This window comes from Equus quagga, chromosome 17 (assembly GCF_021613505.1).
Source record: "Equus quagga isolate Etosha38 chromosome 17, UCLA_HA_Equagga_1.0, whole genome shotgun sequence".
NCBI classification, from domain to species: Eukaryota; Metazoa; Chordata; class Mammalia; order Perissodactyla; family Equidae; genus Equus; species Equus quagga.
Window position 1 is genome coordinate 35,246,161 of NC_060283.1, and position 71,292 is coordinate 35,317,452.

The 71,292-nt window shown below is 51.4% G+C and overlaps 2 protein-coding genes across 2 annotated transcripts in view; both read right to left on the bottom strand.

Annotated features, from left to right (window-relative positions):
• Nucleotides 1–10,457: 10,457 nt before the first annotated feature.
• Nucleotides 10,458–59,074, bottom strand: RAMP1 (receptor activity modifying protein 1). The gene is made up of 3 exons (XM_046643863.1): nucleotides 58,794–59,074; nucleotides 40,575–40,713; nucleotides 10,458–11,102 (listed from the first exon to the last, which is right to left on the bottom strand). Exons 1-3 carry the CDS (start codon nucleotides 58,843–58,845, stop codon nucleotides 10,847–10,849), a joined length of 447 nt encoding a protein of 148 aa, XP_046499819.1. The 5' UTR covers nucleotides 58,846–59,074; the 3' UTR covers nucleotides 10,458–10,846.
• A 9,135-nt stretch (nucleotides 59,075–68,209) lies between these two features.
• RBM44 (RNA binding motif protein 44) overlaps nucleotides 68,210–71,292 on the bottom strand; it is a 25,239-nt gene continuing 22,156 nt past the window's right edge. Inside the window, exon 15 of the mRNA XM_046644672.1 lies at nucleotides 68,210–68,272. The gene's annotated coding sequence lies outside the window, so the exon portion shown is untranslated. The remainder of the gene's footprint in view (nucleotides 68,273–71,292) is intronic.

The window sequence follows — 71,292 nt, forward strand, 5'->3', positions numbered from 1 at the left end:
ATACATAATCCCCTCCCTTTGAGTGTAGGTGGGACCTGTTACTTGCTTATAACCCATAAAATATGGCAAAGGTGATGAGATGTCACTCCCATGACTACACGATGTATCTGTATAAAGCTCCATCTACTAGCACACACTAGAGATCCTCCTTGCTGGCTTGAAGGAGTGAGGAGCATGTTGCGGAAGTTCACCCAGCAAGGAACTACCAGCGAGGGACAGCTAGTTCAACCAGAAAGGAGCCCAGCGAGGACCTGAGGGCGCCTCCAGTTGACAACCAGCAAAATGCAGTGCTCAGTCCTCAGTGGAAAGAGGACGGATTCTGCCAACAACCTGAATGAGCCTGGAAGCAGGTCCATCCCCAGGTGGGTCTCCAGATGAGAGTGCAGCCCGGCCAACCCCTGGATTGCAGCCTTGCGAGACCCGGCCGTCTCAGAGGACCCAGCAAGGCCACGTCTGGACTTCTGTGTTGTTTTAAACTGCTGAGTTTGGGGTATTTGCTGCACGGAGATAGATAACCAATACAGAGGGTCTTGGGAGCACAGTTCAATTGTAAGGGGAAAATTGGGGAGAGAAATAGGGAAGAGATTTGTTTTCAGGGGGTGGATGTGCTATTTTGTGTCCAGCTATGTGTTTATTTGGGGTGACTTCGGGGTGCTGATGGAATTATGATAGGTAAAGTCCTGATGGGTCACCCTGGGACTCAGCCACTAGACCCAGGAGCCTGGAGGAGGAGGAGGCAGGGCTGGAACCTGGCTTGTGGAAGAGGATATTTGCTTGGAACATTCTAGTATAATTTGTTGTTGTTGTTAATGCCATCGAGTCAATCTGACTCCTCAAAACCCTGTGTACAGCAGTGTGGAACCCTGCCTCATTTTTTTGCTCCATCCTCTCACCTTCCAGTGCGGTATCAGACAGGGCTCTGCTGCTATTCATAGGGTTTTCCTGGCCAATTTTTTCGGAAGTGGGTGGCCAGGTCCTTCTTAGTCTGTCTTAGTCTGGAAGCTCTGCTGAAACCTGTCTGCCATGGGTGACCCTGCTGGTGTTTGAAATCCTGGTGGCACAGCTTTCGAATGCCAGCAACACACAGCTGCTCAGTATGACATCTGACAGGTGTGCCCTGACGGGGACATGAACCCAGGCCCACGGGGGGAGAGCACCAGATCCCAACCACTAGACCACCAGGGCTGGCTGTCCTCTGTGTACCTAAGTATAAATTAAAGTTTGGAGAACTATATGCCAAAACGTATGTTAAAAATTACCTGAATGGTAAGAATTCAGTTTTGCAAAAATTTTGTGACCTTGATTTTCTTCAGTGACAGAAGTTATTTTTAAATAGCATTTGGCATGGCAATAAGAAACAGGGGGAGACTGCTAACACATCAAAGGTCTAACAATAGGGGATTGGCTGATGAAGCTGTAGCTCCCTGAGTTAGCAATTACAATGAATCAATTCAATAAATACTTTTTGAGTACCTTCCACGTGCAGGGCACTGTTCTAAGCCCTAGGACGTTCTTTGGCTATTCTGCGCTATACACGTGAAGACTTTTTCCGTGAAAGAGAAAGAGAGTGGGAGGAGAGAGAAGTAAGGACAGACGCTGGCGGGGCAGGTGGCTGGCGCCTTAACGAGAGCAGACGGGGGTCCCTCCGCAGCCGCTGACTCGCGTGCGCCCCTAGCGCACGGCCGAGCGCCCGGTGCCGGGTTTCTTCCCTTGTCCGCCAGCCCCGCCCCTCCGCGCCCCCCTGCCTGAGCTGCACCCCAGGTTTCTTTCCAGAGCCCCTTGCCCTCCAGCGAGCCAAGTCGGGACCCAGCCGGTGGCAGCCAAGTGTCCCCCAGGCCGACGAGGGGACAGGAAAGGCGCCCCAGGCAAAGGGAGCAGCCTGGGTGGGTTCCTGTCCCGCCTGTTCCCTGACCCATAAAATCATTTCTAGCTGTGCGGACCTTGTGCTGGGCCAGGACTTGAAAACTAGAAAGCAGTTATCTTTCTAAAATCACAAGGAAGGAGACTCTGAACTAAGAAAGGCCCCCTCCAGACATAGCGACAGGAATTCACCGTTCTACTGGTACCCATTTTGGAAATCCTCTTTTCTTTTTAATCGAAAATTTGGGGATTGAGAAGAAAGAAGGGCGAAAGGGGATGGTTCTTGCAGTTTCTTCTCCCAGCTGTCCTTGAACCTGATTGGCCGTGGAGAACGCACCTCCTGGGGCAGCAGCAGCCTGGACCGGGGTTCCCCGAGTTGGTCTCCATCCCGTGGTTTCCCAAAGAGGCCCGTCATGAGGCTGCTGTCTTGGGGCAGAGGAGGCCCAGGAGGGCTTGGGCTGGGGGGTCACACGTCCTTCCGAGGGAAGGCCCCTTGGACTTACGACCTGCGCTGTTGCAAACACCCTGAATGCACACACAGCTGGAGGCCGCCGCCTCACCCTCCTTGGAGCCCCAGTTCCTGTCTGTTCTCCAGTCTCCTGCATGGCAGGAGGCAGCACAGGTGAGTGAGAGAACTGGGGGTCTGGGAGGTCTTCAAACCCTGCCTCCAGCACCCACACTCGGGGACGCCTGGGCATGTACTCTTGCCTCGCTGTGCCTCAGTCTCCATAGCCACAAAATGGACACGACCTCCCAGGCTGATGACATCCAGGAGAGCAGAGCTAAGTCAAGTCAGGCTCCCTTAGTAGGGGCTCGCTCGATACACTTGGTTCTTTCTTGGCTTCCCCCCCAGGCCTGGCCCACTGCAGGTGGCTGGCTGGCATCTCTTGCCCTCGGGAAACGGGCCCAGGCTGCCCTCCCTCCCCCTCCCTTCCCACTGCGCCCAGCAGGCTGATTCTGTGGGCATCTCTCTTCAACACTCCCTAACAATCTTCCTCTTTTCCCTGCTCTCCTGATGGATGACCCGGTTAACGCAAGACAAATATGTTTCTCTTTTTCTACCTCTTTCCTTAGCCTTCATTTCTGGACCAAAAAAGGAAGAAAAAAAGAAAAACTATCGTGTGGGGAACACGGGTATCAGGGAAGAGAAGAACTGCCCATTTTTCCCAAAACCAGACAAATGGAAAGTCTGTGCTAGCGGCTGCCCACGCCCTTGAAGGCGCCAGATCCAGGGCCCTCTTAGGAACTGCCACCCATATCTCCCGCCACACCTGCAGCCTTGCCCTCCGCCATGAAGAATGTGCCGTGCATCTTAAGGCAGATTTTTTTTCAATCTTGTGATGTTTCTGCTGCCTTGCCACAATGCTGTCTTCGACTGATTTTCACGGTGAATTACAACCCTTTATTTTGGTTACAGCTTAGATTGGCTGCTGTGGGCCAGCTGGAAAAGCCCACTGCCGCCTGAGTGGCAGCTTGAGGGCTGGGGGAGGTGGGCTCTTAGAGCTACCTTGTGCTCCCCTCCAATTCATGTGCTGAAGTCCTAACCCCCAGTTCCTCAGAATGTGACTGATTTTGGAGACAGGGTCTTTAAAGAGGTGATTAAGGTGAAATGAGGTCATGGAGGTGGCCTTAATTCCATATGACTGGTGTTATTAGAACAGGAGATGAGGACCCAGACACACAGAGAGCGATGACCCTGTAAGGACACACGGAGAAGATGGCCATTAGTAAGTTAAGGAGAGAGGACTCAGAAGGAACCAATCCTAATGGCACCTTCATCTTTGACTTCCAGCTTCTAGAATTATGAGAAAATAAATTTCTGGGGCTGGCCTGGTGGCACAGTGGTTAAGTTCGCACATTCTGCTTTGGTGGCCTGGGGTTCGCCGATTTGGAATCCCAGGTGCAGACATGGCACCACTTGGCAAAAGCCATGCTGTGGTAGGTGTCCCACATGTAAAGTAGAGGAGGATGGGCATGCATGTTAGCTCAGGGCCAGTCTTCCTCAGCAAAAGGAGGAGGATTGGCAGCAGAGGTTAGCTCAGGGCTAATCTTCCTCAAAAAAAAAAAAAAAAAAAAGAAGAAGAAGAAAATAAATTTCTGTTGTTCAAGCCCCCAGTCTGTGGGACTTTCTTATGGCAGCCCGAGCTGATGAATGTGGCTCTGCTCCGCGCTGCCGGGGATGGGCCCCAGGAGTGGGAGAGAGTTATTGTGATCGTCATGGTTCTCCTCTCTTCGACTCACCTCCCGCCCTCGGCGCCATGGAGCTGGGACCACACTGAGAAACAGATGCCCAAGCACATGCATTCGTGCATCCTTGAAGCCAACAGGGTCCCAGATGCTTCGTGAAAATGCATCATCCTGGCCAAACTAAAGAGCATTTATGATGTGTCGGGCACAGTGCTGAGGGCTTGCTTCACGACTGCCTAGAGTACCTATGGCCACCCCTTTACAGGCGAGGAGTGGAGCAGCTCGCCCCCCCCATCTTCAATGGGCAGAGCTAGGATGCGATTCCATCCCAGGCAGTTTGGTGCCATAGGCTATAGGCTAAAGCTTGTTTTTCTTTTTTAATGTGGTACTGTTTCTTGTAAGGAGAGGGTGCTGGGGTGAGAGTCTGAGTGACCTCCTCGTGTGACCTTGGGCAGTCTTGGGCAGGCGCTGGGATGTAGGTGCCATCAGGATGGAAAGCAGTTACCGAGTGCCATTACCGCTGACCTCCCGGTGCCCCTGCCTGTCTCCCGCCCCAGAAGACAGTCAGGGAACAGACTGCCCCCACCTCCCGGGAGCATGTCTGTTGGGAACGGGACTCAGCTGAGGGGAGGGCACCTGGATGGCCCTCCCCAGCCCAGGGATGGTGGCTGGGGTGGGGTTAGGAGGGAGGGATGACTTCGAGGGCCGTATAGCAAACTGTTCTTCAAGCTGCCCTCAGTCTGGTTGCTTGCTCCCTGTGGCACATTTACGTAACCCGAGCAAAGATGGGCAACCTCATGACCCATCTCTGCACAGTCCCATGAATAAGAAGCCAAAGTCAGAGCCAAGTTCACCTCCAAAAATGGCCTTGAAAAATACTGTAGATCTTTCCCAAATTTGTTCTACGAGGAACCAAGGGGCAGCTGTGTTCACAAAAGAGAAAAGTGTCTAAACACCTCTTTCTTGTCACTCTCTCAAAGCCCCAGCCCCCTGCGTGTTCTCCTCCCACATCCCACCTCCACCCCACCTCCGAACATGTGGATCCCCTGGCAGGCAGCCTGCTCTCTGGAGCTCAGACACCACCCTTGGGATGGGGCCGACCACAGACACGAGGCCATCCTTTCCAGGCACATAAAATTGTCAGAGAGACGAAGAAGCTGTTTAAAGTCACACAGCTGGAGAGGGATTCAGTGAGACCCCAGCAAGCTTGAGTCTAGCACTGGGACTCCGAACAAGGGCACTGAATGGCGTTCCGTTACCGGGAAGTGACGTTCCAGCAATTGTGATATGACGGCTAGATCCAAACTGTGGTGTGCTGTTACTGTTTCCATGAGTCACATTATATGATCATCTCCAAGTTTGATATGGCCTGTGGAATGTGTTTACACACACACACACCCCCTTACACTCACACACATACACACACTCATCCCCCCAAGTTAAGATCATCTCACTTTCCTATTTTGTAATCTGCTTTTTCCAATTAACTCTATACTGTGAGAAAAATTTCCCCGGTACTTAATTTTAGGAAACTTTTCCCCCGTCACCTGGATTTCATCTAATCTAATCTGACTGGTTTCCTCTAACGTGGACACTGAGGATGTTTCCACTCGTTTGCTTGGATAAATAACTCTGGCTGAAACTCATCCCACACATCTCTAACTACACCCTTAGGGTAAATTCCTATGGGGGGGGCACAACTGGGAATAAACATTTTAAGACTTTTGGTACCTATTTCTAGCTTGTCCTCCATGAAGACCATACTGATTTTCGTTTGTGATGAACGAGAGGAAATTTCGTCTCCAGGGGACTCAGGATTTTCTCCAGAAGGAATGCCACATTCCGGGTCTCGGTCTCACTCAACATTCTGCTGGGTCCCAGTTCGCGCAGTTCCAGGCTGCTGCATCCTCCCGGGCTGTGTCTCCCCCAGGAATGTGCTTTCTGTGAAGATTCTCTCAATTCAGAGCTGCTTCTTGGCTTGCAGGAAGCCCTGGTTCAGAGCACTGTTGCCCCGGGGAGCTCATTAATAGGAGCAACTTTGGGAACAATCCATACTTGGCCGACTCACTCCCAAGTCCTTTTCCCTTGTATTTTTGGTTCTTTGACTTCTAACCGATTTTTTTTCTATGGATTTCCATAGCAAAGCTTTGGAGAAGGGGCCATTTCTCTAGCTCCAGACACTCATAAAGCTGGTCAATCTTGTTTTTCAAATTACAACTGTCATCAGCTTCCCCAGCCAGCTTGGCGGAAATCTCAGCCTCTCCCTGCAGGCCTCCGGGTCCCTGGACTGTCCCAGAGGCCAAAGGATGGCTGCTCCCCTCCAGCCCCAGGGTCCTGCCTGCTCAGCAGGGCATTCTCAGTGGGAAAACAGGGAGGGCGATTGTTTGTGACCGGTTTGCAATCCACCACTGCCCATCTTTTACTTCGCAGGGAGCCCCAGGGAAAGACTCAGGAGGACAGGCCCTGCAGCTCCGGCCCTCTCCCCACGGCACCGCACAGTGCAGGCCTGAGGGGTTCCACAGCCCCTAAGCTGATCCCAGCCTGCACTGGCTGCGCTGGCCCCAGTGCCCCTGGCATCGTTCCGTGTGACCCTTGCAGGTGCTCATCCTGCAACAGCATGGAGTCAGATGCCTACTGCCTCTCTGGCTCCCTGCCTGCACCTCCTCAGAGGACAGACCTCTCAGAATAGTGATTCCAAGAACAGTTCTCAAGGCATCTTAGAGACTCATTTTCCTTTAAAAGTCGACTGTCTACTTGATAACCCTCAGTGAGATCAGTGGGGAGAGGCCCCCGCAGCCCAGGGATGCAGGATGGAAGCGGCTGAGAGTGGCTGATGCCCAGGCTGAGGACCAGGGCCTTCCTGTTGTTTTCAGCACCTGGTTTGTGGTAACTTGTGGAAGGCAGCCCAGGAAACCAAGATGAGAGTCATTTGTTTTTATTTAAATGTTTGTTTATAATAAAGTCTCAATCATACTAAGAACACCAAAATTCGGCTTTGATTTTTAAATTTTTATTAAGCACCTTCCTTGCTGGCCTTTAGTTCTTTGCCCTCAGCCCCGTGACGTGCAAATTCTTGACCACGAACCCAGACTGGACGGAAAGCATCCCGGTCAGGGCAGAGCTTTGCCTCCGCTGTCCCAGCTGAGACTGGCCTCGCCCGCTGCCCAGAGAGACCTGACGAGGAACAGGGACGCCTGAATGCCCTCTGGGTCCTCCCAAACCTTCACAGCAGAACTGTATCACTCGAAGGAAATTTCCAGACCAGGTGCACATACACGCAAATCTACTCACAAACATACATTCCAAAGGCAAGTCTAAATGTTTAAAAATTATTCAAATAGAGAAGATGTGCAAAACCTAAATGCCCATGGACAGGGGAAGGGATAACCCACGGCTGGGCTACCCGTACAGTGGAATAGTCTTCAGCCTTAAAAAAGAAGGAAATCTTGCAATATGCGACAACATGGATGAATCTTGAGGACATTATACTCAACGAAAAAAATACTTAAATATTATCGATCGCTCTTTTCTCTCCCATTAGCGTGGATAATTTTAAAGTAGTACCATTGTTCAGTGTTTGCGCCATCTGTAAGGCATTTTAATAATCACAGCTACTTTGGAGCGCACAGTGTGTGCCTGGCTCTGAGCTCTGCTGGATGGTTCCTGAGAGGATGGTTCCGTGAGGACGTGCTTTGCAGACCTCTGACCTCGGGGAGCAGAGCTGTTCCAGGGCCCCAGCTGCTGGCTCTGAAACCCATCGTGGCTTTGTCAGAAGGGCTGCTCTCCCCTGCTCTCCAGTCAGCTGGCTTTGGTGCAGGGACACCCATGGCTTTGCTGAACCTTCTTAGAGCCCACGTTGGCCTAGGACCTTGACTACCAGGCTTCCCTCCCCATCTTCTGGATGAGGAGCTGGAGGCACAGAGTGGTGGGGCTGGTGGGGAGGACAGTGAGGAAGATGGGCCCTGAGCTAACATCTGTGCCCATCTTCCTCTATTTTTATATGTGGGACGCCGCCACAGCATGGCTTGATGAGAGGTGCTAGGTCCACGCCCAGGATCCAAACCAGCGAACCCTGGGCTGCCAAAGTGGAGTGTATGAACTTTACCACTATGCCATCAGGCCAGCCCCTTCCATCAGGTTTTATCACAATTATTTCTTCACAGGCTGTGATGACAGGAAACATACTTTTGAAGGTTTTAAAATAGGCACACAGTTGTTTTTCCAGAATGCCCAACATTCTGAACTTGGTGAAATCATTCAGATTAGGTCTTTTAGATGAGAGTGCTCTGAAAACACATTCTTCCGCATAAAACTATCCTCTGACTTGCAGGGACCAGTTCCCCTCGGTCTGTGGTCTGTTTCCTTTTAACGTGACAAGGGGCATGAGGGGCTACATGCTGAGATGTGAAAAACGAGGGGCCTGCTGTCCTGCAAAAGGGTACTTCTGTCAATCAAAACTGGAGAATCTTATTAACCTGTGGTCAGGGGGACAGCAGAAGTGAGCAGCCACTTAGCAAAGACGGGAGGTGGGAGGGGACGCGTTTCCACCAAGTGTGGCCCACCCCACCTTGGCCACAGCAATGCTGAAGCGTGGTTAATCCACAATAAGGTGACCCAAACCCGGAGGGACAACTCCTATTTGAATGTTACTGTGTTTGCAAACACACGTACCACACACGCACATCACAGATACGCGCACCACACACACACACACACCACACACCTCAGGCCAGCCAAGCACGTGGGAAGACGAGGGCCTTGTCCTTGAAGAGGCCACAGCTCTACACCTGGTTCTTGAAGGAGTCCTTGCTCAGCCCTGGGTGAGGCTCTGGGCCCTGCATACCCGCGTGGGGCCCTGACCACCTGTGGGGGCCCCGGGGATGATGGGGCTGCCCTGGGAGTTGGGGGCCCAGGTCCCTGCCACCAGTGGGTGGTCTCGGGCAGCAGGGCTCAGCGAAACTTCCTCCGGAGCAGCCCGGGAGGAGCAGGGCCCAAAGGTCCGCGAGGCCGGTGCCTCCAGCAAAGGCATGTGTGTGAATTCCAGGAGTAATTGTCCGCGAGGTCAGGCCGGCTGTCCTCTCACCTGTGGGCCCGTCACCCTTGCTCTCGGATAACGTCCTCTAGCCCACAGTACCTGCTCCCTGCCACCTCCTGCCCCTGAAACCTCACTTGTCCCCGAGACCCATAGACACCCAGGTCCTCAGCCAGAAGCTCTTCCTGCACCTGTTTCTTTCTAGAACCTCAACCTAACCCCTGTACTTACCTGCTTCCTTGGGAGAAGGGGTGTGAATGGAGACAACCCCCTGCTTCCTGCCAGCTTTCACGTGAAGGCGGAGGAAGCAGGGACCCAGCATGGCAGCCTGGCTAGCCCCTCCCCGAGGTCCTGAGCTGTGGACACCGGGATCCCTGTGGTGTTCGGAGGCGATCACCTGCCGTTAGCACGTTAGCATGCTCTGGGTCCTTCCACAAGGCACAGCCACGCTGTAGCTGGGGGTTCCATGGTTCAGCATAGAAGTTCGAGAAGCCCCATCAGGGGAATTGCTCGTGTCTCTTTAGGGCGGTGATGCCTCTGCAGACTGGGGGCCTGCCCGTGACGGCGCACCCTTGCAGGGACGGCAGGAGGAGGCTGCGGGAGCCCCACTCCTGTCTCACCAGGGGAGGCTGCCCGGGGTCTCGCCTGCTCAGCCGGGCGGGGTGGTGGGTGACCCCACGGGGCTGTGGTCTGCTAATGCTGACTAGTCCCGAAGGTAATGGCGTGGGGCCTCTGGCCTGCAGGGCAGAGGGAGAAGCTGATGCTCAGTGGTCCTGAGAAGGGGCAGGTGCTGGGCCAGGAGGCCCTGGAGGGTGGAGCAGGCTGGGGGCTGCAGGGACCTCAGAGGAGACATCTGAGCCCAGAGAACATCTTGGAGGGACAATGCAGGAACTCCCTTTGGGGCGTCCAGAACCTTCTGGAAGCCCAGCGATAAGCAAGGGCTTGGGAAGAATCGTGAATGGGGGAGCAACAGCAGCCTGGAGGGGTACACTGATATGCAGAGGAAATAGCCAGCAAAACCCAGGGGGACAGAATGGAGGTGGGTGCCTGACCCTGAGCGCTGTCGAGGCATCTTCTGGGAAGGGCCTCAGTAAAAACCGAGCAAACCTGGGCTCGTCATGCCTGTGAACCACTGTCCCCTGAGCCAGTGGTTCTAAACACTGTGGAGGGGTGGTGTGGGGGCCTCAGAATCCCCTGGGAGCACCTTCAGTGCACACACGGTGCCTCACCACCTCGGGGGCCCTTGCCACCATCATCCCCCATCCAAGGTCCCTGTGATGGCAGCTCCTGTCAGAGAAAGACGGATCTGAAGGGGTCAGTGTTTCACCACCCTTCTGCTCCCAAGGATCCAGACCCAGCAATGACGACACTTCCCAAATCCAGGACATCTTTTTAATCACAATCTACTTATCCACAGTCTGGCCAGAGGGTGGAACAAAGCTGAGGGTCGTTTATCAACACATTGGGAGACAGAGCTCGGAACCTGCCCCAGAAATAATGGCGCTTATCCCCCTGCTCCCTCCTGGCCCCTGGGGTCCCCTTCCTAGGGTTGCTTCCAGCTCCTGCCATGGGGCTTCCAGGTTAACGCCCGCGCCACCATCACTCCACAATCCCGTTAGCTCTTCTCGGGCAGAAGAAGAGGGATTTGGGGCCTGGTCTGATGTGAGGCCCAGGATGCTGTCACGGGGCCAGGCCCATGGCTCCCCCCCCCCACCCTCCCTGCCTGCCCTGCAGCCTCAGTGCATGGGCAGCCCCGAGGCCCCCCGCCTACACGATGCCCTCGGGGCACTTGCTCCTCCAGACCACCAGCACCGTCGCAAGCAGGGTCACCAGGATGGGCACCACGATGAAGGGGCAGAGGACGCTGCTGGGCGGGTCCCGCACGGCCCTGCCGGAGACGGAGCAGTTTCTGAAGTAGCGCTGGTGGATCGCTACGAAGAGCTTGTCCACCACCGCATTGGGCCAGAAGCAGAACACTTTTTTCGCCACGTGGCTGGTGCACTCTGTGAGCTCCCTGTAGCTCCTGCAGACAGAAAAGCAGGTCGTCAGTCCCTGGGTGGGCAGTGCCCCCTCCCCCACCCCGGCAGAATCCGAGCTGGGGGCTCTCCACTGCATTCCCCACTGTGATGAGCGCCTCCCAGAAGCCCAGGCCCTGGGGCTGCGACTGACCCCGGCTCTAGGAGACGAAATTCCTGGATGGCTCCCGTGGGGGCTCCCCAGATGTCCTGCATGTGCCCAGACCCCAGAAGGCAAGCTGGAGGTAAGGAACATCCCCGGCTGCTTCCGAGATTCCAGGGGCTGGGACACCACTCCAAGGATGGACTAGAAGGTAGACCAGCCGGCCGTCTTCAGCCTGGGGCAACAAGCCTTGGGAGTGGGCAAGCCAATAGCCTCTGGAGCCCCTTGCTGTCCCCATCACCCCACGCATGCCCCCTCAGCCTGGAAGCTCCCCGAGGTGTCCACAGGACTTGCTGTGAGGCCCCCACCCAAGCCCCCAACTTCCCACCCTCCTGGGGTTTCCTAGCAGGACCATCAGCTGCCATCGTTCCCAGTCACATCTTTATTTTGCTTATTGAGGGTAAGCACCACGAGGACATGGATTTTTATGTTTCGTTTGTCTGTAATCCCAGCACCTAGAAGAATACTTGGCACATGGCAAGCACCAGCAAATTGTTTTTCCTTGTTTTTTTAATTGTGGTAAAATATAAATAACATAAAATGTACCATTTTAACGATTTTTAAGGGTACAGTTCAGTGGTGTTAAATCCATTCACATTGTTGTGCAGCCATCACCACTAACCATCCCCGTAACTTTTTCATCTTCCCAAACCCAAACTCTGTCCCCATTAAACACTCCCCCCCCCACCCAGTTCCTCCCTCCTCCCTGCCCCTGGCACCCGCCATCCTACGCTCTGTCTCTATGAATCTGACCTCTCTACAAGTGGGATCATGGGCTATTTGTCCTTTTGTGTCTGGCTTTTATTTCACTCGGCGTGATGTCTTCTAGGTTCATCCGTGTTGTAGCATGTGTCAGAATTTCCTTCCTTTTGAAGGCTGAATACTATTCTGTTGTTCGTACACACTTCATTTCGTTTATCCATTCATTGATGGACACTTGGGTTCTTCCACATTTTAGCGATGGTGACCAATGCTGCTGCTAGGGACATGGCTGTGCAGATATCTGTCCGAGTCTCTGCTTTCAATTCTTTTGGGTAGACACCCAACAGCAGAATTGCTGGATTGTATGGTAATTCTATGTGTAAATTTTTGAGCAAATTATTTTTTAACAAATGAAGATTCAACATTGGGGGAAATTAAAATATATTTTCGAGAAGGTGAGTCACTTCTGCTTCTGATTAGGATGGAGAAAGCTGCAGAGTGTTGCTCTCACATGAACAGCAAAAAAAGCTGAAGAAACTACAAAATCATACATTTTCTTGAGTCCGTCAGAGAGCCGAGATTGAGAGACAACAAAGTGACATGAGTTTCAAGGAGGAGCAGCACAGGGACTGTCTCACATGGGGCGGAGCATGGGAACAAGACGCACCACCATACCAGAGGCGAGAAGAACTCAGCTAAATAATAACAAACTGTCACAGGCCAAGTGTGGGCTGGAGGGTCCATCTGGAATTGCTGGGGCCCCCAATGCACTGGCAGCTCCCTGACTCGCCACTCTTTCCCATGAGGCTCCAGCAGGCACTCGTGAGAAAGACCACGGGCAGGCAGGGGATCAGGCAGGAAACACCACACATTTCCCAAGTCCTTCTTGAGTAAGAAGCAACAGCCTTGGGCCCCTGGAGGATGAGCAGTGGCTGCAGCTGAACAGGCCCGAAGCATCTCCCACTTTCCCAGACCCTTTCTCCTGAGAAGCAAAGCCTTGAACTGCTGAAGGCAGGACAGCACAGCCTGTCAGCCCCAGGGCACAAGATAGACACACTATGGCTTGGAGAAGGATGGCTAAAAGACTCTTTTCCCTGGGAAGAGCAGCAGGAAATTATCCTGGGCCTAGGATTCTGCACAAGACCAAACAGAGGTCTCCTGCCAATGAGGGAGGGCAGGAATCTCCCACCCAAGACCCCACAGCTACAGGGCAGAGTTTGGCTGCCACAGGGTGGAGGAACAGGAATGCTGAGGCCGAGGGCATGGGGCCTGTCTAAGCTGAGGCTGGACCAGGACACAGGGAACCCCTCCCCATGTCCCCAATATGAACCTGGCCTAGAATAACAAGCAATGGCAGTCCACTGCTGGGAGAAGGTGGAGAGAGACCCACTCTGTGGCACAGGTGTGCATGGTGGCTCACCACACTGGGGAACACTCTCTAGCTCCCACCCTGAGCACAAGGCAATGGCAGCCCATTGCTGGAGCCACTGGAGGCCTGTGGTGCTCTGAAGGTAATCACAGCAACAACAAATCCCCAACCCAGCTCCGCTTCTGACAAGATTGACTCAGATTCCACATTAACGGACAGAAGACAGAAGAGGCTTACCCACTTCTGGACGGAAATATGATTACCTCTGTCTCTTCTCTTCTACACCTGCGTGTTCAGCATTTAATTAAAAAATTATGAATCTTCCATTCAAAAGCAACAACAACAAGAAATTAAAAAAAAAAAAAAATCAAGATTGTCAAGAGATAAAGCAATCAACAGAATCAGACTCAGAGATGACCCAGAGGTTGTAATTATCACATAGGGACTTGAAAAAGATCAATATGATAATGGGACCAGGTGAGAAGGTAGACAATACGCACAAACAGATAGAGAATGCCAACAGAGAGATGGAAAGTGTAAGAAAGTCAAAGAGAAATGCTAGAATTTTTTTTTAAAAAAACCCACAGCATTAGAGAGAATTCCTTTGACGGGTCAGCTGACTTGACATGTGAGGGAAGAATTAGTGAACTTGAAGACAGGTCAGTAGAAATTACCCAAATTGAAACACAAAGAGAAAAAACACACAGCATCCAAGAGCTGTGGCACATTAATAAACTATCAATGATATCAACTCCAACTTGTAATTTGAGTTTTAGAAGAAAGAGAGAGGATGGAGCAGAAGAAATATCTGAAGACATAACGGCTGAGAATTTTCCAAAAATAAGGAGACATCAAATCACAAATCTAAGAAGGTCAGAGAATCCCAAAGAGGACCAAAACCAAAGCAATAGCAACAACAAACAACCAACCACATAGACACATCAAAATTAAACTGCTGAAACCCAAGATTAGAAAAAAAAAAAACCCCGAAACAAAATCTTGGAGTCATTCATAGAAAAAAGACACCTGCAGAGGAATGACGAGTTACAGCAGACTTCTTACCTGAGACCATGTGAGCCAGAAGACAATGGGGTGACAGTCTTGGTGGGTGTGATGGAGGAACGCCTGTCTGGCCAGAATCCTACGCCCATCAAAAATAGCTTTCAAATATGAGGTTAAAATAAAGACCTTTTCAGAAAAAAAAGAAGCTGGAGAATGCATTGCCAGCAGACGTGTGCAACAAGAAATATTAAAATTCTTCAGTCAAAAGAACATAACAGAAAGAATTTTGGACCCACACAAAGAAATGAAGAGCTCCATAAAGAGTAAAAATGAAGACAGGGAAAGATTAGGGCTTCTCCAGCACCCAACACCCCTCCACCCCAGCCCCATCGTATGGTCTCAAAACCACCAGCTCAGGGTTCTTTCTGACCTAGCTGCCCTCTGGGTCATTACCGAGGGTGCACAAGGCCTCCTGGAGTCCATGTGAGTGGGCCAAGTGCATGAGGCACAAGGAGGGAGGGAGGGGGCTGAGGCAGCAGAGAGTGTGTGGGACCTGTGCCCTCTCAGGTGCCCGGATTTCCTAAGTGAATGAGGACTCATGTTTCAAGGAGAAAACAGAATGGAAAAGGCCACAGGCGGTCATGACAAGCTGGGCCTCATTGTGAGGAAAAATGCATCCATGTCTATCATGTGCTTGGCACCTGATAAGTGCTAAAGATGTCAAGTATTGTTAAACACCAAAGTCCAGACTTTTGAGCTAGTTATTGATCAGCTACAGGGCTACATGTTGCAAACACTGGTTTGAATGATTGTCTTCTCCCCTGTCTCAGGCCCCACAAACCCAAGGGTTGTTTCTGGTGTTCTGTAGACCCAATGAAGACAGTTAATCCTAAATGCCGTCCACCATCCTCTGTGCCTGAGGAGTGGAGCTGGGATGTCCTTAGAAGGAGGTGTTGCCATCTCTGGGCTGGCTAACCATGGGATGGGTGGATGGGAAGGAGCCCAGGATTCAGGGAACTGTGACACCGAAGGAGACCCCACCCTGAGGCCACGCTGAGGCTGAGCCCATAGCGGGCTATTCTGGGATCAGGCACGCTCTCCTTGAAATGTTATCCTTCCAGTCTGCAAAGCCACCCCCGTCTAAAAATATTTCAAATGTGCAGTCGGCTGCCCGCTTCATCCTGTTTATTTATACAGAAGTGACAGCTGAAACTTTCAATAAATACTGTGAGCTCTCTCGGCAGGGATGTGATAACAGAATTCCCCTCAGAGAACAGACATTCTTTGTTCCAAAGAGCACAGTACTGACGGAAGGGCCCAAAATAATCACGAAAAAATATTCTTGCTTTAACCCCCTATTTTCAGTTCTCATGTAACGGAATAATTATCCTTTTTTGGCTAGGGTGTTCTATTCTGGTGAACTTTGCTTGGAACGCTCTGAACAGCATAGTGGGAATTTCAATATGTCTGAGCCCCAAGTCAAGGCTCCTGTCACCATGATTCACGGTTGTTTGTCTGTTGACAGGAAGGCGCCCACTGATGCCGCAGCCGAGTTGTCTCTTCTGGGGACACCTGTGGTTGCTGCTGTCCTCCAGTTAGCCCGGACTGGCCCGGATGTGGAATATCTGAGCCAGGGCCCTGGCATCCTACAGAACTGGGTTCAAACCCCAGCTCCTCTTATCCTGAGTGATCCCGGGGACCTCACCTCACTTATCCAAGCCTTGGTCTCCTTATATTCAAATGAAGAGCCAGGTATCCACCTGACAGGGTTACTGGGAGATCAAGTTGAATGAGGTCAAGGGCCTGACATACAGCAGGGGCCCAATAAGTGGACACCTCACCCCCCCTCCCCGACAACTGGTGTGCGGGTCCTAATGTATACATTTCTTGTTCTATTAACTCAAGCAAAAGTTGACCAGGTGATGTCTAAGCCCTCAAAAGTCTGAGGAGGAGCCACTGTTGGATTTTGGTTGGCTTTCTCTGCACCGGTATTTGGCTCCATCTACCTGGGAGACAATTCACAACCTAGTGGCTTCCCAGCTTTCAATACTTGCTGGGCACAGGAGAGGCGGCACCACCCGGCGTCCTGGCAGTCAGTGCAGGAGAAGGTGGAGGTGACCCATCCGAGGGTGGTTTGAGGAGCCTGTCCAAGTACCAGACTGATAGGGGCGTTCAGATAGATGGGGAGGCGTGTGGGTGGGTGCAAGTCACAGAGAAGGCTACCCATGATGCTTTTGGCGAAATAGTTCTTCTGGAAATACAAATGAATAATAAGCATCTGAAAAAACGTTTGCCCTTACCGTTAAAGAAAAAAAAGCAAACATCCAAACAAAACCCATTTTTAAAACGAGAATACTCCATGCTGGTGAGGGTAGAGTGAAATGGGCAGGGGCTCATTTCATTACTAATAGAAGATAAACTGGTAAAATTGTTCTGAAAAGCAATTTGGCAATATGTATCAATAACCTCAAAATCATGGATGCACTGTGGCCCAGTAATTCTATTTCTGGGACTTATCCTAAGTTAATAATGTAAAATGTAGACAAAAGTAAGGTAAGAAGATGTTCATTGCAAATTTATAATTATGAAAAACAGGGAAAAATAGGACAGTGATGAAAGAAACTGCTTATCAGAGCCTCTGTTGGGGAGCTATTAAAATGATACATAGGAAGAAATTTTTAAGATGTAGGAAAATATTTATGTTGCAATGTTGAACAAAAGAAGAAGAGTGTGAGCCCAAATGATAGAAGCAAGGTGGTTTCAGCATAAAACGGTCCAAGCAGGAGGGGAACGCACCAGACTGTTAAGACGGCTTTTCACCACCAGAGGGCAGTGATAGGAAGGACTTTCATTCCCTTAGCTCTACTTTTTTGGGGCTTTTCCAAGTTTTCTACAGCGAGCATACATTATTTTTATAATTATATTTTTTAAAAGCTTATTTGGGAGAAAAGCCTGTAGGAAACTGGACGTCTATGTCACCGCGTTTGCAGCCACCGGCGCTCATTTCTTCCTCTCTGTGACGGCAGGGGGCCTTCTGTCCGGGGGACGCTGATGTGCTTGCTATTCTAACGATCCCGAGCAGGTGGGAGGCGTGTTGGGGGCGGCGGCAGACCGTTCTTGGCCAGGGGCCCACGCCCAGGGTTCACAGAGCGGCCCTGGCCCCAGCCCTGTCTCCCCTGACCCGAGGAGCCCTGTCCCCGGGGACGCTGCCCCTCTTTGAGCGCGCTCCCAGCACGCCACATTTCTGCCTCTCCTTAACTTAACTTCTGCCCAGAGCTGGGCGGGGGAAATCCTGCCCCAGGGGCGGGGCAGTGTCCCCCACCACCGGGACGCCCCCCTTGCGCTCGCACTCTGCTTCCCCGCATAGCAGGTTCTCCCCTGGCCATGCCAGGCATGGCAAGGAGCTCTGGGACCCCCCTCCCAGGACCTGGGGGGCACTTGGCTGGCAGCCCTGCTCCAGGTGGCAATGCCGGGGGCTGGGACCCTCCAACAGATGTCACGCAGGAGTGCAGTGGCACACCTGGAAGGCGGGCAGGGCCTGGGACGTCCAGCCACCCCCCTCCCCCGTTCCTGATGCCCCCAGGGCCCGGGCGGGCCGGCCGGCGGCTTCCCTCCACCCCACCGCTCTCGCTCTCGGCTGGAGCTGGGCTGGGTCGGTCTCTCAGGTCTCTATTGCTTGGTGCGTAGAACGCACATCACCGTGGTCCTCGCATGGATGCTGGGGGCTTGGATACCCGGTTCCCAAGGGGCGCCGGGACCCGGGGGCAGGAGGGCCCTATGGGTGGGTGGGCGCAGGGGTGGGCTCCGAGGGCAGAACCCCACTTTGCGTCCTCTGCTGCCAGCTCCAGCCAGCCCCTCGGCTCCTACTCGTGACCCATGACCTCCTTATTGGAAGGGCGAGGCCACCAGATGGCGCCCCCTCCCCGGAGACCTTCCCTCCCTGGTCTCCTGCCTTCGGGTCCCCATTTCCTCCGCGCCCCACCTCGGCCCTCGCAGCCAACCCCCCAGGACCTCCCTGCAGGCTCCCGAGCCTTCTCTCTCCCTCGGCAGCCTGGCGCGACCTCGCCCGCCGCGGGAGGGGCCCTGCACCCTGCAGCGCTCCTTCCCCGCTAGACCAGCGACTGCAACGTGACACCTGTGACACCTCCGCTTCCATCGGAAGCTTGGTCCTGTCCACATCCGGCTGCCAACACACCTGACTCCCAGTGCCCCACCTCAGTCCCATCCCCCACGCCGGGGAAGCCTTGCGCAATCCCTGAGTTGTCACGGATTCCTCCCATTTCCGGGGGTTCCCCTCCCCTCCTGCAGCCATGTCACTGTGACCAGGAATAGGCAGAAGTGACCGGTCTCTGTGGGTTATAGCAACTCACATTTCTAATACCAGCTCCCACTCATCTGTACTGAAAATGGGCCAGGGGCCTTGGCACCTCTGCACCCTTTCTGCTTTCCCCACCCAGCTTAGTCAGGGGCGGCCATCCAACCTCTCCCCCGCTTTCCTCTCCTCTGCACGGTGGGTCCAGCCCATCATTGGCTTTCCTGGCCACAGCTCTGCCTTTCCCCTAGCCCAGTGTCCACATCTTTGCACCCTTGCAATGCTCCCTTGTTCTGGATTCAAAAGTCCTCACAAGGCCCTCACTCTCAACCATATCCCCTCCCTCTCACTGGCCACATTCTAACCATACTGGCCTATGTTTCTGCCTCAGGACTTTTGCACATGCTGCTCTTTCTACTTGGAAGGCTCTTAACCCCATCTTCACAAGGCCAACCTCTGCTCATCCCTCAAACATCACTTCGGCCTCATTTGGCTCCCCCGTAAAGCAGGGTTTTCCTTCATAGATGCGTCTCTCTGTGCACCTGTACTGTAATCCATCAGATTATTCACTCACTGTTGGTTTCAACAACTAGACTGCAAACACCATGAGGGCAGGGACAGTGTAAGAAGAAAACAAAATCCCACTTGCCCTGTTCACAGCGGTCACCTCGAAGGCAAAGTGAAACAAAAGCGGGGGCGGGACAGAAACAGGAGGAGAGCAGGGAAGGTCGTCTTAGCAGACACAGCACACAGCCCAGTGCAAAGGCAGTCAGTGGGCAAAGAGGGCCATGCCACCCTGAGAAGGTGCGAGGAGAGCTCCATGGCGCAGAGAGCCTACAGCTGTGAGCAACATGACAGAATCCACAACACCTTCATGTGGGAGACCTGAACACACCTCTCCAGGTTAAGTAGCGAAAAACTGGGATAAAAATGAAAAATAAAGTTAATAAACCTGATTCGGTGACCATATGACCAAGTTTCTAGTCTACAGAGAATCAACGATCCTCTTAAACGTCCCTGGGTACTATTTAGGCAGCAGAGAAAAACGCGACAAAATTTTAAGTCAACATTCTTTGACTACAATATTAAAAACTAGAAGTTAATAAGAAAAGCATAAATTTTTAAAAAACTGAATCTCTAGAAATGGAAGTTCACTCATAATTTTGGGATTAAATAAGAATTTAAAAATTCAATTATGGCTATTAAGAAATCAGTAATGGCAATACTACCTGTAAAATTTAACGGAATAGAGCCAAAACAGAATTCTGAGAAAAATCCACCATTGTAAATTATCTTATTACTAAACAAAAAGAAATGAAAATAAATGAACGAAGTATCCCAATCAAGACATTTTTAAAAAGAACAACAAAATAAACCTCTTCAAGGGGCAAATAATTTAAATCCATTAATACTTATTAAAAGCTAATATTTACTGATACTTTTAAAAACAGGAATATGAATAAGTAAATTCAATAGCTGATTCTTTAGAAAAATAGCTACAATGGAATGACGCATTCCTGGATAGTCTAACCTAGGAAAAAAGCAGAGAAAACACAGGTATACAAAACCACAGACAGGAGAAGATTAGAAAAAGTAAGAAATTAACATGCAAAAAAGTACGTTAAAAATTGGAAAATCCTTGACAGATTGGGATGCTTTTTGGGAAACTATAAACTATCAAATATTGATCTAAAATAAAAAATCTGAGAAGAAAACCAGAAAATGTTATTAAAAAATTCCTTTCACCAAAGCTGCTAGACCCAAGCAGTTCTTTCAAATTCTTAAGATCATAGAAAAAGATGTCAAGCTTCCCACTTCTTTTTAAAAAGCTAACAAAACCTGGATCCCAACCCTGTAAGACGGCAAGCCCACGTGCCTCGGAGCTCGCACGCACACAGCCACAGACGTCCTTCACTTTTGCTTATAAACAGACACAGAAGTCCTTCGCAAAACACCAGCCAGTTTAAGCCAGCCGTACAGAACGCTGGAAAATGGGTTTCTTTCAGGAATGCTTTCAACCTGTCCTTATAAAATCACACTCCAATATGTCAAAGGAAAACAACCTAAGATCATTTCAGTACACGGTGAGAAGGCATTGGATAAAATTCAACATTTGTTTCTGATTTTAAAAAACCTCAATCTTGTAAACCCCTCAGAGGTTCTTTTCTTAATGTGATAAAAATCTCTCAGATCCATAGCAAACATCGCATTTATCCTCGGAACCCTAGAGGCATTTCCGTCGCAGGCAGGAATCCGTTGGCTGGACCTTCAGGTGGTCAGCTCCGCCTTCTCCCCTGTGGTTTCCGCTGTTGGTGTCGGGGTTCCCACCAAGGCTTCATAAATAGTCACAGAGGAAGCTTTCCAAAGAAGGGAGGGGGTGGCCACTCACCGGGCTACTTCCTCTGGTGACAGAAAGCTGTGCCGTGGCCTGGCCCGGCCTGCGTGAGGTTCCGAGTGAGCGCACCAGGCCAGCTCATCTCTCCAAAGGGCCCCCGACCACCCAGGAGGGGCCGAGCGCCTGCACTGCGATAACCAAGCGCACGGGGTTCACTTTTCCCACAGACCACAGGCCCACGCGACCCTGAGCCAGGGCGGCCGCCTCCCTGCCTGGAGGCAGCGCAGGACAAGGCGTCTGTTGTTGTCCTTGACGCTATGGGGAACGTATAAGGAAGTCTTGTGAATTGTTTGATTAAAAACACATCAGTTCAGTATGCTGCTGTCAGCCTGGGAATGGGTGCCGGGTCAGGGGGACCTGAGTGAGCTGTGCGCCTGGATCTCACTCCATGTGGCTCCTTGCACCCCTGGGACTTGCAGCGGGAGTGGCGGGAACATGGACGCTGCACAATGAAACCCTCTGTAATCAGGGGGGTCAGACAGATCCAATCAAACTGGGACAGTCAGCTGGGACCGAGCGGTGGGAGTTGCTGTGCATTTTTGCTGGCCCAGGGCAGACCCACCGGAGAGTGTCGATGGGGTAAGGTGAGCACTGTGTGCAAATGCACACTTTCAGATGAATTTTTCCAAGGTTCCCACTACGCTTTATCTCTTTAAGTGGTAGAACAGGGACTTCTGACTTCTCGGCAAACCCATTTTCCCAGGGAGCACAGGGGACTGCCAGCTCCATCCCCGTCCAAGAAATGAGAGCATTGTGCACGCGCTATGAGGATTCCACTAACAAATAACCCAGACAACACAACCGGCTTCATGGAAACCTCACTGACTGGCCGAGGCCAATTCCATCTCAGTCTTCCTCACCAGCTCCCCGGCTAAGCTGTACCTTCCTGGCCACTGGGCTCTTACTTAGCGAGGTGGGTGAACGCCCTTCTCTTAGAAAATAAAGAATATGAATAAAGCAGACAACAAAGACCCTTGGGAGGGTTCCAGCTAAGAAGAGGAAGTGAGCCAATTTTTTTCACTGCTGGGTAGGAGGCAACACTGGCATGCCATCCGGGAGATGCATCGGCTGATAACTAGCAGAAGTGAGGGGTCAGGGGAGACCCAGGAACCCCGCCACCCTTGGACTGTGGGAAACAGACACGGGACACATCCTCTGCGGCCCCATTCCCGCCATTCCTCCCCCTCCCCAACCCGCTGGGTCTTTGGCTTTGAACTTCTCCCCTCGTGTCTCTCTTGTTCTGGCCCAAAGCCAGCCCAGCTTTCCTATCCCCCGAGACATTCTACAAAGGAAAATTGTAAGATAGGGTTCTGGGGTCAATCAAGCTTGGGAGACGCTGCACAGAGGGGCATTCCCCGCTCACACAGCACAGACAAGGCCCTGGGCGGGGGCTCAGTGCTCCCAAAGGCCCTTCCCCCACATCCTCACTCCCTCTGGAACCCGTCCATCCACCCCCCACCCCACAGTGTCCTGCAGACACGGGGAGACTTGGCTTCCCGAGTCTTATGCCATCTCCTTTCACGTCCTCGTCTCCATCTGCCTCTCAGGAGCACCTAGGAAGGACCTGCCCTGTGGCCCCTCGCGCAGGGATGGATTTCAGGGTTCCTCTTCTGGAGAGAAGCAGCTTCTCCCACCCCGGCTTGTACAGTAGGGGGTGGCGAGGCCCATGGCTCTCCTCTTGAAACCCTCCCAGCCTGCTGCCCCCAGCCCCTGGCCTGCGGGCATCTGCTTCCTCCAACTCAGTTCTCGGGCCTGGCACTTTTGGATATGTCCCCCTGCTGCCTCCTCTGGGCCTGCCAGTGCTCCCACTTAGTACCCGCCCCATCCCTCTTCACCCTCTTGTGGCTGCCCATTTGCTGTCTGTCTTCCTCCCTGGACTGTGACCTTGGGGAGGGGAGGGCATGCCCGCTTGGTTCCCTGCTACCCCCGGCCCCTGTGCAGACACACAGGGCTCAGTGCACCATCGTGAATGAATGAAACAGGGTGACATGCCTGCCACCCAGGGCCCACCAGAGGGTGCCACTTGGAGCCCTTGTTCCCCAAGCCTGGGGCCAGGAGGGCGGGTGGTGGAGGTCACGGCTCCTTCTAGCCAGGGCTGACCTGGAGCCCCTGGGGACAGAGAGCCCTGGGGATATCAGGGGGTCCTGCCTGGATACGGGATCTGCGGTGGGGAGTCCCAAGGCCCCCTGTACACACCCTGCTCAGAAGCACAGGTGCACAGTCTGTACATTCAGAGCTATAAGTGTCCACCGCCGGCCCCTACAACCTGCCTCTCGGACCCCATAATGGGGAGGCACACTTTGGTGGCGGAGAGGGGGACGCCCTGAGCAGATGCTTCAGCTCTGCACCCAGACCGGTTGGGCCCACCTGGAAGCAACATGCAGAGGCCACCTGAAGGCCGGGCTGCGCACGGGGCCGTGCAGGGCCCTGTGTGGAATGCGGAAGGGCACCCCTTCCTCCAGGTAGGGTGTGCAGCTCAGCCAGCAGGGCACAAGCTGGATTTCAGCCTCCACCTCAGCCAGCTGCCCTGGGAGAACACAGCCTGCCAAGCTGCTGTGTGTCCTTCGGCAAAAGACTCAGTGTCTGTGAGCTGCGGTATCTCCATCTGGGAAGACCGGCCCCAGGGCTGAGATGGAAACCAAGGAGCCAATGCATACGAGGGGATGGTCCCTACTCCCCCATCCCCACAGGGAAAGCCCCGACTAAGGTGACTGCTATCAACTGAGGGGACACTTGTGTTTACCGTGTTTCCAGAAGATCTGAACAGAGTTTAGTGGACCATACAGAGCTTTGCCACCACACTGACCAGCTCCTTGCCAGCCCCCAGGCTTCCTTGGCTGGGCCCAGCCTGCAGAGAAATACCCACGATGGAGGAGCAGGAAGGCCCGGGAGGGGGCCAGGGGGCTGGGGGCACCGCACTGGGAGATCGGACTCTAGGGACCGAAGGCTGCAGAGATGCAGCGGGAGGCTGGCACCCCGACGGGGTGGACAGAGCTCACCACCCACCTCTCCAGCCACCTGGCTGCAGTTGGGGCTGGTCAGTCTGTCCATAAGCAGTTCGCTCCTGCTGGGAGCATGCGATGCTGGGCCCTGGGGACAGGTCAGGTCCAGTCTGGGTGCCCCTGGGTGATGGACACCCGGTAACTAAGAGGGCCACCTGGGAGCCATTTGGGGAGCTGTGCATGCAGAACAGGGACCTTCTTAGGCTGAGGTAGACGCCAACATGCCCCCCTTGCAGCCAGCTGTGGCCTCTGGGGGCAACACTGCATACCCCCATGACGGTTAATGGCCTGGCCCTCTGCTGTTCAAGGGGCAAGACACAATAACACCTAATTACACAGTAGGGTTACTCCTCACAACAGCTCAAGAGTCGGGGTCCTATCCTCTCCCTACAGACGACGGAGCTGGGGAGGTGACTGTGCCAGTGATCCGAGGTGGCAGTGAGGTAGGTGGCCCAGGGGTCTGACTTGGGGTCTGCTTGGCTCCTCCACATAGGTCGCTGCTTCCCCTGCTCCCCCCAGAAGCCCCTCTCGGGGAGGGGGTGTCCTGGGCACCACGTGTCCCTCCTGCCTCCTCTGCCTCCCTCCACTGCTCCTGTTTTATTGGATCTGCTCCGAGTGGGAGGCAATCCGGGCAGCTCCGCCCAAGGAGGAAGCGAGGTTCCTAAGTCCGTTCCTGGCTCCATGTGCAGCCCTGTCTGGTGCCAGACACAGACCCTGGAGCTGCTCAGCCGGGATCTCCGTGGAGGGGGGCCCACCGGGCGGGCAGGGACAGTGTCTCCTCTGAGAACAGGCCCGCGCAGAAACCAGGCTCCTGGGCTCCACAGCTCACGGAGACGAAGCCGCGGTTTCAAAGATCAGCGGGCATCTTCCCAGGGCCCAGCGGGTTGGGAGTGTCTGCACCGGAGGTGATCCCAGCTCCCGGGAGGCTGAGAACTCAGGGAAACATGGCTGATCCTGGAACTGTGTCCACTGTGGCCTCGCTGCAACCCCCAGGAGGATCTCCTGGGACCCCCGTGCCGACACCCAGGTCTAGGGAGGCAAAGTTGCCGGGCTAGCCACACCCAGCCTGGCCGGGCCCCAGGACTCCCACCCTGGCCGGGACACGGGTGCGCACACGTGCTTGAGTCCCAGGATTAGGCATGACAGCCGGGGCGCTATATTTGGACACTAACACCCTGGGGACGTTATCCCTGTGAAGCAACGCTCGCGGCTGGAAGGAAGGGCTTTTCCCTCTCATCCACCCTCGGTCCCACTGTCAGGCCTGCCAACTTGCTGCCTTCGTCCAGGTGGCCCCCTCCATCTGCGTCCCTCTTGCTCCAGTCCTACACGGTTTGGAGCTCAGGGCACCACTGAGTGTGGGAGGAAGGGGAGGGTGTGGAACATTCTATGCCATGGAACACTGCGGGTGGGGCTTTGAGCACTGAGCTTCCCGGCTTTCACCTTTAAAATGGGTGCAGTGGTTCCTGGCTCACAGCAAGGGGGTATGAGTCCCCACGCGCAATAGGAGGCAGTCACAGCAAGGCTGAGAAGGCCCCTCCGAGGTGACCACTACCCTTCCTATGGGCACCCGCTATCACTGACCGCGCAGCTGTGGGCGAGCCGCCGCCGTGGACTGAGAGCCCAGCCAGGGCAGGCACCATTTCTCCGTCTCCCCAGAACCCGGCCCCGAGTGCATACAGCTGAGGGAAGGAACAAGTGCTCGGCCTCTCGTCTCCCTCCCAACTCGATGGAGCCCCGAGACCTGCCAGGAGGTGAGACACAGACATGGAACCTATGCCAGCACGGCCTTGCACAGGAGGAGCCGTCAAGATATGCTAGAAGGGGCCCTTCGTGCACTGTCGGATGTGCAGGTAGCTGGCTACAGAGAGAAGACCCTTCCTGGGCCTGCTTCATTGAATGAGCCCAGCCAGGGAGCCCAGCACAACACCCAGAGGTCGGGACCCGGATTAGGAGCTGCCAAGGGGCCTGAAGTGACAACCAGGAAACCGAGGCAGACACTCTGCTGGTGTCCACTGTTCCCGCAGGAAGCCTGCCCTCAGGCCTGGTGACAGGACCATTCCCGAAGGGGCGACTCCCTCCCTGGGATGGGCAGGAGTGACTCAAGGTTAAAGCCTGGGTCTGTCTCCAGGTGTGCAGCAGGCAGGGAGGCCCGCCCCAGCTCCGGCTTGGCTCTCTACGCCGTGTAGCGTGGTCTTGGCAGAATGGAGGAGTGGGGTCTGGAGCTTCCTGCCGGCCCGGGTTCAGGTCCCTCCTCTGCCCTCCCCATCAGTTTCTTGGTCCATAAAGACACTCCCCAGGCAGCCTGGTGTGTAGTGGCATCAGGGTGGGCCATGCTGGCATGGTGGGCAGCCTGAATCCCCCAGGGTCCCGTGAAGGTGACCTCTGGGCAGGGTGGCACTATCCCAGGTCAGCTCACTATGCCACCAGGAGAGGGGACAGTGGCTGTGGCTTCTCTGTGCCCTGATAGCTTCTTGTTCTGTCCTCACCCTGGGCAGAAGGCCTCACCAACTGGCAGAGTGGTCTTGTGCCAGGTTCCCAATGGGTGGCCCTGACAGCCGGTGGAGGGTTGGAGCTGGGGGCCGATCCCCACCTACTGATGGGGCTCCCCCCGCCGGGAGTGTGATAGCCTCCTCAGCAGCTGGACCATCAGCCCAGCACCTGCTAAGTCCTCAGCAAACAGCTGCTGAGCCTATTAAATATCTGGTTCTGGACCTCTTGATGGGACCAAGGTGCCCTCATCTAACTTTTTAAAGGAGAAGGAACATTGCCAAGATGCAGGCAGGAGAAGGCCACCCCTGGCCCCAGGCCTGATGACACTTTGTCTCTCCTTCCTGCGAACACGTTCCCATCAGGAGGTGAGGCCACCGCCACCCCCAGCAAGGGAAAAGCTTCCAGGCAGCCACGGGGGCTTCGCCGGGATCAAAACCATCCTGGGACACCAGCCTGGACCATGGAGCAGCCCCAGTGCATCAGGAGGATGAGGACACAGAGAAATAAGTGTTGCAGGGGCTCTGAAGAGCCTCAGACCCTCCTGGCTTCCGGGAGGGCTCTCCCATCCTCTCCCCAACCTGCCCCTGGGCCAACTGGAAAGGAGTCTCTCCCTGGTGTTAACTGTCAGCCTACATCCCCAGTGGTGCTGGCTGCCTAGGGTCTGAGAATGTGTGTCTTGAGAGCTGCACAAAGGGCCCCCCACAGGCAGACCCCACGCAGTCACAGGGGCTCCGGGCCACATCCTGCCTGCCCCGTGCCTTTGCTGTCCCTTCCTGGTCCCCTGGTTCTCGTAACCTGCAAGTAACCACGACGGAAAGAGGGAGGTCATACTGAAAAAAACAAATCAAAACCACTTCTGCCTTCTCTGATGACATAACACAAACCCAGAGACAAGGGAACAGCAGCCATGTAAACTTCGGAAAATGTGGTTGCTCACCGTAGATCCATTACCCTGCCAAGCTGTCGCTCAGGCACAAAGGCAGCCAAGATCTCCTTAGAAATTTCTGAATTCTGAGAATGTATGAATCACACGGCTTATTTCTAGGATCCACTTCAAACTGTCACCTGGATTGAAAAGATCCATGTAAAAGGGGATGATGATGTTAAAAATAATAAGACACTCTTGAGCGAACAGCCTATTTGCAAAGATAAGTAACCGAGAGACCTCTCAGACCAAGGGTTATGACTGATGGAAGTCAGAACAGGGCAGTGTAAAAATGAAACCAAAACAGAGGACAGAAAGGAAGAAGTAGGTTTTAGAATATTAATTGAAATCAATGAGGAAATGGAGGGAGGGGGAGAGAGGGAGGAAAGGATGGAAGAAGGGAGGGAAGGAGGAGGCCGGAGAGAGAGAGAGAGAGAGAGAGACTGCTGTTCCTGCATCGAGGGGAGGGCGAAGTCCGTGGTTTGACCATGTAAGAAAATCAATACAGGAATAAGAACATCTGTGTTTCACATTTCACGGCTGGCTTAGTGAGAAATAGCTTGCCAATATTTCAGCCTCATTTTAAAGATAAAAGATAACACATCACGTTTCAACAATGGGGAGAAAAGAAAAAAAAAGCAGCGTAGAAAGATGAAAATCAAGACAAGAAATAGAGTGCCTGAAAATAGAGCAAAAAAGGACAAATACGATGTGATGTAATTTCCTTGGTTACAAGGCTCGTCTCTCTCCAGATGAAAAGATAAAATCCAGCAATAAGCTGTTTGCAAGAGAGAGAGTTAAAACAGAATTATATTGGAAGACTAAAAAGAATTATGAGTAGACTTCAAGTCGTTGAAATACTGGGATTTCAATGTTCATGTGAGGCGAAGAGCAATTTAAAGCAAAAACTATTCAATGAGTTAACGAGAGATACAATGATATTTCGTGGTTGATAACAGCAGCAAAGTAACATGGAATTCAAATGCTATAAAAACAGAGCAAACTATATACATAAGAACCTGCTAGAAAAATAAGATAGAAACAATAACAATATGATCAGAATTGAAGAATCTAATACTCCCTTATCAAGTACACAAAAAATTCAGAAACACAGAAAGGAGCTCAATAGCACAACAATGCAGACTAAATGGTTGTTTTGGTGGGAATTAAGGAGAATAAATGGAACAAGCTTCATTTCCAAGAATTCATGGTATGTTCACAGAAGGGCATCATATATTAGATCACAAAGAAAATAGCAAAAACACTGCAAAAGCAGACATTATTTACTCTATGTTCTCTCACTGCAGCAATAGAAGAGGAGACTAAGAATCAAAGGGAAATAAAACAGGAGAATTAACGTTTCCTTTCCTAACGAAAAAACTGAAGAAGAAAAGCAAGAAGGCAGTAACTGTCTATAAGAAGATACAACGAAAAAATAGACATATCGAAATCTCCAGAAAGTGGTGAAGACGGTCCTTAGGGAGAAATAGCACAGCTTTAAATGCCTTTATTGTGATAAAAAAAGAAAAAAGGTGAGAAACGATGAACTAAGCATCTAAATTGTATCTTCGGAAAGAAGCAAATATTTTTTAAAACAGGAAAAAAGAGGGAAAAGTGACTGATAAAAGTTAAAGCCAAAAATTTTAAAAAGGCATTACTATGTAAAACCTAGTATATTCTCTAAAGACTATAAAAATGTGCATGATTAATGAAAAAGCAGCCTCATTTCCCTTTGATGAATCTAAAAGAAAAAAGGAGGAGAAAAACATACAGGTAAAACAAAACTTGGATAGAATATTAAACATCTAAAGGAATACAATGCATCCTTATGTTTTAGTGATAAATCTGAAGGATATAGGCCAAATACACGTAACTGAACTACAAACATTAAACAAGAAATAGAAAGCCAAAATGAATCGATAGTGGAGGAAAAAACTGGAGAAAGAAATCTCCCAGACCATCTAGATCTGATGGTTTTGGTGATGAATTCATTCAAACTTCTTAAGAACAAATAATTCTTAAGTCACATAAATTATTCCCCACCCTTGACTCCAACATCATCGAGTGCATGTATTCTGTTAGGCGAATGTGACTCTAATCCTAAAACCTGATTAAGGAAACTCACACAGAGGAAAATCAGGAACTGTTAGTGAAGCAAATCCTATTAAACCCATTTTCCTGGGGAGGAAAGAGAGTTTAAGTAGTGATGGACTCAGCAGGCTTCAGGCCTGGGTGGGTCCCTCTCGGAGCCCCATGCCTGGGCTCTCCCTCAACCGTCCATGACGGTTTCTGTACTAATTGCTACAAGGCGGAACCCAACAGCCCTGCCCAAGATTGACTGATTGACGATCGGCCATCTCAATTAGAATCTCAATATGACTTTTTATGGAATTTGACAAAAATGATTCTTAGGTTCTCTAGGAAAAATAGGCAGAAAATACATGAAAGAAAGCAAAATATAGTGTGAAATATAATGAAAATAAACACACTAAGAAGGAGGAAATCTTCTACGTCACGGAAAATATTATAAAGCTGTGGTCATTTAAATAGTATAGTATGGCCCCAAAACCTAAGTAAAAATTAGTTGAAATAGGCTCTAATGCATACAAGAATGTATTATGTGTTAAATTAAGCATAACCAAACAATGAAGGTAGGAAATAGTATTTAACAAATTATATAAGGATAATTGAGGTAGGAAGGACATAAATTTTAATTTGTGTCTCAGAGTAACTACCCACTGTGTTAAGAAGATAAATGTTATTTCCAAACACAGGACAACTAAATAGAAACAGAACATAATATTGTGGCCATATGACTCTCTTGCAATTGCGACAATTGGATTTGTGGAACAGATAAGAGTATGCCAAAATCACAGACCTCTGAGGCATGACTTGGGGCATGTGTGTTAACTAAGCCTAATTAACTAAAACATGGAAAACAGACATCACCAAAATAAACACAAATGAGATATGAAGAGAAAATATTTAGAACAAAATGACAGATGCTAATCTCTACCATGTTCAAGAGTTTGTAAAAGAAGGTTAAAAATCCCCCCAATGACTCAAAAGATAAGTAGCAAATCGTATGGTCAGATAATTTGCGCTTGAGAAAAAACAAGTTGCCAACAACTATAGGAGAATAGCTTCCAAACAGCCAAAGAGGGCGAATGAAAAAAAAAAAGAGGAAATCTCATTGAAACCTGCAAAAATAAAATCTTTACAAACTCAATACTCGGGAACCCATGAGGAAATAAATATTTTTGTACATTGCTGGTACAATAAATTAGCGAAATTCTTTAAAAGGGTGATTGGGCAAAACCTATCCAGATTCATAGAATGTTCATGGCACATGAGGCCATAAGCCCACTTGCAAGAATTCTCAACAAAGAAATTAGTCAAAGAAACAAGTAAGGCTATATGCACAAAAGTGCTTACAGCCAGCCCCGGGGGCCTAGTGGTTAAGTTTGGCAAGCTCCACTTTGGTGGCCTGGGTTTGCTTCCCAGGCTCGGAACCACACCACTCATCTGTCAGTAGCCATGCTGCGGCTTAACTGTATTAATTTCCTATTAACAAAAACCATTGCTTATAAACAGCATCATTTATAATAGCGAAAACCTGGGCACAGCTCCACATAAGCATAACTGGGAAAATCAGGACACGTTAATTTGGCCTTCCTGCCTTTGGGCTTGGCTGCCTCCACCCGGCTCTGGCCATGAGGGTAAACTCACCGTCTCTTGCTCCTCAAGAGGAGTGTATTTTTAAGCAAGTGGGTTCTCCATTTTTTAACTGAGACAAGCAGCTGGGAGAAGAGGGAACGGAGACCTAAGACGTGCCCGTCTCAGAGTGTGTCCCACAGGGCACCCTGTGCATAAGTCTCCGGGCTTACGTCCCCTAAGGTACTTGGGGGGAAAGGTGTCCTAAAAATATGCACGGGGAGGTGGGCTGCTGTGCTCTGCCAGAGCCCCCCGTAGGTCCCCACAGTGGACCGAGTGTCCCTGGCCCCGTGTATCCCCAGGAAATGCTCACCAACTGAATGCCTGATGGATGGATGGATCCTGGGAGATCATATAACTGGGCTTTCGGGAGCTATTGGGGCAGGATGAGTCCTGGGGTGAATGTCAGCATCAGGAAGGGACATCTGCTATGATCCTCCACCCGGGAGCCCCTACCACACACCAGCCACAACACGCCAGGGCACAGCTTCATCATTGTCACCATCTTTCCCACCATGCACGGCCTGCCTCCTCCAGTGTGGACAGCCCCTGGAGCTGCATGGGACGAGGCTCGGTGAAGCTCTGTGTGAGCAAGCCTGGCTCGCCTCCCTGGACAGCAAACTCCCATCTGCACAGCTTGGATGGTTCTGGGGTTTTCTGGGCCATGGAGAAGGCGGGGTCATAGCAGTGTGTCCAAGGGGGAGGCGGGGGAGGGAGGTGTGGTGGAGCGAGCCTCTATCACCAGGATGAATTCCACCTGCCTGCTCTTCTGCTCAGCCAGGATCTGCTCAATGTCACCCCACTTCTGACCTTTTACATTCTGACACACAGGCCTGATTTCATCACCAAAACTGAGGACATTGCGAAACAGGACATCAGTTTTTCACTTGATGGAAAAAGATGTCACAGCAGGCTCGGCACCACGGCCCAGCACTCAGTTTCTGCCGTGTCTGAGGAAGCATCTGTTCCCTCTCCGGGGGCCAGAAAGATGTGGGCACTGGAGTGAACAGGAAGCTGAGACGATGCAGCGGCCCCTGGGTGTGGGAAGTGAAGGCCAGGAGAGCTTCCCCAGGCTTCCCCCGACCACAAGGGATCCTCAGCCAGCGGCCTCTGCGGCCACATTTCTCTGGAAGCTTTCCGAGACAGGAAATAGGGTTCCTCGCTCCCTTCCTCCAAGCCCCACAGCCCAAGAAGCGGGCATCAAGAGACCCTCTGGGAACCAGCATCAGAACTGCCATGGAGCAGGCACACCGAGTCCAGGTGACCCTCGGCTGAAATGCTGTGCTGCCCGTGATGGCCTCCCACACCCCAACTGAAGACAACTCCTCTGGCTGGTGGGACACAGCAAGACAGGTACCTTCTGGTGGGGTGATGATGTAGCTGGGATGGGGTGGGGCTGTGAGCCACGATCTGAGGACCTCTGATTGTCCCTATGACTCCTCTTCTCCTGCATCTGCCCACTGCAGGGCTGGCTCTGGGTACACGGTGGAGGAAAGTGGATTTCCAGACCTTTCCCTCCCATCCCCTCCTCTTCTGTGAGCACAGATCTGGGCAGGAAGCACCTTCATTCCTTTGCCAGCATGTCCTGCCCCACGTCACTCATCCCATCCCCAGCCCTTGATCTGCTCCCCCATGTGGCTGAGCTCCTGAGCCAGGGCAGAGGGGCCTGGATGGCCTTTGCCTTGCTGCCCTCATGGCAACCCCTGCTCACAGATGGCCCCCGTTGTTGGTGCTGTGGGGTTGTGGTGGTGCATGCAGTACACTTCTCCCCCGGGAGCAGCCGGCATTCCCACCGCCTCTCTGACACACCAGCTAGGTGGGGGTGTCAGGAAGCTGCCTTTGAGAGGGTGGGGGAAAAGGGTACCCCTTTTCTCTGCCCATCAGCAACGCCTGAGTCCCATGATGCCTCCCTGGCACAGCCTAGGCCTAACAAACAACAGGGGTGGCTGCCGAGAGCTCTGGGCCCAACTCAGTCTTCCTGCCTCTGCTGACAACCAGCAAGAGAAGCATCTCGGGCCCCTCCACAGACACACACACCCAGAAGACTCGAGTGGAAGGTGAAAGGAGGCCGCAGACAGGAAGGCTCTGGAAGGACGAGATGTCCTCACCACCCCCACACACACCCACCCTCACCCCAGCTACTGAAAGGCTGTGCCTGCATCTTCCCCGCAGGGCTGGAGCCCCCGAGCTGAGGTCTGGGCCAGGGAGCAGGAGTGATGTCCTCGGTGGAACCAGCCTGGCTTCACAGGCCACCTGGATGGTTTTCCTGGCACGGCCCCTCCTGGAAGGCCCCGAGGGATCAAGGGTTGGCCACCTGATTTCTGTGCACTTGGGCTTGAGGGTGTGAGGGTGGGCTCTGAGATATTTGAAGGATTCCCCCAACCAGGGCGGGCAGAGGGGTGTGGGAGTGGGCATCTGTGCCAGTCCTCCAGACAAGAAGGCAGCCCAAGCACTCGTGGGTAGGGGCAACTCCCAGGGCAGATGCCTCACTGAGCAAACCCACGTGGGTACTGGAGCTGGCTCTGAAAGCACAGGTGGGCGGGACTCCCGTGCAACGTATCTCAGCCGGGCAGGGGGCCTCCATGCGCATGGTCCATCCTGAGACCTGGGCGAGATGGGCTGAGCACAGCAGGAACCCCAGGCAGGATGCCACCCATGGCCCCAGAGAGACCTCTCTAGTTAAGAAGGATGCCTCCTCTCAGTTCCTGTTGGAATTCAAAACAAAAGCAGCTGTTGCAACCTGCTGCTGAGTTCTGAAGAATTTCCTGACTTGACTCTTCTAAGGGGACACACAAGGGCAGCTCTTTGTTCCTCCAGCAGAGGGGAATTGCAGTCGGCCAGGGAAAGAGCCCGCAGGGCCTCAACGCGCTGGCCTGAGTCAGCAGACATGGGGACTGGAGCTTTGGGCCTGGGGCTCAGGACTGAAGTCTGCACCATGGCAGGCACTCTGGACATTTCTTCTGTGTCCTTCACTTAACATGTTGGGCTGTGCCCCCTCCCGGGGCAGGAGACCCCTCCTCCTAATTGGGATGTTCCTCGGGCCAGGCTGGAGGGCTCTTCATGGCCCTGCAGGGGGTCAGCATGGCAGAGAGGGATCCCCAGGGAGGCAGGCCATGGGGACCTGGGACCCTCAGACCCAGGACTGTGTAACTGAAGCTGCTGTGAGCCGAGACGGACATGGGCAGCATTTACAAATCTGGAAGTTTTGGGGCAGGGAGGAGGGGTGCCTTGTCTGATCCGAAGGTAAGGCTGGGGGTCTCTTGGGGGCCGCTGGACTCTGATGACTGGGCCACCTCGGACATCTGCCCAGGGTGACGCCTCAGAGCCTGCAGGGAGGGGAACAGCAGAGGTGACTCCTGATCTCCTAAATCTACCCAGCATTTCTTGTCTTGGGGAGAAAACCCAATAATTGGTCACTTTAAACCAACCATTTTCTAACTGAGTTCTGCATGTTCCAGATTCTTCTTGTTTGTTCTGTTCTTTCTTCCCTTTCCCAAGACCCACAAAGGTCTCTGGAAATGAGAGTTTCTAATGACACATTTTCCCATGTCCTCTATAGCTCCCCAAATTAGATTATATTCCCATTTAGTACTAAATTATGTTAAATTTCCACTAGCAAAACAAGGCTGCGGTTTAATGAGCTGGCCCCTGGGACACGGTGGACTTGGCCCGGTTCACAGAGGGAACCCACCCTGCAGGGACCTGGGGCAGGGACGGCTCAGACACCTGCCGGATCTGAGGCACCCCAAGTGTTCTCAAAGGAGAAAGGACTCAGGAGTAACCCCAAGCCATTCTCCCAGCAGAGGAGCGGGGGTCCCCGTCCAGGACTGTGAAACGCACAACCACGCTGGGCAGCTACAGCGTCGGGGTCAACTCTAACTATTATAAGCCTTGAAATGCAAAACCAAAGCAGGCCCACAGTCCCACGGCAGGTCGCTCAAGAATGTCCACTGTTCTCTTGTTGCAACCAGGCCTGAATGCATTTGTCAGTCCTTTGCTTTCGCTTGAGAAATTTCTGCCTGTGAGCAACGATGCACAGTGCTGCTGAGAAGCAATCACTTTGGAAATAACCCGACGCTTCCATCCAATGCCCTAAGTGGAGCAGGGCTCGCGCAGGCCCTCCTCTCTGCTGGTTTGATGTGGGAGGTAGAACTGGGAGCCTGGGAACCAGAGAGCCAGCGGCACCAGCAGAACCCTAGGTGCCCGCGTCTCCCCATCTATTCCTGAGTATGCGTCTGATGGAAGGCTGGCTGGCTCACGTGTGTCCGTGTCATTTAGTGGGAAGGTGAGTCTCCTCTGATGTGCAGCTGTTTTAAACTGGAGTCTTCTCTGATTTCAGAGGAGAGTCCAGAGGCTTCCCTCGGCCATGTGTCCCAGCCTCTGGGACAGCCATGACCTCAGGCAGCAGGCACTGGGCAGCTCTGGCTGCAGATGCTCTGGCCTTCAGAGCATCCCGCTCTCAGCCTCAGCCTGGTCTTGGACGCCAGACCCCAAGAACTGCCAAGTTCTGCTTGCTGGGCTGCTATCTTCACCCTACTGACAAGCCTTAGCTGCACTTGGCTTGGGGAGGCGTCTTTCCCAGCGCCTGTGCCCTTTGTCACATACCTGCCTCGCTCTCAGTCCTCCAGCCCCAGCCAGGAGAATTCCCTGAGCCAGCCGGCTCCCTGGCTCTCTGTCTGTCCATCCTCCACCTCGGGGGCCTGCTCCCCCTGGGACACTGTGCTCTGTCATGGTGACAGCCCTCTCGCCTACACACGCCTGGCTGCTCCATCCCTCACTGTGCCTATCCTTCTCACTGGGTCCCTCCTCTCTTCTCCTTTCACCTAGTCATTTAGACCAGCCTGTTCACCCCAAGACCCCCCGTACCCCCCATACCTTCTTTGCTGCAGGAGACTCTGGAAAGTCCACCCTAGGCTTGAGCACCAAGTTGGGATCTCAATGCAAATGGACCTCACCAGGCCCGTTGGACGCTGGCAGGGGCTGAGATGGCCACTGAAAGCCAGCATCCACCTCCCAGAGAGCCACGTTATATAAAGACAGGGCATCCCCACACCTCCCCTGTGAATCAGGAGGGAGCCATCTCGGGCCCTTGAGGAGCGCCAGGAGCTGGGATTTTGGACTCACACAGGCCTTCCTAGCTGCGACCCTGGGCAGATAAAGTGGGGGTTACAACAGTTCTCCTGCCTCCTGAGATGGCTCCTTACTTAAATGATTACTTAAGTGAAATGTTATGTGCTTAGCACAAAGCCCAGCACACAGTAAGTGCTCAATAAATGCTAGCTATAATAAACTCTTCTTGGAACAAGGTCAGTGATCATTGGGTGAACATTCCGTAGGTGGTGGGGACCCACTAATGGTGTCAGAGGAGACGTTAACGTTGTAGATGCAGGTACTACGAGGAAGGTTTGAAAAAGGGATGATTTATAAAGGTATGGGCCAAGTGCATAGGGACACTCAGCACAGGCCAAAGGTGGCATCTCAAATCACTAGGGCGAAGATGGGCTCGTTAATAGAGAGGGCAACTGGACAGCTCATTTGGGAAAAGGTGACGTTTGCTTCCCAGCTCACTTCTCACTCCAGAATAAACTCCAGACGGACGGGGATTCAGATGTGGCCACGGAAACCATACCAGCTCGAGAAGAAGACATGGGTGGGTTCCTCCTGAACCTTGGTGTAGAGAAAGACCCTCCAACTACGACTCAAATCCAGAGAGGATAACAGATGGACGCATGTGGCTACAGGCAAAATAATTATACGGCAGCAAAAACACCGAAAACAAAGCCAGCAGACAACTGACAAACGGGGGGAAAATATCTAACATACATCGCAGGCAAGGGCCTAATGTCTCCTCCAACGTATAAAGAACTCTTAAAAAAGGATCAGAAACCTGATAGAAGATGGAAAAGTCACAAGCAAACGGTTCTCCAAAAAGATGTAAGAATGGCTCTTAGACAAAAGATGTCAGATTCACGCATAACTAGGGAAATGCGCGTGAACACACCACTGGGACACCTTTCTCCTTTATCAGACGGGGAGAATTCCAACGTCCGACCACACGGTCTGTGGGCGAGGCTGTGGGGACATGGGGCTCCCCGACGCCCTGCTGACGGGGATGCAGGCGGGTGCCCTTCTGGAGGGAGACTGGCAGTGCTTCACAAAACGACCTGTGCTCTGACCTTGACCCGGCAGTCCCACTTCCACCCACCCCAGAGATACAGCTGCAACAACACAAAATGCATATGCACAAGGTCATCCATCTAACTCTATCTGAAGTTGGAAAATACTGGAAAAACCCAAGTGCCTTCATAGGAAAGTGGTCAAAAACCCATGCAGAGTGGAGTATTCGCAGCTGGGAAGATGGAGGAGGAAGCTGTTGACGCCCTGGGAGGGACTGATTTCCAGGATATACTGTGAACTGGAAAAAAAGGGAAAACAAAGTACAAAAAGAATATCTGCAGCATCCTGCCCTTCATGTAAGAAAGACGAGGAGACGAGAAAGAGAATATACACAGCTGCTCATTTGTGCAAAAGAAATACAAGAAGGAAAATCCAGAAACCAATGAGATTGGTTACCCACGGGGGGAGGGCGGGCATGGGGTGAAAAGAATGGGAGAAGTGGGAAGGGGTGGCGGGGATGACGGAGTGTAGCTCTGACTTTCAGGACCACAGTGTGATGGGCAGCTGTCCGCGTCCACCTGCCAGGCTAGAGTCCTCAGGTACTCAACCAAACGCGAATCTGGGTGTTGCTGTGGGTGTTTTGGAGACGTGGTTCCCGTCCACACTCCACTGGCTTTAAGTAAAGGAGATGAAGCTTGATAATGTGGGCGGGGCCTCATCCCGCCAGTTGAAAGGTCTTAAGAGCAAGTTCAGAAATCCTGCCTGGAGGCTGTAGCATATCGCTTCTGCCCAGGAGTCTCCACCTGCCCTACAGATTTGGACTTGTCAGATCCCACCAGTGCGTAAGCCAATTCGGTGAAATAAATATCATTATATGTAGCATTTCCAGAGGTCAAAGTCAAAGAGGAATTCACCCACAATTTCTTCTGGCGTTTGCATGGTCTCATGGGTTACGTCTAAATCCCTGGTGTGAATATGTATGTGTGTGTGCACACAGTCATGCACTGCATAACGACATTTCGGTCAATGACGGACCGCATGTACAATGGTGGTCCCATGAGATTAGCACCATGTAGCCTAGGTGTGTAGTATGCCACACCATCTAGGTTTAAGTACATCGTGATGTCCACACAATGACAAAATCGCCTAGAGATGCATTTCTTAGAAGGTATCCCCGTTGGTAAGCGACACACGACTGTACATACATCCTGCCTTCTAAACATCACTGTTTAATAAAAGGAACCAGGTCTCCTTGGAGAAATGGCCGATTCCAGGCCTGGGCCAAAAATGTACAAGATGAGCATGGAACATCTCGTGGCACCAGAAAGTAGGAAAGTGCTCAAAGAAGGATGCGGGCAGGTCAAAAAGACACAAAAGCCAGTTGAAGGCACTCTAATGGCCAAAGCTGGGACAATTTAAGGCCCCTTGTGACTACATTGGACCCACCCAGATCATCTGGGAACATCTCTCCATCTCAAGGTCACCTAGTTAGCAACCTTGGTTTCATCTGCAATTCACTTCCCCTCTGCCCGCCATGTAACACATACCCAGGTTCCAGGATCAGGACATGGCCATCTCTAGGGGCCCAGATTCTGCTGGTCCCAGACTCTGGGGGGCTGGCAGGCCTAGCTGACTTGCTGAGATGCCGTTATGATGAGGACTTTTGCTTCTTGCTCCCTCAATTATCTCGATTTTCTTTTTAAATAAAAGAAATTTCCTAGCAACCTCACTCCCCACCCTCTGCTTTCTATTTCCAGCAGTGTCACCAGGCAGCCCTGATGACTCAAACCCTCTGTGGCCCCTCCGAGTGGTAACTACTCCTGTGCGCGCTCTGGGCACAGTCGGAAGCCAGCTGTGGTGACTGCCACTCCTAGTGACATGTCACCACTGCTTCTTTCAGAACGCTGCTGCGTTACCCTGCCGTCTCCTGCGAGGCCACCGGTTTGGGATCCTCTACACAAACCCACAATCGCTTACACAGAGCAGGTGGGGAGAGTGTTTGTCTCCAGGGAGCCCCGCCGTGTCTTCCCTGGATCCGAATAACATGAAATCTTTAATTTTAAACACAAATCACTCAGCTGAGGGACAAGGCCAATGAGCCTGGAGAACAGGCTGTGCTGATTGCTAACAACCTGCCCACGCTCGAGTTCTTGCTCAGGATTAATTTCTCAGCCTGGAAGATGAGACCCTGCAGGCTGAGCAGCGGCAGAGAAGGACGAGGGTCAGGAGGCCGCCTCTCCCCTTTCCCGCCCCGGGCCCTGGAGGGAGCACCCACTCGGGCTGGACTCCAGGAGAGGGAAGCGAGCAGTAGTGACGTGCCCAGCTCCTGTGTGTGGTAAACTGAGGCGCAGGTCTTTGCGGGAGGGACGTTGTAGCCCCCGTCGTGGCCGTACACCCTGTGGACCATGTGTACTTGGTAGGGTCAGCCGCCAGCCTGTGATCTCAGCATTTTTGGGGTATTTCCCATTCTCTTTACATGCCCACTGGAGCCCCCAGACGCCCCGGGGCACTGAAGCAGAAACACAGACTAGAGGATGGATGGCATGTGTTCGGACCCCTGTTCCAGAAGCCTGAGGCACCCGGGCCCTGGTGGGCAGAACCCTCAACCCCACCCAGGGGTGCCTGGGGCCTGAGAGGCCGAGGGAGGCAGCGGATGAGCCCCTGGTGGGAAGAAGGGCATTTTGGCAGAAGGACTGAGTCACGAAGGGGAAGGGGCTCAGGGACAGCCATTCTCCATGGGGCACCCCTCCAGTGACAGCCTGGCCCATGGTTCCAGGAAGCTCTGAGCCCAGAACAGAGTGGGAGTGGGAAGGACAGCCTTGGCTTGACTACAGGGACTGAGGGAATAAGCAGGACATCGCTGCAAGGTGGGGCTCCTGTCACAGAGACACGGCCACCCAGAGCCCACTGGGCACTAGGCTGTGCTGTCCTCTGTCCCCCAGACACCTGCCCTTGGATGGGCCACAGGCATCTCAGACTGGACACGGCCCAGAGGGAACACTCCCTCTCCTGCCCCCACAGGGCCCCCGAGGTACCAGGCCCCACTGGCCACCTTGGCCCCAGGTCATCGCAGACACCGCCTCCTCCCCCCCCTTCGCTGTCCACACACATCTGTCACTGGCACCCTCCTTTGTCCTCAGTCTGTCCCCGGCCATGGCCACATCCTGTCGCCATGTACTGCAGTGAAGAACCCCTCACTGTGGCCTCCAGTGGAATCCTCTTACCAGGCCCTGTGGCCCCAAGCCCCCCAGAGCTACATCCCTCCCATCAGGGGACACTTGGGACTCACCCGATGGTCTTGCCCCAGTCACACCACAGCGTCTTCCCGATGGCCTCCATGTCCACCTTGAACTGGGCGAGGCAGGACTCCTGGAGGAGGGTGCTGTAGTCCGCGTCCTGGCAGGCGGTGGCCAGGAAGAGGTGATGCACTGCAATGACAGGGCCCAGGGACTGTCACCCTCTGGCCTCGCGGGGGTCCCTGCCCGCCCTCCCCTGCTCAACCTACAGGGTGAGGGCTCCCGTCCCAGGGTCCTTGCGGAGGCCCACGTCCACTGGTCTGAATAGTTACCAGTTATCAACCAAGCTGACAAACCGTTCCATGGAATGTGTTCTACCCTCCCACCTTGATAAATAGACGAGATCAAAGATGATTGGTCAGGCAGTGCATCGCACAAATCAAAATTCACTCATTTACCCCGAGCCCACGACTGCATCTGGTGGAGGCTGGGCAGGGGTAGCTTCCCCCCAGGGCCCCCCACCCACTAGGCCTCCTCTTCCTCTTGAGGCTGAACGTCCACTTTCTCCGCCTCTCTAACGGGAGGCTGCGGGGTAAGGGTGCTCCTTCGCATTTGCTGTCCAGGGTCTGGCTGATGGTCCACCTTCTGCCCCCCAGGATATGCTGGGGCCTCTGCCCAGCACCCCACTACCAGCACAGCCCTTCCAAATTCCTGGAAGGAGCCTGGAGCTGGGAAGCCTGGGCTGTCCTGGGAATTCCAGGACTCCTTGTTGGGCGTCACGGACACATGTGGACACCCTTGTGACCCTTACCGTCCTCAGGCCTGAGGAGCCCACAGGGCAGTGGGTAGAATGGACACCCAAGGAGAGACCAGCAGCCCTCGGGGCAGGGAGATTGGGTGGGGGGTTCTGGAGTCCCTGTCTCCAGAACATGGCTAGAGAGGGGTGTGTACTCGAGAGGGCCGGCCCCTTGGCCCTGAGGACTCCTGCCCCTCTGCCTCTGTCTTCTGTAAAATGCAGAGGAACTGGGACTCCAGCCCCTATGACATGCGGGCGCTGCCTAAGGCTCTTCACTTGCTCGGCTACCTTGGAGGTGGGTCCTATTGTGATCATCAACTTCCAGATGGGGAAACTGAGGCTTCAGGGCTCAGACATGGCCTGAGGTCCCAGCACCAGAAGAGATGGAGGCTAGACTGAACTCGCCTCGCCTCCCTTGGCCCTGCATTCAGCCAGCTCCTGGGCCTGCGAGGCCCAGGACAGGGAGGGAAGCTGAGAAGAACAGCAGAGGGCAGACCTGAGGGAGGGGGCAAGTGAGAAAGGGCTGGGGGAGAGGGAGGTGTCACAGAGCAGGGTGATGACAGGGGGCCGTGAAGCACCATTTCAAAGTGCAACTCCAGGGTGCTTAATGACTAATTACTAGATATGTGGGTGAGTAGGTGGGTGGGTAGATAGATGGATAAATGGGTGGGTGGGCAGATGGATCAATGGATGGGTGGGTGTATGGAAGCATGGGTGAGTGGGTAAGTGGATGGCTGGCTGGATGGATAGATGAATGGGTAGGTGGGCAGATGGCTGGCTGGATGGGTGGGCAGGATGAATGGGTGGGTGGATGGATGGGTGGGGAGATAGATGGATGGTGGGTGGGTGGATGGATGGGTAGATGGATGGATGGATGGATGGGTAGATGGATAGATGGATGGATGGATGGATGGGTAGATGGATAGATGGATGGACGGATGGACGGATGGATGGATGGGTGGATGGATGGATGGGTGGATGGGTGGATGGGTAGATGGATGGATGGACGGGTGGATGGGTAGATGGGTAGATGGATGGATGGACGGGTGGATGGATGGATGGGTGGATGAATAGATAGGTGGGCGGACAGTTAGGGTGGTGGATGGGTGGGCGGATGAATGAATCCCACACACTGCACACCAGGGCTCTGACGTGGTTCTCTAGAATGGAGTGCTGATGGGATGCTGAAGCCCTGGATGGGGCAAAGGTAAGGACCGGCTCACAGAGCAAGGTATGTTGAATCAGGAGGGGAAGAGGCAAAGACTAGCCTTGGTTACAGGTAACCGAGCTGACTGGCTGCCTTAAAGAAAAGTTAAAGACAGACACTGGGCACCTGGAGGCACCCATAGAGGGCCAGGAGTGTGGGTCGGGCACAGAGGCCACCCGCAGGAAGCCAAGAACATGGGCAGTGCGGCCCTAAAGTCACCCCCAGGTACGCTCTGCCTGCGCCCCTCCCTGGGTCCCAGGAGAGGGAGCTGGTATGAGGCTGCCCACCCCTGGCCAGGACCTGTGCTCCTGGAAGGTGGGTCAGGATGTCACGAAGCAGACAAGAGCTGTCCCCTCAAAGCAGTGGTAGCTCTCAGGAAGGGACAGGTGGCTGGTGACAAACGAGCAACCACACACTGTGCCCGCGCGGGTCTGAGACTCAGGGTTGGGGAGGACTGGTTAGAAGGCATCGAGAAGCCCAAGACATCTGAGGAGTCCTCTCTGACATCCTGGGGGGGCCGGGCAAGAGATACAACGTGGGAACCCCAAGTGGTGGCTGGCGGGCTTTCAGGGGACCATCCTGTTCCACATTCTTCTCGAGCATTTCTGTGAGGACCCTCAGGCCTCTGGATTCCACCAGAAGGTGAGACGGGCGTGGGCGGGCTAACTCATTCATTTCACTAATTTAGATGACAGATTCCAGGCTGCACACATCTTGACAGGGCAGGCCAAAGCCAGCAAAGTGACATTTCATAGCTATGGAAGTACAACCCTGTGTTTAGTTAAAAACAAAAAGCTGAACAAAACACACGACGAACCCCATGGGCAGGTGGAGTAGAGGTGAGGCCCAGCAGCAGGAGTTTGAAAAAAGCCTTGGACCCTGACCTGACTGTAGGCTGAGCTGCAGCCATCCTGTGCCCACCGCCCTGCAGGGTGCCCCATGGGCAGGGCCATCCACCAGGGCAGGGCATCCTGGACACCGGGTGAGGACAGCGAGGACTCCTGGGAGTTTTAGCTTGAGAAGCTGGGGAGTAATGGTGGGTGGGGGGCGGGCAGAGATGAAAGGCTGGCAAGTGGGAAAATGCCTTGGAGTGGCTCCAGAGGAGAGGAGCAAGCAAGGCTGTCTCTCCCCGGATGCCCTGGGAAGGAGCCTGCCCCTGTTGGAGTGTGGGGCCCCGGGAAGCCGCTGGTCCCTTATCTCCAGGCTGCACCTGCCTCTGGGAGAACTGGGGGGGCAGACATCCCTCTGGCTCTCGAGGGGGGACTCTCAGGGGGCTGGGGAGCGAAACCCGGTCCCTGCTCCCAGGAGCCCCTGTACCCACCTGAGTTCATGCCACTTCCCAAAAGCCCAGGTGTGTCCCCTGCAGGGTCCACCAGGACATGGTGAGTGCACCCCGAGGACCGGCCATGGGCGACTCTATCATGCAGGCTTCGTCTGCCCACTGTCGGGCAGGCTCGGGGAAGGGGCTGCTCCCACACCTGCCGCATCAGGACGCCCCTAAGAAAGCCCACCTGCCACAGACAGGTGAAGCGCCAGGGACTCGGGGTGGCTCAGGAGGGCTCAGACGCCGGCCCATGGAAGGGATTCCAGCCACCCGTCCAGCCTCATTCCGAGGGTCGTCCCTCCATTCATCCCCACCACCCCCCCCCTACACTGCTCCAGCACCCATCCTGCCTTCCCATCCAGAATGCCTCAGCAAACCCCAGCCCCAATGCACCTGTCCTCCTCCAAGGCCACTGCCCACCCCCCTGCCCCCAGCCCACTTCCCCAGGGCCTCCTTTAGCGCAGGTAGGATGTTTCTTTCTTTCCTGGGAACCGTTTGGGCTGCCCTTTCCTCTCACTCCTTTCTGACTCATGTGCACGTCCTCCCTGGCCCCCTGCCACAATGTACATCAATATTTGTCAAATGAACGAACAAGGGAACGAGACGGTGACTCCCAGCTTTATTAGCGGACATTGTGCCTGGGAGCGAAGCTAGGGTGCCTTGGACTGTCCCAGGGTCAGGAAGCACGGTAGGCCCCCTCCTGTTCTGGAAGGGTTTGTTTTAGGGCAAACGAAGACAAATGTGCATCTCAGTTGGGGTTCCCGGCTGCATGCAATAGAAACCCACTTGGGCTGACGTGAGGGCTGGGGGAATCTGTTACAGGGACGCTGGGTGGCTCCCAAGGCCCCAGAGGGTCAAGGAAGCAGGGGCTGCCCAATCGTCCAGCAGAGCCAGACGCTGCCTCCTCTGGTGGGGGTCCCCAACGGGGGGAGTGCTGGTGCTGGGGGACAGAAGGAGCGCCACCAGCCCTTCCACCTGGCCGGACTGAGCTCTGAGGAGGAAGGCCGCAGTCCACAATTCCTCCTGTTACGGTGTCCCTCCCTGGTGTATTCGGGTCAGTCTCTTCCTACTGTCCTCTGGGCTACAGAAAGCAGCCACCTGCCCCCACTCTGCTGGCTTGGGCCCTCAGCGGCCAACTTGCCCTGCAGCATCAGTGATCACACTAGGGCACGGCCAGCTCTAGCTCCCACTGTCTGTACAAGCCCTGGCCTGGGCGGGCTGCAGGGCTTGCCCCTGGGCTGGCTCTGGGCTGCATCTCTCACCTCTCTCTGAGCCCCTTCTGCCTCCCAAAGGCGGGACCTGTGAGGCCAGGCCCCACTGACCCCCTGTTCCACGGGGACACAGCCCCCCACTGCCCTTTCTTTCCTGCCCTGGGGGAGCCCGGAGCCACGGCCGCTCTCTCTGCCGGTTCCTACAGCTGGGACGAGGCCGGGCAAGCTGTTCGGGCGGAACTGCAAACCAGCTTCATTCTTCAGGTACAGGAGAACCACACTGACCTTTTCCGTAAACGAGCCTGATGTGGTTTCTCTCACTGGAAAGAGAGGCAACTTTACAGTTTCAAAACTAAATGAAGTTGCCCAAAGTTTTAACACCAGCTGTTTGGGGCCAAACGGGTTCCATTTCGGTGTTGACTGCAAATTCACTCACTCACAGCTGTGTCATTCAGCGGCCGTGCGCGGAGGCCGCGGGCAGATGGCACTCCCTCCTCGGCGTGTCAGGACAGGACCCTGCCTGGCCCTGGGCAGCATTTAGGAACTCCGTGTTCCTTCGGGGGGGTGGGGGGACTCAGAGAAACGGCCCCCGTTCTCCACAGCAGGAAAACACCCCTGAAATGAGGACATGTGGCAGCCACACGAAGGCAGAAAGGATCCCTCAGGCAAAGTGACGGGGACCAGATAGACCGCGCAGCTGAGCTCCCCAGGGGGACTCCCGGGCTCTGCCATCGGGGCCGCAGGGCAGCTGCCTTGAGACCCTTGGCATTGGGGTTTTCTAACTAAGTAGAGATGAGGGGCCTGGAGAGATGAGGGGCCCGGAGTGTGACCCTGAGGGTCTCATTTTACACCACCCTAGCTCTGTGCCTGCCCATCCTGCTGCTTCTTTCGTGTTTGCAGAGAGAACCGTGGAGCCCGAGTGGTCCTCCCGGAGCTGCGGTGGGGGCGGCTGGGGTGATGGGTGTGGGATGAGCCGGGGAAAGGAGGGAGCTGGGGGCTAAAATTGGAGCCCTCCTGCGGTGCTGTGAGCTGGCGCAGGGGCAGCCCGAGAGCCTCCAGGGACCCCACGGCAGAGGAGGCCTCGGGGGCTTGGGTGGGCCTCTTCACCTTTCAGCTGCAGTTTATTGATCTGAGAAATGGGAACCTCCCGCGCCAGGTGGGCCAATAGGACTGGTTTCCAGCGGATGCGTGCCCAGAAGTGATCCCACCTCAAAACGAGCAGCCCATCCCAGCAGGGCTTCCAATGCCAGCCACTCTTAGCAACTCACCGCACACTCGGGGCCTGGACCCCGGGGGCCGGCAGGGGCGATGGGGAGGGATGGGAGAGGCAGCAGGAGGGTGGTGACAGAGGGCTCAGGACACTTTTGGAGGCGATGGGTACATATGCTCACGGAGTCCACATGGGTGGACATGTCAGAATCTTTCAAACTGTACACTTGAAATATATTCAGTTATTCCATGTCAATTTTATCTCAATAAAGCTGTTTAAAAATAATAAGTGGGGTAAGACAGCCCTGATGTCCTACTGGTTAAAGTTTGGTGCACTCTGTTTCGGCAGCCCGGGTTCGGTTCCTGGGCGTGGAACCACACCACTTGTGTATCAGTAACCCTGGTGTGTCAGCAGCTCACACAGAAGAACCAGAAGGACTTACAACTAGGATATACGACTATGTCCTGGGGCTTGAGGGAGGGGAAAAAAAGAGGAAGATTGACAACAGATGTTAGCTCAGGGCCACTCTTTCCCAGCAAAAAAAAAAAAAAAAAAGTGGGAAGGAAACATCAAGAGTGGGTTATCTCTGAGGGGTGTGATTATGGATAATCTATTTTCTGCCTTCTGCTCTTCTACAGTTTCCATAGGTTAAAAAAAGGCCCATATAATTTATAAAATATTATCTCTGTATTCCGTCCAGATCTCTCAATTTTTCCCACCGGAAAAATCCCTGCTCTGCAGGTTCTTGCTGCAGCTGTGAATCATCTGCTCAGCCAGCCAGAGCCAGCAGAGTAAAAACCACCCACTTCCAGGACTCCCTCGGTTACAGCCACTCGGGAGCCAAATCCCCAAGAAGCTACATGCCGGGCCTGTCATGGAGCGCCCCAGAGAATGACGGAAACAGAACTTGGTTTGAACATGTTGCCCTCAGTCCTCCTCAGCCTATTCTGAAAAAAGAAAACAAGACCCAAAACAACGACAAGCTGAAAAAACAAACACTGTGTGTGTCCAAGTAGAAACTCCTACTCAACCCTCAAGGCCCAATGAACCATCGCCTCCTCCGCCCTGCACAGCACACAGCTCTCTCTGACTGTGGGTGTCGTGCTACATTGTAACTACGGGGAGGAACCCTTCATGTGGCAGACCCTGGGATCTCTGAGCCTGTGCTTTGTCCATACGCAGCGCCTGCCTTCAGCACCCGCTCCCACCACCCTCAAGTCTGGTTCTCCTGAACCGGGCCCTTGGGTCACCACTCCATCCTCGGCAGGCTGGAGGGCCCTGTGCCAGTCTCTGCGCGGCTGCTGTGGTCTGTTCCGGCATCCTGCATGTGGCTCCCTGGGTGGCTCCCTGGGCGTCTCCCGCTGCCACGCTTCCCTCTGGCTCACACTGAATCATCTAGTGTGAAAGCCCCTTGGCTGCCCCGGAGCTTTTCCCGCTCTCTGTCTCTGTTCCATCTAAAGCCCCCTCTCTTCAGGAGGCCAGCTGGTCCCGCCCACCCCCAAGAAGCTCTCCATTGCTGGCAAGAGGAATTCCCACCCACCGCCACCTTGGGGCAGCCAGTCAAGGGCTGGGAGAGAACCGGAAAGTCCTCCTGGCCCGTGGGTCCTTTTGCGTCCCGAACAGCAGCTTGCACCAGCGCAGCCTTCACCAAGCAGATTCTGATCCTCCCGGTCAGCCTGCAGTTCCAGCCCACTGTCCCCTTGCTGTGACTCAGAGATGCTGCTCCCCTCCTCCCTTCCCCTCCTTGAAGTGCCTGCTCTGTGCTGGATGGGGGGACCTGTTCATGTGCCCCCTGAATCCGTGAGAAAATGAGATGCAAAATCAGGTAAAAAGCTAAGTGATGCAGAATAACATCCAAAGGTGGAAAGCGGAGTCAGGCAACTGTGAGGCTATGAAAAGCCACAGTATCATCCCCGACAAAGCTAAACTCCACCTGAAGACCAACGATGGCGCCTCACACCCACCATGACGGCTACCCTCAGAAAACCAGAGACAATGTTGGGGAGGAAGTGGGGAAACTGGAACTCTCGTGCACTGTTGGTGGGGACATAAGACAGTGAAGCTGCCGTGGAAAACAGTATGGCGGGTCCTCAAAATATTAAACAGAATTACCATACGTTCCCGCAATTCCTCTGCTGGGTGCATATTGAAAAAATTGAGGAGCCAGCCCTGTGGACGAGTGGTTGAGTTCGCACACTCCGCTTCAGCGGCCCAGGGTTTTGCTGGTTTGGATCCTGGGTGTGGTCATGGCACCGCTCATTAGGCCATGCTGAGGCAGCGTCCCACATGCCACAACCAGAGGGACCTACAACTAGTATATACAACTATGTACTGGGGGGCTTTGAGGAGAAGAAGAAAAAAAAAGAAGTTTGACAACAGATGTTAGCACAGGTGCCAATCTTAGGGAAAAAAAAATTGAAAGCAGGATCTCAAAGAGATATTTGTTACACACACATTCGTAGCAGCATCGTTCACAGTAGACAAAAGGTGGAAACAACCCAGGTGTCCATCAACAGAGGAATGGATAAACAAAATGTGGGATATCCATACAAGGGAATATTATTCAGCTTTAAAAAAGAGGGCAATCCTGTCACATGCCACAACACGGATGAACCTTGAGGACATTAAGTGAAATAAGGCAGTCACACAAAGACAAATACTATATAATTCCACTTATATGTATCCAGAGGAGTCCAAATCACAGAGACAAGATGTAGAATGGCGGGGGCTGCGGGCTCGGGGAGGGGGAATGACGAGCTCGTGTTTAATGGGTAGAGTTTCGGTTTGGGACAATGAGAAAGTTCTGGAGATGGATGGTGCTGATGGTTGTACAGCAATGTAAACGTACTTAATGCCACAGAACTGTGTATTTAAAATAGTCAAGATGGTAAATTTTATGTTCTGTGTATTTTGCCACAATTAAAAATAAAAAAGCAATGGCTGGGACAAAGAAGGTTGGGCTACAAGAACTCACTGCGTGGATGTGACGGGCAGGGATTACATGTGTGGATTCCCTATTGTCGCTCCCGGCACAGAGACGACAGGAACTCCACCACAGAGAACCGACGGGTTCACAGAAGCAGAGTGGGGTTTTCACACAGGGCTCACAGCTCCTGACAGAGCTGGAGACTAAAATCAATGAGGCTACGGGGGACCCAGCAGCTTAATTTAATGTGACATCTAGAATCGACACACAAAAACTCCACACTCTTCTCACGGGTTTATGGGCCATTTACAAAAGGAAAATTTGGCAAGACCGAGAAGGAAGCCTTAACACACACTCAGTTGTGGTGATTCCTGACCTGCTCTGTGACCACGGCATAGAAAAGTAGCCGTGAGTGTTGGACATGAAACCAAGAAGCCTGAGCCTTTGGGATTTTTTTAAAACTTGCTTCCAGATAACTCATGTGTTAAAGAAGAAATAAAAACCACACACCCAGAAAATCTAGGAAATATCAACGGTGGTCACGAGGCAGAAAAAACTCAGGAGATGCGGCCAGGCTGCCAAGCAGAGGATTGACTGGGCAGGCTTCATTCCTCAACAAGAAAGAACAAAAACAAATGGATTAGGCTTTCAAGGAGAAAGAACTGGTTCTTTGATTGGAGAGGAGATTGTGGCGGGGGGGGAGACTAACCACAGAAATAAACCACTGTCCAGTCCTGATCAAGAAATAACATGAAAATACCAACTCACCAGAGAAAGGGCAGATGCCCAGAGATACAGACAGGATTAGAAAAATAAGATAATTATCTATAGAATTATACGTTGGGTAAAATGGACAAGTTCACAGCAAGATATGGAACAACATCATTGCTATAAGAAATGGAAAACCCAAGGTGACTGACAGCCATGAAAGACACTGGAAAGGGCCTCAGTTCTCTCCAGTGCCCCAGAGGGCCCCCACTGGATGGTTCTGCAGAAAATGAAGACCCTGCAGCTCTTGGAGGAACTGATCACTCGCACCATCCCAACTGCCTTGGCCCAGACAGAAAGAAAGTTCACACACCTCTTTTGGGAAGAAAAATGCCCAATGCTGCTAATAAAACCCACCAAAGGAAGTGCAGAACAATCTTGCTTAGGAATAAAGGAGTGAAACTCAAAATAAACAGCAGTCAGCAGACTCCTGGGTCTCCGTGGGCGCCTAGGGAGCCTCCATTCGTGGCAGGAACGCAGCAAGACTCACAGACCTCCTCTCTACTGAGTCACCAGCCACCAGCACCCACGGCCTGCCAGCCACGGAGGGGATGCACAACTCACAACTCGCACATACTGCCACAGGTGACACCAAATGAGTCTCCCTTAACATCATAAAAACTTCTTTTACACACGGCAAGAAGACTCACTCTCTCTCTCCCACCCCCAGCAAAAATAAAGTAGACCATTATCTTACACCAGACGCAAAAATTAATTCAAAATGGATTAAAGACTTGAAGGTAAGACCTGAAACCATAAAACTTCTAGAAGAAAACATAGGCAATACGCTCTTCAACATCGGTCTTAGCAGCATCTTTTCAAATACCAAGTCTGACCAGGCAAGGGAAACAATAGAAAAAATAAACAAATGGGACTACATCAAACTAAAAAGCTTCTACACAGCAAAGGAAACAATCAACAAAACAAAAAGACAACCTAACAATTGGGAGAAGATATTTGCAAACCATATATCAGCTAAGGGGTTAATATCTAAAATATATAAAGAACTCATACATCTCAACAACAAAAAAACTAACAACCCAATTAAAAAATGGGCAAAAGATCTGAACAGCCATTTCTCCAAAGAAGATATACAGATGGCCAATAGACACATGAAAAGATGGTCAGGTTAAGTTTGCACGCTCCGCTTCGGTGGCCGGGGATTTCCCCAGTTTAGATCCTGGGTGCGGACATGACACCGCTCATCAAGCCATGCTGAGGCGGCGTCCCACATGCCACAACTAGAAGAACCCACAACTAAAATATACAACTATCTACTGGGGGGACTGGGGGAGAAAAAGCAGAAAAAAAAAGATTGGCAATGGTCGTTAGCTCAGGTGCCAATCTTTAAAAAAAAAAAAAGATGGTCAACATCACTAATTACTAGGGAAACGCAAATCAAAACTACAATGAGATATCACTTCACTCCAGTCAGAATGGCTATAATTAACAAGACAGGAAATAACAAGTGTTGGAGAGGATGTAGAGAGAAGGGAACCCTCGTACACTGCTGGTGGGAGTGCGAACTGGTCCAGCCACTATGAAGACAGTATGGAGATTCCTCAAAAAATTAAGAATAGAACTACCATTTGATCCAGGTATTTCACTGCTGGGTATTTATCCAAAGAACTTGAAAACATGAATGCTTAAAGATACACGCACATAGATCGCAGCATTATTCACAACAGCCAAGTCTTGGAAGCATCCTAGGTGCCCATGAAGGGACGAATGGATAAAGGAGACGTGGTACATATGCACAATGGAATACTACTCGGCCATAAGAAATGATGAAATCCGGCCATTTGTGACAACATGGATAGATCTTGAGGGTATTATGCTAAGTGAAATAAGTCAGAGGGAGAAAGCCAAATATCATATGATCTTACTCATAAGTAGAAGATAAAAACGACAACAACAAGCAAACACACTGACACAGAGATTAGACTAGTGTTACCAGAGGGTTCCAGAGGGGAAGTGGGGAGGGAAGAGGGCACATGTGTATGGTGATGCATTGTAATTAATCTTTGGGTGGTGAACATGATGTAATCTACATAGGAATCGAAATGTAATGACGTGCATCTGAAATTTATATAGTATTATAAACCAGTGTTACCTGAATTAAAAAAAACAAGAACTTAAAAAGCTTCTTGCCCCCAGGAGCAGGCCTGAAGGTTTAAGGCATAGCTGCCCTCAGCTGGGAGCCAAGGGAGGCGGCTGCTGCCACTTCCCTGCTCAGCAGAGTCCCCTCCAACCTGGCTGAAACAGGGAACAAAATGAGGAGTCCAAACTGGGAGGCAGTGGGAAGACGCCCCTTCCTTACAGATGGTCTAACATCGACCTGAAAAAGCCACAGGGGAGAAGGGGAACAAAGCAAGAAGCAAGCACTGCTGGAGCCCGAGTACCGGAGACAGCGCATCCCAACACACACGAAAAAGGAGCCTCCTTACACTCCAGCAACGACGGGGCAGAAGATAAATGGGGGAAGTATCCTATTCATAGCAGCAGCCCCAAACCCCCGAGATTCCTAGAAACTGAACAAGGACTCTGCAGGGGGAATGGAACCCCCGCGGGAGGGGTGGAGGGACAGACTGCTCTTTCTTGGACAGGTGCTCTTGCTATTAATCCTCCCTGGTCAATCAATAAATCAGCGCAATTACCATGCAAATCCCAGTAGATATTTAGTGAGAAAATCAGGACACATTCCAGATGAATCAAAGATCTGCCTGTTTAAAACCATGGCACAGCGGAGGAACCCCCACGGGCACGCTCTCTGGCGGACCCCTCGGCATCCCTTCTCAGGGATGTGTTCTCCAGGATGCGTTCACTGCCGCCTCTTCCACGCATGACCCCACTCATCTGCCTTCCCTCCTCACCACCCCACGGATGCTACCACTGTCAGAGTGCCCAGTGGCACCCAGCGGCCACGTCTCCGTCACTGTCTCTCTGGGGCCTTGGCCTCCCCTCCCAGCCTCTGTGGAGAGCCTGCGCCCCATCTCTCTCCACGGCCATCCCTTCCATCTGAGGATCTCACACTGTCCCGACACTGACATCACCCCAAACGTCCCTCCCAGCTATACCTCTCCTCCGTGCCCCAGACTTGATTGGACACCTGCCTACCTGCCTTTGTCCCTGAGTGTCCAAGGGGACATCTAACCCAGTGTGGCTGCTGTGGATGGGCCTGCCAGATTTAGCAAACAGAATACAGGACGCCCTGTTAAATTTGAGTGTCAAACAATTTTTTTTAGTATAAGTATGTCACAAATATGGCATGTGACATGTTTACGCTAAAACAATTTGTCGTTTACCTAAAATTTGAAGTGTTTTACCTGGAAGCTGTGGAGCGCCGGCTCCCGGGACACGGCTCTGCCGGGGGCCTGGCTGGGCTTGCCTCCTCCTGCCCCTCGCGTCCTTCATCTCCACCCCTGGAACTCTCTGGAGTCTCTGCACTCCCTCCGTCTCACTCCTCTGCCCTCGCCCACACCCCCATCTCTCACCTGCTCTCCTGCCTCCACTCCCAGCCTCCAGCCCCGCTCTGTGCAGGAGCCCAGGGCTCTTTCAGACCAGACATTCCATCTCATGGCCCCGTGTAACATCCTCCAGGGTCCCCCTTTGCCTTTGAAATGAAATCTGACCTGCTTACCTTGGCCCAGAGGATCGGGTCCCCCTCCAGCACGAACCTTGGCTCAAAGACCCCTTCCCCCCGATGCTTCAGTCACAAAGGTTTCCAGAAAGTTCCTTTGCCCAACTGTCCTTGTGCTCTTCCCAAACTCCTTAGGGCTCAGGACCAGGGCCGCCACCTCCAGCTCTACTCCCATGGCTCATTTCCTTCCGTGTAAATAGCACCTTTTCTATATGTCGTTTACATGGAACAGGGATCCCCAGCCTGGGCACCCCGGACATTTTGTGCTGGACCATTCTTTGTGTGGGGGGCTGTCCTGGGCAGCCTCCAGCAGTAGGCTGCCTAGCAGCATCCTTGGCTTCTAGACCCCCTCTTCCAGTCACGATGCTATATGACGCACCTGTGTCATGTGACAGGTAGAAGTTATCAGGCAAAGTTTAGTGCTTTGCCCAATGCTCCCTCATCTGTCCACCCACCCAGCTGGCAGCCATCTTTCCCCTCACAAATGGACCCACGGAATCTTCTAGAGGCAATAAGGCAAATGGTTGTTAGTGTCACCACTGCTGTTTGAGTGCCTATGCTTTCTAGACTTCTTCCCCCGTGATGTGGGGTTTTGCTGTGGGATACAAGGACTGCTTTTCTTCCAGTGGACAACCGGCCAGATTACGTGACAGTATGGCAAGCATTACGACCCCTTCATTTGCTCAGGTGCCATCCCAGGTGAAGTCTGGCTCAGGAGACTCCTTCCTGGTGAGCCTCTCAGGTGGGGTATGGAGCCCTGGGGAGTGTGGGTGGCTGCACCCCAGCCCCTATGAGTGAGCCGGCCCAGCTCACTCTGCTTCCCTGCCCCCTTGGTTTCCGGCAAATTCATTTAACTCAGGAGCTGTTGACAGGAGGCACCCAGAGGTGGGCTGACCTGTAGTCCAAGCATGACACATACAGGGGGGCAATGCCAATGTGGTGTGACGAGAGCTCTGAGGGGGACGTGCAGGGGGCACAGCAGAGGGTCACACTCCAGTGGTGGTGGTTGGGGGTGACCAGGGAAGGCTTCCTGGAGGCCCGGCAGTCAGCTGGGAGAGGGGGGAGGTGCTGGCCCGCGGGGCCTGTGGGACTGGAGGGCAGAGAGCAGAGGGCAGAGTGGACATGGGCCAGGTGGGAGGGGAGGCCGGCTGGGGTTTCTTGTCTCTGGTCCCACAGACTCCACCATGGGAACTCCTCGTGGGAGGGAGGTAGTGACTGAAGAGGAAAATAAAGGCGACACTGTGAGGCCTAATGAGGAATAAAGTAAGAAAGGCTCGGCTGTGATGCTCAGGCCCACGGGTCCCCAGACCCCCTGCCGAGTCTGGGCGGGTGCGTCTCCGTGGACCCTGCTCCCACAAAGCTGCTTAGAATCCATGTTTTAAACGATGATTGAAGTGATGGCTTTCAATGTCAAAGAAAATACTGAAATAAAACAGTCTGAGGGAAAAAAAATCTTTTCCCCAGACAACAATAACTTCATTATGTTAACATAAATAAGGTCTTGTTGAGGTTGGGAGCCCTCCTATGGCCATGGTGTTGACACAACCCTCCTCAGTAAGAACAAACGAGTTCTCTAGAAACATCACCAGCCCCAAGGTCATCCTGTCCTGGAGGCAGGGAGGGCTGGTGACGAGGACATCCCTCTAGGGGCTCTGTGTGTGTTAGCGGGGAATGGGAGCCCAAGGGCGCCTCTGGTATGGTGGGCTGGGGACAGGGCAGAGGTGATGCATGGCCTTGTCTCTCCATTTGTCAAGAAGAACCTGAAGTGCAGAGGCAGGCGGCCCAGGGCCCAGAGGAGGTGCTCAAGCCACAGCAGCACCCATCTCCCCTTCATCCCCTTCCCAGAGCCTGCACGTCTTCTCAGCTGCAGCATCTCCTCCTTCAGGAGGCCTTCCCTCAGTCCCCAGTGGAACAAGAGGCTCTTGTGCAGGGTTCCCATGGCCCCCAGGTGTGCCCTTCTCAGAGCCCACTGAGCATCTGCCACCCATCAGGCACCGTCCTGCAAGGGACACACTCAGCTTAAACGTGATGGGTTCACAGGGTTGAAAAGTCCACCCCACTGGCTGGATCCAGGGGCAGGAAAGGTGTCAGGAGAGCTCTGTCTGTCTGTGTTGTCATGGACAGACACCCCCCTCCCCCCGTGGCTCACAGGATGGGATCTGGCAGCCCAACGCTCAGCTCCAGCCCAGAGGAAAGAGTTTCCCCCCACAGCTCCAGAAGAAAAAGGATCGCTCAGCCTGCGTCCTGTGCCCTCCCGGGGACAGTCCTCGTGGGCAGGCCTGGGTCAGTGCCTCTGAGGGGAGAGCCCACCATGCCAGGTGGATCTTGGGAAAGATGGGCTCGCGGCCAAAGAAGGGGCCCTGGGAGCCAAACCCGTGGGGTTCTACTCTCGGGGGCTCTGCATTTTCACTGAAATTTATACCACAAGTGGCATCCACACTACATACTCTGCCAGAAGCCAGTTTTAGCTAAGTAGAAGCTGTAGGATTGGCTCATTCTGGGGGAAATAAAATCAGGAGGAACAAACTTTTTCCAATTAGCTATTTCTCTTAAGTAAGAATTCTACCTAAACCATTTCCTTGAAGTGTCATTCACCCCCACTTCCAATGTGGATATAAACATTTCTCAACAGCCCTGACCTGGGACTGACGATATGTACACTGACCGGCACATACTGACAGAAGGGAGACAAAAATCCAGAAATTTCTCCCAGCAGCTAAATATACAGAGTAAACAAACACACTGAGTTGATTAGCAAATAAGACTCCTTCAGATCTGGACTCCAGGATTAGAACAGCCTCCAGATTTAAAAAAACATGACAATCTGAAGTGGTCACTTATATTGCATTTCCCGTGATGTCCCAGTCGGTTCCAAACCATTACACTTGTATTTAAAGAAAGTTCTCTGTTTCAATAAATATAGCAGCCTTGCAAGAAAACCTCCAACCCCCGCAGCATGATGCCAGGGAAGGCGCGTGCTTCCCAGGACAGATGACAGGTGAGTTCATGCAAGTCAGCCTCGGCACTCCTGGGCGAAGGTGGGCTCATAAAAACAGGAGCTCACAAGGCAGTCATCATAGAATAACCCCGGGTCTGCTGGAAACCTCCTTCTTTTCTGATTGATGACAAACTTTTCACGGCTATATACAAAACTTTTAAAAGGCATGTGGTCGCATCAGAGTCTTCTGTAGACAGAAGACCATACATGAAGCCTGGAGCAGAAAGAAATCATATGAATAGCGAGATTTTAATAACTGCATGCAGGTCGAATAAGAAAAAGAGCTTGATTGTAAAGCTGTTGCAGATGACTTCTTGAACCTATGGCCTAGCATACTTAAAAAAAGAAAACAAGGAAATTCCACATTGCCGTTTTGGGTAGCAAAATCTTCACCACCAGGGAGATCTGGCTAATGCTGCAACTTGGGAAGAAAAGGCTTTTTGCTCTGTAATTCTACTAATTACTGCTGGGCTCCAATGACATTAATTTACTGATAACTTCATAAAGTTGTGTTTATTTTTCCAAGATACAACACTAGCCAGACCACTCAGAATCATGCCAAGATTACAGGACTTCGGACTTCTAGTAGAGCATGTATTGCTTTCCTGGTAAATAAGGAAGGTCTTTATATATGATCATGACATAGCGTTTTGCTTACACAACTTTAGAGGGTGCAGCTTCTAGATACCAGGAAAGAGCCTTTATTTGTTTATTTATGGTAAAAAAAAAATGACATAACCCAGCTCTCTGTCTTGCTAAGAGAGAAATGTTCATTTCTTAGGAAACCAAAACAGTAAGTTCCATGTCAAGCCAAAGAGATCTAAACACAAAAGAAGAGAATAATATCATAAGATCTTGCTTTTCACATAACTTCAGCCAAAACCCTTAAGCGGCAAGATCAGTTTTCAGATTGTATTAGACTGAAGCAGATGCCAAGGGTTTATGCAGATCGACACTTGTTGGCGAGGTCTAGGAACAGGGAGACCTGGAACCGCACAGCTCCTGTGCAGCCCTCAGTACCCCCCAACCCCCCAGCGGCTGGGCCATCTCCAGGACAAGCCACATTGCCCCAAGCTTCTCCAGCTACAAAAACCGTGCGATGGTCACCCCATCACCATCAGCGCCAGCACCGAGGGGGACCTGTGCAGCAGCTGCTTCTGACCAACATCACCTGTTCTGGGGAAAGGCCACAAGTACCAGTGATAGCTGGGGGTCCTCCCAGGACCACCCGATTATTCCACTTCAGTGCCCTAGTGTCTATTAAAAGGTAACTAAACACACAAAGTGAATCCAATAGCTAAAGCGGTCTAGAAATGCTTCCTAGCATTTTATGAAACGTTGTGGAAAGGGAAGTAAAAACAATTTCTTGCCAAATTTTGCTCAGTGTTGTGCACGTTCCTGTCACCACGCGGTTTCAGTTTTAGGGTTTTATGAAAACACTGTGGACAGGGAAGTGAAGACAAGTTTTTCCTAAACTTTGCTAAGTCTTGTGCTCATTCCTGTGACCACTGAGTTTAGGTTTATAATCTCTCTCAAAACCAAAAGCCGAGCATGCTCTGCCACCTCACCAGCAGGCCCTCTTTGAATTTTTATTAGCCAGAAGTGCCAAGTCAACAAGCAAACAAGAAAAGCTGTGAGAATGTCCCAGAGGAGGACGGCTGGCCTCATGTTTGCAAAGGACATCCTAGGGAAGATTTATTTGCAAATAAGCAACTGCTGTGACAAGGAGTCAGATTTTCAGTTTTAACTTATTTCTAGATAAATGGGCCGTGGTTCTGATTCCCAAATAGTCTGCAAGGCGCCGGCTCCCACTCTTGGCCATCACAGCTCCGAGCTCCAGGACACAGAGGTACCGGGAGGGGGAAGCCGGCGCGTCCTATTTTCCCTCCTGAAAACAAGTGAGTTCCCGGGTGCGCGGGAGACAGTTGCTCCTTGCCTTTCAAAACTCCCTGGCCCCCGCGATGTCCCTGATGCCGCCCCTTTCCCCGGTCGGGGGCGCAGCCCTGCGCGGACCCCCGCGCGCGCGCCCGTGTCCCCTGCGCCTCGGGGCCTCCCGCCCAGCCAGGGCTGCGGCGCCCGCCGCTCCGACGACCCCGCCAGCTGGTCGCGGGGCCCCGCGCGGGACAGGCGCCCGTCTCCCCTCGGGACCGCCCGGCAGGGAGTCGGGGAGTCGGGTCCCCGGCCCTACTCACCCAGGAGCAGCCAGAGGCCGCGCCGCGGGAGGCCGCGCAGGTCCTGGGCCATGGCGCGCGCTGCCGAGCCGAGTCCGCCCGCCGAGGACTGAGCCCGCTGCGGCGCCGGGGGCGGGAGCTGGGGAGGCGGCGGCCGGCCCCCTGCGGCGCCCGGGGGCGGAGGGGGGCGCTGGGACCGCGCGGGAGGGCCGGCGGCAGGGAACCGGGCGGCCAGTACCTGCGGGCCGGGGCGCCGGGACGGGTGGAAGCGGCCGACAGCGACCCGACCCTCCCGCAAGTGGCCCGGACGGCGCGGAGCGAGCGCGGACCGGGAAGGGCTGCACCGAGGGCGGGCGGCGCGGCGGCTCCGGGCCCTGCCGGCAGGACGCACTCTCGGGCGCCCGCACAGGCGCTCCGCTCCTGCAACGTTAGCCGAACGGAGGGACAGTTTCAACTAGGGATGGTGTCCCAGACCAGGCGCCTCGGCCTCGACCCGAGCGCCAGCCCCGCCTCTCCCCAGGTTCTGGCCGCTCCCGCCTGGGGTGGGAGGCAGGGTCTGTTCTGCAAAAGACAAAGACCACCTTCTGCATCTAGCTCTCCCTCAAGGTGCGGCCACTGGGGATCCCGCGGGGACAAAACCAGCCGTGGCGCCCGGGGAGACTCAGAGTAACGTAACGCAAAAAGGACCCACAGGTACAGTGAGAAACTGGAGTCAATGCCGAGGACCTGCAGGGTGGGGAACGGCTTGCCCGCAGGCAAAGGGGCAAGGCAGGCACGCACAGAAGTCCTAGGGGCCGGGGAAACAGGGCTCTCTGGGGGGACTGGGAGGTGCCCCTATGGACTTGCTGCCAGGATGGGTGGTGAGAGGCAGGGAGGCTGGCAGGAGGCTGCGAGGGGCTCAGATAGAGTTCTAACCCGAACTTACACAGAAAGAGGACAGCTTAGACCTGCCTTGGGAGGTGGTCACTCCGGAGCCCGCGTGAAGAACTGAGGGAGGAAAGGACGAGAAGCTTGGGTGTATTCGTTTAGAGAGCGATTAGACAAGGGCTCCCTGAGGGGACACACGAGCCCCGGGGCAGAGCAGGCTTCCCCAGGCACAGGTCTGACGGGGAGACAAAGTCGGGAGGCACGAGCCCAGGGCAGCTGAGCTGTCCTCAGCCCTCAAAGCCCTACTGGGGCTGGATTTCACCCTGCGGTGGTTCCTTCTTGTAACGTCCTATTCCAAGAAGAACACTGAGCAACTGCGTAAATTTGTGCTCAGGCCCATGAACCAACCACTGCCCTCGAGAGGGCGAAGAACCACTACCTGAGTGCAATGGTCACATCTCCTTTGTGGCTGAGAAGGACACTGCATAGTGCGCAATCTGTGGTCAACCCACATGGACTGAATGAACATTTCCCTATGCCAAATGAAAGGCAAGAGAGCCACCTGCTGTCAGTGTGGCGAACAGGAGGCAGCTGACAGCCAGGGGGCCATCCATCTACCTTCTGAACGCAGGCTGGGAGGATGGCACAGCTCTCTGTTAGCTCCTCTTTCTGAACCTTAGGAAGACCCCGCCTTGGGCGGCCTGGCCTCACACTTTGTTCCTTTGACAGTCATTTGAGCGCCTCCTATGGGCAAGACTGTGCTAGGTAAACAGTGCAGGTCCTGCCCTCCAGCTCGTGAATCTAGTGGGGCAAACTCCAAAGATCTCAGTGACAACATGAATGCCAGACAAAGGAACCACACACGGCGGGTGTGGGACCCCTGCCTCAGCTGTGGTGGAAGCAGTCTTGAGGGCTGCATGGGAGAGGAGTGCTCGAGGGGACTACGGGCCAGAGCTAAGGGCCAGTGGCCAGGGACCATGCCACGTGGGAATGGCACAGTTGGGGGGGCTGAGTGGGGCCCCAGCCGAGCCCTGGGACAGGTCCGCTGGGAGTCCTGTACGAGGCAGTCACCAGTGAGGGAGAAGAGCATGTCTCTCTGTGCTCTCAGACTCGCCCTCCACTCGCAGACCAAGCCACTCTTTCCACTCTAGGCTGGTGCACTCTCTGCATCTTCGAGTTGGGCCCTTTGTTCATCACCTGAAGGACCTGGGACTCCTGTGTGTTCAGCCCCAGGCTCAGGAGGAGCCAGTGTTTGCACCATTTCCTCTTTGAAGCTCAACTGCAGCAGAGGCGAGGCTGCGGCAGGGGAAGCCCTTGCCATTCCTCCTTTCCATTTTCTCACACAGCCCCTAACAGACACATGTACCTACTAAGACAAAGTATATTTCTCAAGTTCATGTGCTTTGGAAGTTCATAATTTGGGGGGAATGCCAAAGTGGGGGGTATACACACTGGGTTTTCCCTCCTGATGGTTTTCAGCCCTGCACCTTGGGTCTGGGTGAGAGGCCCAGTAATTACTATGGGTCTCCCTTCCGCAAAAGGTGGGAAAGTGGGGCAGATCCTTACCACTTGCCCCTACGGCTATGACACATATCTCGAGTGGACAACCTCACCCTGGCTAGATTCTGTCCGCTGTATCTGTATTTCTAACCAGCGATAGTAGCATGGAAGATCATTCCTCTCCCCAGACCCCTCCATCTAGATGGACATTAGGTTAAACGATGGATGAGGTGAGAAAATGGCAGATGCTTTACTGCATGCACAGCAGGGTTAAAGACACAATCTAGACAGGTCAACACTACTAAAAATTCAAACATAGGAAGACTTCTGCTTCCAGCCATGATGAAGTAACAGGACTGGATTTACCCTCCTCCCTTAAACTAAAAAACTGGACAAAACAGATGAAACAAGAGTTGTCACCCTGGACCACAGGCGGTGCAGGACAGGGAGCCCTGAGAGCAGGGAAGCAGGTGAGGTGAGCCTTCTGCCTGCAGCTTCCAGACCACAGCGTAGGTAGGGAACCAGAGGGCAGGGTCTCCCAGGGTCGAGGAGACACAGCTGGGAGCCCAGAGCAGCCACAGCAGCCGGAGTTGGCAGGGCTCCAGAGAACTGGAGGAGGAGCTGCACAGAGAAGAGCTGCAGAGCGTCCCCGTGAGTCACAGCACACTCACCAGGACACCAGCGGAGGCGGGGAGAAGAGCCACCAGAAAGGAGCAGGCTGGAGCAACCCCTAAGAGTTCACACAGGGCCAGGAATAGCTCCAGTTCCCACCACCTGTAGTGGAGAAACTTTGAGCTAAGCTGATGTCAGAGAGATCAGTAGAAGGGTGCTGCCTCTGGAGTTGGGAAAAGTTATGAAGGCTGCCCAACAAAGCGGAAAAGCGACAAGTGACAAGATCAAATGATTTCCAAGTAACTACTACATCCCAGGACAAAAGACAACTAACACAACTTCAAGTGGCCTAATATATGTGTAATTGGAGTCCTGGCACACAGAAACATGTGAACGACTGTGTAAAAACTGTTCTATAACCTATAAAGAATATTATTAAACTCCAAGCATAGGAATCATGAAGAAAAAAAAGACCAAGACACCTCATAATCAAATTGCTCAAAACCAGTAAGAAAGAGGAAATCTTAAAGGCTGCCAGAGAAAAAGATACATTATGTAGAGAGGAACAAAGATAAAGGTGACAGGAGTGTTCTCATGGAAACAACGCAAACCAGACAACGATGGAGCAACATCTTTAAGCACGGAAAGAAAAAACCAATCACATGTTCGGTAGACACTTTTTCAATAATTTGCTGATTCACAGGGGAAGATTTTGCTGGTGTCCTCACCACCAGGCTGGCAATTTAGAGGTTAAACTTGAGGCATGATGGATGATGAATTAGAGGTTCCCAAGATACCATGTCTATAAGCAGTAGCAACTCAGGTCTGCAGTTTGTTTGCATAGGACAATTGTGGGATAAACACTGAACAGAAGCAGCAGTCCCTCAGGGGCACTCAGCTTCACGAGCTTCAGCTCAGTCCCCATGGGGCACTGCCATCCCAGCCCAAACACTCGGTACCTGGCAGTGGCTGAGGACAACAACAACTGGCTGCACATCTTCCTAGTTCCCAAAATGCCCTCTCCAAAGTCAAACAAAGACAAGAAGCGGAAAGTAAATTCTACATAAAACTATGCCGTCAGCATCACTTGGAGAATTTTATGACTGCAAATTAAGGGAGTCAAAGAGGAAAATCGCGGGAGTCCAGCACGTGATCTCTCCCCTTCACCCCACCCGCAGCCAGCCCATCTGAGTGGTGAGCAAAGGCGGACTGGGAGAGACGGCGGGGCTGAAGACGGGGACTGCGAGGCGGCCTAAGGGTGAGGTGGCACAGTACCAGAAGGGTTAAACCTTAACATCCTAGATATGGAAATAATTCTAAACCCTCCCAATGCTATGAAAATTAATGACAGTTGAGTCTATCCAGAGCTAGTGCACAACACCAGATGAGATGAGATGTCACACGTATGAACTGAAGACCCTCCCTGCTCTGTGAGACTCTGGCACAAGTGTCTAACACAACCACACGGAGGGGATCGAGGATAAAAGGCGTAACCTGCGTAAGTTTAGAAACTAATATTCCAACTGCACACTCTAAGGCTGAAGATGAGAAGAACCGGCCACCACTGCTGTCCTCTGGTTAGTAAATCCGTCTCTCTCCGGGGTAGGGGTTACAATGCTGTGATGACCCTACGTGCACACGAGAATGCAACAAACACATGGAGGTGTGTCTGAAGGCAGGGATTAACAGACACATATTTCCTAGCTCTGTCTGCTCCAGCTCCAACAGCAATGAGCACATCTGCTGACCAGACCTTGGTTTCCAAATCGTACTTTCCAATAAAAGGAATCAGAGCTTGTTGGAGAAATGCTTGATTCCAGGGCTGGGCAGGGAATCTACGAGATGAGGCTAAAATATCCTGTGGTGCCAGAAAATAAGTACTTGAAAAAGGATGGCAATTTTCAAAGATACAGAACCCAACCTGCACAAGCTCCTAATGGCTAACGCTGGAATAATGCAAGTGACAAAATAAGCAATGACAGTCTTGTTATTGTAACTCACAGAACAAGATAAACATCAACGAGTCTATGCTGATATAAATAATTGAATACATAAACCAGGGGGAAGAGACAGCTTTTCCTAACAGGAAACTTCTAAGTAGTCATTGTAGAAGGAATGAAGAGATATACAAAATCATCATTAGAAAAACACCACAAGAAAAGCAGTTTCAGGCAAGATTTCTGATGGATGCTAAAACCAGTGTGCAAAAGTTTTAAGACAGACAGATATTGCATACTTATCCAAGATCTCCCTCAATTACAAGGGAAAAACAGTAAGTTTACAGAGGTGAAACCCGGCAGAGGTCACAGTAACCAAGTGATGAAGGAGAACATTGCCTGTAAGGCATATATGTACCTGCACACAGTGTACTGAGGACCCAGCACTTCTGTGGCACTCATCAAAAACTGCATATTGTCAACATAATCAGGAGAAAACAGGTGATACACTGAAATCAAAAGGCATTCTACAGAACAGCTAATCAGTACTCATCAAAAATGTCAAGGTCATGAAAGACAAGAAAATAGAAGCTGTCACAGACTGGAGAGGATGAAGAAAACAGTAACTAAATGCAGTGTGGGCACTGGACTGGATCCTAGAACACAAGAAGAACGCTGGGGGAAACTGGTGAAATCTGAGTAAGATCTGTGATTAGGAGGACTGCACCCATGTTAATTTCCTGGCTTTGATAATTTTATTATGGTTACGTAAATTGTTAACATTAGGGGAAGCTGAATGTAGAGCATATATCAACTCTCTATTTTTGCAACTTTTCTGCAAGTCTAAAATTCTTGCTAAATAAAAAACAGCTGTATACCAAATAATCTGAACACTGCCGCCCGTGTGCCTATTTCCCCGAAGTTCTTAGTGAACACTGTAACCACTCCTAATTATTCAGGATAGTGTGTATGTGCGTGTGTGTGTGTGTACCAGAGAATCAGAGAGAGAGGGAGAGAGAAGGCAGAAGCCTCTTTATCCAGCTATACCTGAAGTCATTTCTGCAGCTGTCAATTATGTAAGTTAATGTTCCCTTTTTTGTGCTTTGGCTAGTTTGAGTTGTGCTTCTATCGTTTGTAATCAAGTGTCCCCTAACATTCTAATTTCTGGCCTACTTCATCCTAAGGAATATTGAGGCAGTTATAGACATTCACAGAAGAGAAAAACAAATCAAAACAGTAGAATGAAAGTAGAACAGCAGGACACTCCAACAAGTCCGGGCGCAGTCACTGCACAGAGACGCATCCCTGCACACTGCCTGACGACAGCGCTGGCAGCAGCTGCGAACCCTGACTGAACGCTCCCAGCTCCCAACAAGTCCTCAGGTAAATGCTTTATTTTACCCCATGCTTACGAGGGCAGGTCCTCCTCTTATCTCCATTTCACACACCAGACAATGGAGGCCCAGGGAGGTGATGGAACCTGTCCACGGCTAAACAAGCCAGCAAAGTTGGAGCAGGAATCTGAACCCAGAGAACCTGGCTTCAGATCATGCCTTCTTAAACAGTGCACTATGAGAGATGAACCCCAAGCTCAGGGCTCGCTCCTGGCAGTTAAAGCAAAGTCGTTTACAGCAATCGATGCCCATTATATAAATAATAATGACATTCCCTGATCTATCAGGAGAACATTACTATCAACCTTAACGATCATGATATTATTAAGATGTAAGTTCTATGTAAACACTGGTAGCTGAGGGTTTATATAACACTCATGGCTCACGCCGAACTGTTTCTTCCCCAAGAGTCAGAATTCAGGCAAAGACATGCAAAACCTGTAAACAATCTTACATTGTTCCTGATACTTTTCTAGAGATAACAATTATAGCTTTGTAATTGCTGATTAACACATTACCACAAACTTGGTGGCTTAAGCAATACAAATTCATTACCTTATGCTTCTGGAAGGCAGGAGTCTGACACAGGTTCCACGAGGCTAAAATCAAGATGTTGGCGGGGCTGCATTCCTTCTGGTGGCGCTAGGGGACAGCCTGTTTCCCTGCCTGTTCCAGCTTCCGGAGGCCACCTGCAGTCCTTGGCTTGGGCCCCTTCCTCCATCTTCAAGGCCAGCAGCAGCAGCAGGCGGAGTCCTCCCTGAAATGCCATTTCTCCGGCTCTCTCTTCTGCCCCCCAGATACTCCAGGATCATTGACTGACTCCAGCTCAGCTGATTTAGCAACCGTACTTGCTTCTGCAACCTTAATTCCCTTTGCCACGTGACCCACTCACAGGTTTGGGGCATGAGGACAGGACGGTTTGGAGGGCCGTTATTCTGCCAATCCCAAGAGCTAACACTCATTAAACATTTTACTACGTGCCAGGAAGACACTTGATAATAAATATAATTATCAATAGTGAAAAAGCAGCAAAGTCAATCCATCCAAACACTGGTTGGATAACCATTTCTTTAAAAAGAAACTAACCTGTTGTGTTGAGCTTCTCAGTTATGCGTTCTCTCCTTTGACTAGAACTAACATGGGCACTGGCAGAGCCAATGGGAATTTTTAGTCTCACATTTTTTGTGACAGTATCAGAGTTTTCACAACATTCTAGGTCTCTGGTTATTGCCAAACATAATCACCTGTATATCATAGTTGGTATAGCTAAAGTGCTCCTTAGTGTCTCAATAATACTGTATGAAAGAAAAATAATTTTGAGCAATAATGTATTATCTGAAACTTTGCTAGTTGAAGATATTTGGAAACTTGGAATAATTTGACTAGTACTTTAAGATTCTACAAGAATTTTATATAATTAACTAATGTCAAATTAGAGACTTTAGGGACTAAGATAAATACTGATTTTTCACTTGCAGTTCCAAAAGATTCATGAATTACTCCAGCTTGTATATTTACCTCGGGAAGCTTAATGACAGCAATGAATTTACTGGTCATGGCTGGAAGCCTTTTGATCTACAAGAGTTGCCTGATTTTTACCTTCAGTTTTTGGTGAGGACATCTTTATTTCAAAATAGTTGAAAGTTATCATTTCAAATGATCCTTTCTATATTTTCCCCAAGGAATGCAGTAATTTCGTCTCTATGTATTCTAAAAGCGAATTCTACTTCATCAAATCCTTTTAGAAACAAATGACCAGAAGTATGGTTCTTATTGCTGCTAGCATGTTGAAAATAATGTCTAGTCCATGTTTTAACTGTATTCAATGCTAACTCTGACTGTAGCCTTTTAATATAAATAACCATATAATTTAGCATATAGGAAAAAATCTCCCTAATTCTAGGATTCTACTAACTCAATGTATGGCCGAAACCAATGATTCTCAAGTTTCATTTAATAGAGTTCTTTTACATTATTTTTTTACATTCTGGAACCCAATTCCTGGTAGACATTTGGGATGGATCTGGTCATAATTGGAGACAAATTAATATGTAAAATAAAACCAAAAAGCCTATAAAAGAGGAAAATTCTGAAATCCAGCAGTTTGATGTGCAGCCTCGCCATCCGTGTAGATTCCACATAAACACTGGTAAGTTAAGTTACACTTGGAAAATGCCCTCAAACCTGCAGAAAGTATTAAATTTACAGTGGAACTATAGATTCTGCCTTTATTAAATACAAATACATCAAATATAAATGTTAAATGGGTAACTTTTAATCAAGTGATATCAACCAAATATTGAATGCTCTAAACATTTTAAACATTTGAAGAAGAAAACGCATATTTAAATGTTCATCTTACTATTAGTAAAACTGCAACTTTAAACAGTATGTTACTTTTAAAAAGTAAGAAATTAAAGAAATTTATATGTTAGCAGATAAGGCATAAAATTGGGCTTTGCAAATTGTTCCTATTTACATGCTAACCCAATATAACAGAACTTATTACAAAACAAACTTAAGCAATATGGTGACCACTTAAATTTCAGCACTTTACCAAAGCATGCATGGGTTCCCTGTTCCTAGTGAAAACAAGGAAGATACATCTAAATGTTCTATAACGAAATCAGAAGAATGCATTAAATGTGTCACAGCAGTAATTTAACTATCTTGGAAACTTCAAAATGTACACGTCGCAAAATGTGCATCTATGGATTCAGTCTATCTACCTACGGTTCAATATAAGACTCTTAACAACTGAAAACTGAAACTAAGACAAGAACTTCAAGTAAATTACATTTTTCATGTATGGAAACCATTTAATGAACTCTGAAACAATAAGAAACCTTCTTTTGGTCAGTATTTTTAAAAACTAATTTAACAAAGACTTTTTAAAGGGACATGGCCATTTATTCTGATCCAAAATACATAGCTTCAAGTCTCTAAGTCACAAGTTTGAAATAGAAAGTTTATAAACATTACAATTATCTTTTAATTTTATATAGAGAAGATCTTAATATTGTAGAAACAATAGTTGCTGGATTTTAAAGGAGGACTATAAGGTACAATATTATAAACAGCTAGATCCATTTATTGAGCCTAATTACATCATCGTGCTATTACCACAATTTTTTCCTAAGTGCTGTAGAACATTCTCTGTAGGAGGGAACACACATTCTCCAAGGAAATTCTGTAGGTCAAGAAAAGAAGGGAGAAATCAACAGTAAAGAGTGGTGATTATGCTGAATCCAATATTACAGAAAGGTATACAGTTAGTTGTCAGTATACTCTACTACTAAACCAATCATTGACACTAAACTCATTTATCACAAATGAGTATCATATATACTCATTTACCATTGAATTCTGTCCCTCGACTAGGCCTATCACTAAACTCTATGACTAGATCAATAGCAGAAATAGGCCACAGGGATTATATATACAGAAAACTATTCAGATTCTATTTTAACAGAGAAAACTGGATTGTCATAGTGGTAAAAAGGTGGCAGTGTCTTGAACAGAAAATCACTGAAGTGAGATGTTCGAGTGACTTCATTCACTATGAGGGACCTCGGCTAGTGTCACAAAGGCAGACTCACAAACACTGATTTACTAATGAATATCTATGACACGAAAATTATGATTTTTAAGACAAATAGGACCGTGGGAAATAAATCTGAAAAGGAAATCCTAACACACATCCTTGAGGAAGCTCTGTATTCATGTGAAATGCCCTCACCAAAGCTGCCCTGGTTAAGTGCGGCCCCTCCCCAGTTTTCCTCTGGCCCACTGCTCTGCTTTATCTTCATTGTTGAGTTTGTCACTGTTTGAAATTAGCTTGTTGATTTATTCCCTCCTCCTCTCCGGAATGCAGGCACCTTGAAGCAAGAATTTGATCTTTTCACTGCTGAGTTCTGAGCACCTAGAAGCTCGCCTCTGTGTGGTTAGGGGTGTGTGGGGATGTGAGAAGGGACACAGAGAAGCTTTCTGAGGTGCCAGAAACCTTATGTACCTCTGTGTGGTTAGGGGTGTGTGGGGATGTGAGAAGGGACACAGAGAAGCTTTCTGAGGCGCCAGAAACCTTATGTACCTCTGTGTGGTTAGGGGTGTGTGGGGATGTGAGAAGGGACACAGAGAAGCTTTCTGAGGCGCCAGAAACCTTATGTACCTTGACCTGGTATACAGACCTGGGCATAGTTACGTAAAAATTCACTAACCTGTATAGTTTGGTTTAGGAGGATGAAGAATGAGGAAAGCACTTAACTGATTATTTGGGAACTAACTTGGGGATTATCAGGATTAGGCTGAATAGATTACTGAGGGTAGAAACAAGATGACAGTTAGGAAGATGGCTAAGAAAGTAAACATAATGCAGTCTATTTAAATGAGTGGCTGCAAAGATGAAAAGAAAAAAAAGGAAGAAAGCAGGAAATGGTATTTAGAGCTGACAATCTGGGCGCTAGCTGTGCTCAGTGTCACTAGGTTGTTGCTACTTCTAAGTATTTTCAGTGGATAGAGCTAAAAATATGTATTTTTGAAGAACAGAATCATGAATTTATATTTCCAATTAAAATGTAATAGTACAGGATTTTGAAATTCAACTATTGATTTTTTACCTGTATCTTTTTTCTTGTACAACAAAGATCCTGGTTCCTAACATTAACATAATTATTCTCTCTATATAAAAGTTTCAAAATAATTATATTACTTTAGACAATTACATACAGTTATGATATTTTTAGAGCTCTAGTTGTTCTCAGAATATATATCTATAAGATGTATACTCAAATGCTATATTAATATAGCTGAAATAATTCCTTTTAGCTCGTTACATGACCAATTCAATATACAACTGGTTTCATTAATTTTATATGTGCATATGTAAAGCACTGATGTTTCCAAAGTCTCAACTAAGAGACAAGTTTCCTTTCTATCCCTACCCCCACCCTCTGCACATAATCATTTTATCAGCTTCTCTTCCAGAGTTTCTTCTCACAAATATAAACAAACACACATGTATATTAATATTTTCTGCTTTCTTACCCAAAGACAGCAGATTATATATATTATCTCCTTTGCTTTAGTCATTTAACAATAGCTACTGAAGACTGCCCCATCAGTGTACAGATCTTTCTTATTCTCTTATGACGGCACAATAACTAATATGTAGATGTTTCCAATCTTTTGCAATTACAAACAATGCCACAAAAACAAACTTGTGCCTAAGTCATTTTGTATTTGCCAGTGTATCTAGACACAGACTGGTGAGGTGTGATTTCTGGGTCAAAGAGCAAATGCATATGCAATTTTTATAGACACTGATGAATTTCATTTGCATTGGTTGTACCAACAGCAATGTATTAGAATGCCCGTCAGCGTGATAGTGAGAATTTCTTTTCATATGGATATCTAATTAATCCAGCATTTTTAATTTTTAAAAATACATTTTTAATTTTGTGTGTGTGTCCATCTTCCTCTATTTTGTGTGGGATGCTGACACAGCGTGGCTTGATGAGTGGTGTGTAGATCTGTGCCCAGGATCTGAGCCTGTGAACCCCGGGCCACCAAAGTGGAGCATGTAAACTTAACCACTGTGCCACTGGGTCGGCCCCTCAGCATCATTCAGTGAAAAGACTGTTCTATTCTCTGCTGCTTTGCAATGATACCTTTGTCCTAATCAAGTGAATAAAGACTCATAATATTGTTTCTGCATTCTCTTTTTGATTCTTTTGATCTATTTGTCTGTCCTTGTGCCAATATCATACTATCTTGCTGTCACTTTACACGCATCTTAATTTGTGATAAAGTCAGTCTTTCTACCCTATTTTTATTAAAAAAAAGTCTTGGCTAGGGGCTGGCCCCATGGCCGAGTGGTTAAGTTCGCACTCTCGCGCTGCAGGCGGCCCAGTGTTTTGTTGGTTCGAATCCTGGGTGCCAACATGGCACTGCTCATCAAACCACGCTGAGGCAGAGTCCCACATGCCACAACTAGAAGGATCCACAATGAAGAATATACAACCATGTACCGAAGAGCTTTGGGGAGAAAAAGGAAAAAATAAAATCTTAAAAAAAAGTCTTGGCTATTCTTGATCTTTTATATTTCCACATAACTTTGAGAATCTGCTTGCCAAGTTCCATAGAAATATCCTATTGGGATTTTCCTAAGACGGCACTGAGTGCTTGGATAGCACAAGGAGAAAACCTCTTTAC

Bases quoted from the DNA above. Each gene is read 5' to 3' on its own strand.
- RAMP1 (XM_046643863.1), bottom strand. From the start codon at position 58,845: ATGGCCCAGGACCTGCGCGGCCTCCCGCGGCGCGGCCTCTGGCTGCTC. The intron at 40,714-58,793 runs GTGAGTAGGGCC...CTGTCATTGCAG, and splicing joins CGGCCTCTGGCTGCTCCTGG to TGCATCACCTCTTCCTGGCC. The intron at 11,103-40,574 runs GTGAGTCCCAAG...TTCTGTCTGCAG, and splicing joins GACTGGGGCAAGACCATCGG to GAGCTACAGGGAGCTCACAG.